The sequence below is a fragment of the Papio anubis genome, chromosome 19, assembly GCF_008728515.1.
Source record: "Papio anubis isolate 15944 chromosome 19, Panubis1.0, whole genome shotgun sequence".
Taxonomy (NCBI): Eukaryota; Metazoa; Chordata; class Mammalia; order Primates; family Cercopithecidae; genus Papio; species Papio anubis.
In genome coordinates this window covers 35,245,563-35,317,651 of record NC_044994.1, presented here as the reverse complement: position 1 = coordinate 35,317,651, position 72,089 = coordinate 35,245,563, and the positions used below count along the sequence as shown (strand labels likewise).

The window sequence follows — 72,089 nt, the reverse complement described above, 5'->3', positions numbered from 1 at the left end:
TATTTACTGCTTATTCAATATGGTAAGGTAAGGGTTGGTCGCAATTAAGCTGTACAATGCTAGAATCTTCCCAAATTCTGATATATGAGCAACTGGAGGAAACATGAGTAAAGGTATAATTAATCCCACATCTTAGAGTTTCTTGGTGGAGGTCAAATGGGAGCTCAGAAAACGTCTGTGGTATCACTGACTTTGCTTTCTCCAATGCGTACATTCTCTATACCTACCTACATGCAGTCACAGCTTTCTTGGCAATATGTAGCATACACATCATTCCAGATAGCAGACAACCTCAGCAAAGAAATAGAGCTGCAGAGAATAAATTTTGAACACTCCTGCAGCTGAAAAGATATTTATCACAGCAATACACTGTTAGAGCACTGGAGATTCAAGTCAGATACACTTTGCTTATTTGCATGCCAGAAGGCAGAGCCCACTCAGAGCCTCCCAGCCCACAGCTGTTTCAGAGGACTACTTTTCTGCTTCTGAGTGCAGAGGTGGGGCCATCTGCACTGCTTAAGGTTTTCTTATGGGCACATTCAGTACTCTGCTACAGGCTTTTTAATTAACTGAAAGCTAGCTAAAGGAATGTTCAGTTATTGAAACTAGACAGTAGAAAAAAACAAAATCAAAGAAAATGCACATTTTAAAATTATTACTGGATGACTCATGTTGTGCCATGATACTCTAGATACAGACCCAATATTTTGAATCAGCCACTATAAGAACAAGATCAATTGCATAAGGACAAAAACATTCGTTCTGTATTAAGAATGGGAGAAAATCATTATGTTTATACAAAGTAGACCAAGCATTGTGCTATAGGATCTTATTCATAAAACATGTGTTTGATAATTTAAGGTAAAATGCTTTCACTATAATACAGTGCCCCAGAAAGTGGAATCCACCATATAGTTTACTTTTGATTTTGCTATAGATGTTTTTCTAAGTAGCTCAATTAAAATAACTTTATCCACTTATGATTTAACTTCATGTAAGTACAAATCCATGGATAGAATGGCATAATATAAACCTACATCCATATCCAAGTATGTTAGAAGGTATTTCATAATTCTGTTTCTTAATGAATTTGCAAGCTCTCCACTGTGCTCTCTGATCCACCTTCAGAATATTCTCTCCCTGTTTTCTCTCCCTGCACTTCTTAGTCTTCCTGCTTGTCTGGGATTTTGGCTGTGGTCTTATAGATGAAAAGTCTATTGTTTAAGTTTTCTTTCAACAGTAATATTCAAAGGAGAGTTTGGATAAATGTCTAATAAATAAATTGAAGTGTAATACTTATTTCTTTTTAGTCACAATGTTTTAATAACACAAATACTATTAATCACAAAGCCTATTTTTTTCAGACTTCCGCCATGAGTAAAATTGAAAAAATCTCTGTCTAGCCTTATATGGCCTCTGAGGTGGCCAAGTTGCATTTTCCTTCCATTCTAAAATAAAACAGAGAGAGAGAAAGAAAAGAAAGAAGGAAGGAAGTAAAAACAGGAGGGAGGGAGGGAGGGAGGGAGGAAAAAAGAAAGGAAAGAAAGGGAAGGAGGGAGGAACATCTGGAGGGAGAGACATCGGGAGAGAGGGAAAAATGGAGAATTACTGTCAGATTTACTTTGTGTAAATAATCTATAATGTTGATAAGGAAAGATTTCATAAAAACATAGGATTTGGAGTCCAAGAATTTGAATCAGTAGCCTTGGCTCATGTATGTGCCTAGAATTGAGCAGTATATACTGAACTTAGTAATCAACTAAATCGCTATTTTTTCATAGATTTTTTTTTCTTGAACTGCAACTTCAAACCTGTATTACAACCTTACCTTTCAAAAGATGTAGTAGGTACTTTTGTTTGCATTTAATATTGTTCTCTAACACTTACCATCACCTTTACCACTAAAACCACTTCCCCTATGACTACCATAGGTCCCCTTTGTGTCACTAATGAGGTGAGTCTACCAGCAATCAGCATTGAAAATGTTGGAGATGTTCCCACCTCCCAGTGCCACCTACATGACATTGCTGCAATCCTTGCTTTATAGTACTACTTGAGTATATACGTTCTTGCCTGTTTCCACTGCCCCTCAGCCCAAGGCCTGAACCTCATCCCTCATGAAAATAGAAATTATAATATTATAATAGTTTTCCAAAATGTGTTTCTATCTCCAGTTTCTTCTGGGCATATAATAGACGATGTGTTTTCATTTCGAAGATTTTTTTTTACACTTGTGGCCTTCCCGTACCCTAGTATGCACAGGCTAATGGATGATTTTCTTTCTCCTACCTCTACAGATATTTGTCGCAGCTAGAAAAGAGAACAATGAAAGTAATTGTTTTGTTTTATTTTTCCAAAACAGACTGTAGAAATCAATGGCAGAAACAATAGAATTTTAAAAACTTTTGATTTATCAATTTCAGAAGAAAGCCTACCTTCTCCCTCAAAATAATTAATATTCTATGACCTGGGAGAAGGGCGTGTTGAAGAAAGGAGGATGAATGATACAGGTGAGTGTGGGGCCTGGGTGAAAGGCCAGGAGTGTATGCTGTGAGGTAGGCATCACATTTTAATTTCTTTATTTGCCAAGTGGATACCAATTACTTAAGCATGATTTATTAATGAATCCATGCTTTTCTCAATAATCTTTAATACTAGTTTAGCAACTTTATAAATGAATTTTCCATATAGCTATGGGTCTTTCAAGGGCTCTTATTCTATAGCTTTGGCCTAAGTGTTAATCTCATGCTCTATTAATACTTTATGCACTTTGATAAGACAAGTCTTTCTACCTGGTTAATTTTCTCAACAATTCTTTGCTCCTTGCTCTCTGCTATAAATTATAGAGTGAATTTGTTTTTTTATGAAAACAAGCACACATGAGGATCAATTTAGATTGACTGATGTAACATTAAATTTATAGATTCTTCTGGGAGCATATTATATCTATTTATTTAAATTTTCTTTGATTTTTATTAATAAAATATTATACTTTTGTCCGTTTCAGTCTCGCATCTTAGATTTATTTCTGGAACGTTGTATGTTTTATTCAAACTCACATTATTAAATTAAGAGTCTTAAAATTATATTTTCTAGCTATTTATTCTAGTGAATGTGCAATTGCTTTTTGTATGTATATATATATATTTCATATATAACATTGTTGAACTTTTGCTAGTTATCATATTTGATCTGCAGATTCCAATGTTGGCCATTTTGATTATTCACAAATATTCCAGTTACTGGAACCATCTGAAGGGCTGCATTTTCTCACCCGTTTGAAGTTAGGCATATTCCTGACTTGCTTAGGTCAGTGAAATAAATAAAATGTGAGTGGAAATTATACTTGTCACTTTGGGGTGGAAAAATTTAATTGCTGGTGATCGATTTTAATTTTCATTCTCATTTTCAAGATTATGATGAAATCATGTGTCTCAATTGGGCCACCATCATCTGTGGTCCTTGAGAGAATTCAATGAGGAATTCCCTATTCACTTTTGTTAGAATGTAGTGTGAACAGAAGATAGGTTATTACTATTTTAAATTTCTGGAATTTAATATGTCTTCGTTATCACAGCATAATGTAACCCATTTAAACTAATACCGTTCAGCTGAAATTTTACATACACAATTGTGACTAAAGGGAAATATCAATTTAATGTCTTCCCTTTCTATAGTCATATTTCTATTGTTTTTTTCTTGCCATAAAGCAATAGCCAAGACCTCTAATATGTTAGTAACCAAGTGAGGATATAAGGAGAGTGTTTGTCATACTTCTAATTTATAAAGAAAACACTTTACCTTTTAGTATGAGATTTGCCTTGGGCAATTTTGTAGATACCTCTTATCAGATGAAAACTTTTCCTCTTTCACTTCAAATTCGCTAAAAAGGAGTTTAGGATTTTAAAAAAATCATCAGCGGTTGTTGAATTCTATCAAAAGCCTTTTTCTATGTCCATTGACTTCGAAACATAATTTTTCTCTATTAATCCTTTAATGTAAATTATACTATTATATTTTTTAATATTAAATCAGATTTACATTTATCAGCTTAACTCAACTTTATCATTGTTTAAAATATATTGCCAGTTTCCTTTCATTAACATTTTCTTTAAAATTTTGACATTTATGTTTTTGATCAAGATTGGACCATATTTTTTTTTCTCTCTTTTTCTTGAAAGGTTTAGATATCAAAATTTGAAAATGAGTTGGAAAGTATTCCCTCTTTGTCTAGATTCTGCACAAGTATATTGATTGAGTTATGTGTTCCATGTTTATGTAATTTATAAATGAATAAATATTTACATATTGGTGAGTATACTTAATTTTTAATGATGAATAGATGTTGAAACAGTTTGGGGATTATATAGATATATGATCTATATATATGGTGTGTGTGTATATATGATCTATATGGTGTGTGTGCATATAATCTATAATATGGTGTGTATGTATAAGATCTATAAATATGGTGTGTATATATATACAATCTATAAATGTGGTGTGTATATATATAGATCTATAAATATGGTGTGTATGTATGTATATAATCTATAAATATGATGTGTATGTATGTGATCTATAAATGTGGTGTGTATGTATATGATCTATATGTGGTGTGTGTATATACAATATCGATATATGATGTCTTTTATATATCATCTATATATGGTGTGTATATAGATCATAATAATATATATGGTGTGTATATAGATGATCTATATATATTATACACATGATCTCTATGTGTTATATAAGATCTATATATGTTATATATGATCTACACATGATATAAATATGATCTGTATATATGGTATACATGGTATAGATTCTCTAGTTTCTAATTGAGGCTCTGTAGAGTTCAAACTTAGGCCCTTGTTGCAAATCTTGAGCCTAAGAAAAAATGCTGTTCTCGATTTTTATTAGCTATACTTCTTTTTTCATAAATTTATAAAATTTATATTTTGAATTCATAAGAGAACTTGTATGTGTTAAATCTTATCCTTTTCCCTATAAATTATTTTAGGCTCAGAATGGTTGAGTTAGTTCTCCAAGGTCATATGAATAAGGATTCATCCTGTAAATTCTGTCCTTTTAAAAATTATTTCTGGCTCCTATATCCAGTCTCCCAGGGCAAGAAGGTATCCCACCCCAGAACTGTTACAATACACTAAATTAAACAACATCTCCACTCACAATACATGACCACCTCAGAAAACATACAATATTTATTACAGTTCATTGTTTATGTGTGTAGAATATACAAGGCATGTTCTACACACAGAATAAATACTCGTGGAATAAATCTGCTATTGAATGAGTATCTTCCATTAGATTGTATACTTCCTGAAGACAAATTTAACACACAAAAAGATACTCAATAAATGCATATTAAATTAAGAAATGCATGGAATAAGCCAGTTTAGAACCAACCCAGTGATTTTTTTCTGCTCTATTTTGCTACTTCGTAGACAACATAAATTTGCAAAAATAGATGTATTAAACAATTTGTAATGTTTTTCTGAAATGAAACTAATTATGCAGAAGAAATTCATTTTAAAAATTCCTAAGGAGACTTTTCTCTGAAAGTAGCTTATTTTAAAGCACTGCCTTAGGGATTGCAACACTAAAAGCTCACAATAAAATGCAGGACAATGTAGCATCTTTGTATTTCTCATATAATCAAAAGATTCACCTTATTGTGTGTGTGTGTGGATGGATGGATAGATACATAATTTAAAGAATTTTCAATATATAATCAAAAGTTACATGTGGTTCCATAGTTAGGGACCATGAGACATGCTAAACACAAAAGTTTATTTTTGTCTTTAATTTAGCATTAGTAAATTAAGAACACAACCAAACAAGTTATATTTAAAAGTTAAGGCTTTAAGTAATTAGAGATTATAATATGCTCTTTGAAATTTATCTATCCATGCATTTTCAGAATTCCTATTAGTTCTAAGGAGTCAAATGTAATTGAGACAGCACTCCAAAATTTGTTAATTCGCACTTTACAGAAGACATTAATGCCAACAAATTTCCTGTATCTGATTGTGATCCTTCCAGTTATCACCAGATTATTAATCCAATCATGTAGAGATTTTCCAGGGAAGTGGGAGCATTATGTGTCCAGACTCAGTGTCAGAAGAACCCTTGGGAAGTTGGAGACAAAATATGATACAGAAACATTTGAACTTCTTTGTATTCTAAGCTGAGGAGTTTATATTTTATTCAAGAAGTGATAGAAGTGGCAAGAATAATATCAATTTATATTGTTAATTATATGATTTTGGTAGAGCATATAGTTAAGAGAGGCAGTATTGGGCAATGGGTAAGAACTTAAACTCTTTTATCAGATTTTATGATACATACTCAATTCAAATACTTACACACTCCATCACCCTGAGCAAGTTTCACATCTCAGTTTCTTCATCTCTAAACAAGGACAACTACCTCCTTGGTTGGTTTTGGAGACTGGATAAGTTAGCATATGTATAGGATTTACAATGCCAGACATTTTGAAGCAATGTATAATTGTTAGTTTTATCATTACTATTTTACTATTTTTGTTGTTACTACTAAAGGCATAATATTTAAATTGAATCAACAGTGAGCTGCAGTGTTGTGGAGGAGTAAATGGAGAAGCTAAGTTTTAACTTAAGAAAAAATTGCTTGGAATACTAATCAGATATGTTCATTATATTAACTCCTTGTCTTTTCTTTTCCCAGCTCATCAGATTGGTTCCAGACATAACTCTTGTTAAACAAAGATGTTGGAAAAAAGTGTGACTGGAATAGGAAGTCTGGAATTTGGGTTATTAATATTTGGAATAAACAAAAAAATATGACATTATAGTAGCAACTTCTCCTGAGAAGTTCTTTTATTTCCTCTTATCAAAGAGATGTGAGAATTATATTATAAGAGGATAATATTATTGCAGGAAGATTATTTGGAAAATTAACATGGTAAAATATTTGTGAAAGGCTCTCTCTCTGTTGCCCAGGCAGCTTTGGTCTTAATTAGTATTCAACTCCCTTGCGATGACAGGCAACACACTCCTTTGAAGAGTCCATCAAGAGTTGCTGTCAAATCTTATGTCATACATGATTGTTGGTGGTGAGAGCATCATGGGCTAAATCATTCTAAGTATGCAAAACAACCAGATTCCTTTTCTGTCAGATCATTCCACAACACTGTGGAACATGAACTGGAATTGGTAGACACTGGAACAGAGTAATCCAGATGAGATGTCCAATTATCTAAGGCAGGAGGTGGTAAAGTTATGGATCATATCAGTGGAGAGGAAGAAACACCTGAGGAGAAGCCACGTGTGGGGTTGTTGACTACGTGTGAAAGATAAGGGAAGTATACTGCACAGATGTTCACAGTGTTATTTTTTCTTGAGAGTTCAGAGGTCAGGGTGTTGCTTGGTTTGGGAATATTAGATGAATATTTGACATTTTAAGTTTATGTTGTCTGGAGATGGACCTATTTATATTTAATTGGAAATACATTAGAGTTTCAGAAAATAAATAGTATATGGAAATTTCACAAACTTGGAGCCAAATGTATAAATCGATAAAACTGTCCAGAGAAAAAAACTCACAGAATGACAAAAGAAAGGGGGAAGAATGACAGCAACCTGGAAAACTTCAAGGTTCAAAGGGAAGATGAAAAAGGTAATGAGAAAAACAGTAATGCAGATCTTCCTCTAATTCTATCTTCCTTCATCCTTCCCTTATATACTGGTGCTCACAGAGTTCCATGCTCAGTTCACTGTTCTTTGACATGTACACCTACCTCTTAAGCTCGGAGGCAAATGACCAACAGCCTACTCGACATTTCTACTTTAATACTTCACAGACAATATAAACTATCAGTTTCTTAAAAGGAGCTCATCATTTTGCCCTATTAAATCAGGTATGCCTTTTATGTCTTCTCTTTTAGTAAAGGGCACCAGCATTCACCCAGAGGCTCAAGTCGAAACAAAGCTCTGGATCTTTCTAGGAGATTTTCACTTGCTTATTTTCCACCTCTAATTAGATTCATTGCATCCTGGAAATTTTAAACCTCTTAGAAGATTCAAACCAACTTTCCTCATAATTACCACAATCACTTTCTCTTGAGTTAGGCCTTCATAGTTTCTTAACCTGGTTGCTGAATGACGTCTTAGTTGATTGTTCTCCAGCTTCACCTCCCTCTTGTTGCTCCTGTGATGGATCTGTAAATAAAGATTTGTTTGTATTATTGCCCTGTATGAAACTCAGTAACAAATTCTCATTGATACAATTCAAATTCTCTGGAATTGATCATAACAATGTTTCAAGATTTGGGCGTTGGCTGCCTATTGAGCTTCATATAACTATGATATCCCTAATTTACACCATGCTGGCTTGGATTTCAGAATGATCTGATGTAACTATCCATGTATATGTCTTTGATTACTTGAAATGTCTAAATCAGTGGTCAGTGAACTGCAAACTTTAGCCTGCAGGCCAAATCCAGGCTGCCACTGGCTTCCATAAATGAGGATTTTTTTTTTTTTTTAATACAGCCACAGCCTCTTCATTAACATATTATCTGTGACTGCTTTCACACTATATGGCAAATTGAAAAATGGTGATAGACACCATTTGGCCCCCAAATCCTATGATAATTACTTTCTGGCCCTGTAGTGAAATTGCTTCCCTACCTCTTGTCTAAATCAATCCTATAAATACTAGAGAAACGTGATCCATAACAGGATTTTAGAAGGCAGGAAATGTTGTTTTTATAGGGTGCTATTCCTCAACTTTATAAAGTCCATTAAAAATTTTCAAGAAAAAAATCCAAGTCCAAGGAAGAAATGCTTTAATTGGTATTTATTAAAGGCATACATTTACTCTGCTGAGATCCACAGTGGAGAATTTTCAGTGAAACGATGTAACAGAGACATTCTGCACCACATGACCTTCTTAAAAGCATCACAGTCTATAGAATCTGACTAAGGTGCACATTATTCTGTTGTGACCCACCCACACTGCTTTAGAAATATCAGGCAAATCAGACACATACGTGTCTATTTTCATTTGGGAGTTTTCTACTCTGATTAATTAAAGAAGTGCAGAACACTAAATTATGCTATCCTCACAAGGTACTTATTTGTTGATTAAGCAAATATTTACTGGGTGCCTGCTGTGTGTGAGTCAGGCACTGTTCTGGACTGATTCTGAATGAATCAGGCCCTAAATCCAGCAGCCTTTAAGAAGTTAGTATTAAATATCTCCTACTATGCTGTGCCTCTTGGGGAGAGCTCAGATGGCTCAGAAATTAATTGAGAAATTTAAAAATACCTTTTGCTAAAATCTACTAGCCCACATATCCTATAAATTAAAAGTTTATTTGTGTCTTACTTTTAAATTACAAATATACCTTTGAAAGAGTTAAGATTAAAATTGAATCACAACCTAGAGTGTTTTGATTGAGTCAAGCAATTATATTTCAGCTAGTCACTTGGAAATGCTAGTGATTTCACAATGCCAGTGTGAAGATTAGCCACATAAAATAAACTCAAGAAAGCATAAAAGAACTAAACAGAAATGTATGAAGAATATAATACCTACAATTTATTTTAAAAACAAAAAAATGAGGTATATCTGAGGAATGAATTAGCAAGCTATAAGATCAGATTTAAAAAATAAATTTGCCCTCAATAAAAAAGGAAAATATAAAGAAATAGCAAAACATAGCTAAGATATATAGAAGCTATAAATAATAATGCTGGCATGCAGCCAGTTCTAGAAAGAGGGAAAAATAAAAGGAACAAACACTTGAGTAAATAATGGAGATACGTTTTCTACAATTTGAAAAAAGATGATATACAACAATTTGAAAGCGCTTAGAAAGTGCCAACGAAGACACTTAGACATAATAATGAGATATGCTAATACTGTAGACACCAAGAAAATTTCCGAGGTTTAGAGACATTGCAGATCATATTCAAAGGCAAAGAATGTTTTTTAAGATTATACTACATGTAACATAGCCTTCAAAGTATTGAAGGACCCTAAATAGTTACTTAGAAATACTGTTATATTAAATTAGTCTCAGTCATGCAAGTCCTCAGAAATTTTTGTCTACATCACTGACAAAGGATTAGTATAAAAATGCATAAAAACTCTAACAAATAAAAAACCCAATAACCTTATTTTAAAATAAGTGAGACAAATAAATATTTTATAGGAAACAGCACGCTAACCAGATAACAAACAAGATATGACCACTATCACTTGTAATCAGGGAATTGCAAATCAAGATTTCAATAAGAGAGTATTATAAGGCTATGCAATTAGAAAAAATAGATAAAATTAAAAAGTTTAACCATGTCAACAGGATGTAAAATTACATAGTTTATTATACATAGTTTGTAGGGATATAAATTTGTGCAACCATTTTGGATATAATTTTAATTTATCTCTTATGTTTGGCCGTTTGCACATCCATAGACACAGCAATTTCATGTTTAAGTAAATACCAAAGAGAAAAACTTGCACGTGTACAAAAAGAGATGTGTACAGGAATGTTCTCAGAATCACTGTTCACAGTACTAACAGCTTAGAAACAACATAAACATTCCCAATGTGTTCGTTTTCTATTGCTGCTGCTACAAATTACTACAGACTTTGTGAGTTGAAACAATTCAGATTGATTATTTTACTGTTCTGGGGGTTCAGAAGTCTGAGATAGTATCACTGTGTTAAAATTAAGGTATCAGCAGGGCTGTGTTTTCAGATATCCTTTTTTAATTTTTTTGTTTTTTCAGCTTCTAGAAGTTTTCTATATTTTTTGATCCATTGCTCCCTTCCATATTAAAAGCCAGCAATGCCTAGTAAAGTCTTTCTCACATAGAATTACTCTGAAATGCTTCCTCTAGCCTCCCTCTTCCACTTGAAAGAACGCTTGTGATTACATAGGGCTCATCCTGATAATCCAGGATAATCTCCACATCTACCCCCACCAATTCCATCTACAACCTTAATTCTCCTTTGCCATGTAATTTAACCCATTCCCATGTTCTGAGTATTAGGACCAGAATATCTTTGATTTCCATAATCCTACCTCCCACAGTATGCAACCATCAAAACAAATAAACAGCAGTGATGCGGCATCATCTGGATGAACCCTAGCAATTAAGTGGAAATAGTCATCCTCAAAAGATTATACATATCGTGATCTCCTTCTTATAAAGTAAGAAAAAAGTTTAAAAGTTTATATACTTTACAAATGAAGAATTCTAGAAATGATAGTTTGGGGCCCTGTAGATGTGTTGTAGAAAGAGGTGAGTGGGGAGTGGAGACTGGGATGAGGGAGGTGAAATTTTGAAGCACCTACGGTAGTGCCCCAGGTGTATCTTAGCTTGTAAGCAAACAGGTGTCTTGCTCCATCAGATAATTTTTAGCAGTGTGGATTTTAAATCTGCTGATGATGAGTGATATGAAAAATTTTCTACATCTCTCAAAAAATTTAAATCAACATGTTTTTAAGTTAAAAATACATACTTTTACTTTATATACGAAAGTCAATATGTTCAGTAATTAATAGAAAAAAATGAAAAAATGGATTAATGAATTTGAAATGCTTCTTTGGGTTTTCAAAAATGAACCATTAGCATCATCTTCCCGAGTGCTTACATCACACTTTGGTGTATTTTTCACTTACTCATTTACTGCAGAGTGTGAGATTAATGTGATTTAGACCTGAGTGAAGTTGTAGACTAGATTATAATTGACCTTTACTTGTAATTTAGTGCTTTCACTTTGGACAATGATACACAGGGGAGTATTTCCACATTGTGGTGTAAGAGGCAGGGCTACATGAAGCTATGTGCTAACCCTGTCATCAGAGTATCATGATGCTCCATCTATGCTAATTAGAATTACAAAAGCTGAGCAGGAAATCTTTCATATGTAGAAGAAGCAGGATTTGTTTTTCACAGAGTGGATGTATTAATTCAATTTACTGGTCACTTGAGAGACATGGGCACCCCAAATTATTTTATAGTGCCTTGCATTCCTATCATATATCATGCCTTGCAGTGTACTCTCAGATCCATTATCTTATTAGGAGTCTCTTCTGATCCTGTACGATGGGTTGAAAAAGCATTATTAGTTCCATTATACAGATGAACACTGAGATATGACAAAATTAAATACCTCATCTAAGTTTAAACCTCATCATCATCTAATAGTAGAACCCATACCAAAATTTAAGTTTTCTGAATCCCAGCTATATAAGTAAGGTTGTTGCTATAAATGCCAAAATATATAATAGTTCAAAATAATAGAAGTTTATCATTCAAATAAAGTCGAAAGTACGTGCTCATAATTGGTGTTTTATTTCCTCCAAGTGTGATTCAAATACATAGGTTTTACCAGCAGCTTCCAAAGTCACAGTCTTTGCCTGCATCAATCCGTGTAAAAAGAAAGAACGTGGAATGTTTTTTAGGCCAGACTCAGAAGTGGCATAATTTCTTCTCACATTACGTTAGTAAAACTCAGTCTAATGTCAAGAAAGGCTGGGAAATGTCACCTAGTTGTGTCCCCAGGGGAAGGGATAGTTCACAAGTTCAGTGAACAAGGCTGTTCCCACCACACTAGTAAAGCATGATTCCCACAATAACATGTTGCCGAGTAGGTACATCCATATCTATAGATATATTTATAACTAAATCTCCCTCCAAAGTCAGGAAACGCTGATGATTGAGAAGTATTTTCTCTGTAACAGGTCAAATGACCATGTTCAATGAGGGTTACGAATGTGTTTGTTGATGCAGATCAAAGAGGAAGTTTTGAATAAGGAAACAAAGAAAATTCATGTCAACCTTACGGCAATGAACTGAATGTATATGCTCCCCAAAATTTTACATGCTAAAATACTAACCTCCAATATAATGTTATTAGGAGGTAGGGAACTTAGGAGGCAATTAGGTCAGAAGGGGAAAGCCCTTGTAAATGTGATTAGTGTCCTGATAAAAAAAAAAAAAAGACTCCAGAGAGATGCCTCACCCTTTCTGCCATGTCAGGTTAGAGTGAGAAGACAACCAGCTATGAAGAAGTGGGACACCCATCGGACACCACATCTGCCTGTGCCTTAAACTTGGACTTTTCAGCCTCCATAACTGCGTGAAAAAAATTTATGTTGTTTGTAAGCTACCCCATCTATGACAATTTGTTATAGCAGCCTGAACAAACTAAGACACTTGCCATGGTTTGCATTGCAATGGTCACCTGAACAAAGATAAAGATAGCACACACACCAATTTTTCAGGTGCCACAAATTAGTAAAAGTTAGTTAATGTGAAATATCTGGAAATGGAAAAGACTTCCTTATGATATTGCATTTAATAATAGTGTTTATTTTTATTAAATGTATTTTATGTACCAAGTATTGAGTCCAGTACTGAGCAGACTAAAATGTATTGTCTCCCGAGAGAGGTAAGTAGAGTATATTACTGTTATTTACGGTAGTTATGTTCTATAATGTTGTTATGAGTTATCAAACACTGAACCAACGCTCCTAGGGAAAATCCAGGGTTAGGTTCCTGTGAGTCTCTGGTTACAACATTTTTATTAACCAATAAATGCATAACCTTGTCTTACAAACATTTCTGTTTAAAGACATCTTATTTAATATAAAATATGGATTAAGTAACATTGAATTTACAGGAAATAGCAGTATAACGTTGGAATAAAGCTTATCTACCACACGTATTTTCTGCATAAGGAATATCGCAGCTGTCTTATGCTTAGGGATACAAGACAGCACTTCAGCAGTAAGATTGGGGACCATTTTTAATTGGTGAAGACAGCAACAAATAACACAAAAATACATACATCATGGCACTAAATATATGATGAAAACTACTCTCGTTTGTAGTAGGAGAGTTGAAACAAGAAGGCAGAGAATTGCCTTGTTTGACCCTCAGCTGGGGATATACACATTGAGCAAGTCAAAGTTTTTGTTGCTCTGTGCATGACCACAAATGAACATGGAAGTACCAGGGGTATCAATTTTGTGGTTGCAGATAAGTTTTAGTGAGTAAGTAAATTCAAAATATAGAACTGGTGAATAAGGAGGATCAACTGTTCTATTTTTATACCCATTTTACAAATGCAGAAATTGAGGCTTAGAGAGGTGAAGCCACTTGCTAAAGTTGTATTATTGGTAAGGGGTCTGCTTAACTCTTCAGACTGTGAGTTTAATCATAATGCCATTTCCTCATGGTCCCATTGGTAGGTTCAGGAACCAATGGTCTTCTATATGGGTTCCTACTTGGATATTTAAAAACAGAATCACTAAGATAATTGACCTTTAAAATTCCTTGAAATCTTAAGATTCAGTTGTTTCAAGAGTGCTTCTCTTATTTGTATAAATTATAGTACATTTGTGGCTAAAATGTTAACAATTTTCCTAACATGATAGCATATTTTTCTATAAGCTCTCAATATTTTAACTAGATTTCATTGTGACCTATTTCTTTTGTAATGTTTATTTACTTTTCACCACAATGTAAAAACATTAAGTTTGAACAGTTTTACTAAGCCTCTTTTACAAAAATCTATACCATGAATTTCTCTGGATTTTGTTGCTATCATTTACTGAGAACCACAGATCCTATAGTTTGCTTTTCATTCATGGTACATATCTCTAGTGACCTTCTGGGAGCCATGCACAATCGCATGGTTAGGAATTACAAATACTAAGTTGACCTCTTTTTTTGGAACTCAATTTGACCTCAGCCCTCAAATATAGGTTTTGAAATTCTTCATTATATGACTTTTTGAAACATATTTTCAAACTTTAAGTATTCATATGAACTACCACATTTCTAATCAGATAAACTCTCTTACTTTCGCCAACCTGTATACAAATTTTCTTACTGAGGAAATTATAACTTCTAGAGTCAGGGAAGGAAGGGACAGGAATTGAATAGAAAAATGACATATCTCAAGTAAATATTTACTATACATTTTATATACAAACCTTCCAAATTCCTGCTCCTCCATGGTTATAGTAGTAAGAATTTGGGGAAAAATTTTTAATAGAGTGGGCTCTGTCATGCAATGTAGGCGAAACCAAGAAGGACTCGCTTGTACAAGGTATAAATGTGTCCTCTTTGGCATCTTTTTTGAAACAATATAACTGGATTTTTTTTCCAGTGAATAACCTGGCTCACTTTGTTATTTTTATACGATAAAATCATTATCTTTTCTGATTCTCTGCCAGAATATTTTTTGGAAGAAATATATGGGTGACCTTTAGAACAAGTTTGCCCCACTGAAATTATTTCATTGTTCTTGACTTTTCTTAAGCCATGCTTGAATGAATGAATATTTCATGAACAGCTGTAGCCACAATTATCTATAGTTCAGGGGCAATGTATAAAGAAAATAATACAGCAATCTGTGATGATTTTAACCTCTTCACAAATTTGATTAAATCAGTGGATTGGATGAAGAACCCATGTATCTTCTCTTGTAAAATCAAAGGTCTGATCAAATCTCCTGCCACTGGCAGAGGTCTTGCACAGGAATCTGTTCTCCAACCTCAGTTTCTGAGAGTACAGCAGACACCAGTGCATGTACTCAACCCACTCATCATTCTACACTGCAGAGTGTTATACAGATCTCAGCTGCCCTTGCCTGTCTTTTTACCCATCACTTTCCCAGACAGCCACCTCTTTAAGCGCGATCTGTTTTTTAACCTGCCATAACAGCACAGAAGCCTAAGTGCCATCAAACATCCTTGGGGGCAAAACATGATGCTCACCGGAACAGAATACAGTCTGGCTTCTGAGATGCTGCATTCTTATCACCCTTATTGTCTAGTCAAGTAAACTTTTAGAGGCTTTTTGATTGAATACTTTCTTCAAATGGAATTTTTCATGGAAATCTACTATGTAAAACAGATAGGAGGTTCTTGCTATGCAAAACAAAGTAGATAGAACCCAGTGTGGAACACTCAGATTTCCCTTGTTCAGCTACAACCTTGCACGTGGTGCTTGGAACATTTCCATAGGCTCGCAGGACTTTAAGGCATGTGACTTAGATGCATTGGCCTACTCCAAAGACTTGGGCTTGAGCATTTTTTCCACCTTTTATCTTTAAATTCTCAGGCACTCTTTCTGATATCCCAGACTTCTCTTCAGGCCAAGATCTAATATGGATCCCTAATAACTTGGATGGAGCTCCTGGGCTTCTTGCATGGCCCACTCCCAATATGGCAGTATGCCACCAGGGCCTTACAGCTGACTCCTCCTTCATGTTCTTATCGTTTAACCCAGCTCATGTTCTCTATGACATATATTGGGCTGAGCTGAGTTATACGTGTAGCAAGATCTGATTCCCTTCAGTCCTTCTTCAGTCCTTTGGGTTGCGGACCAGGGCCTCACATTGTGAATTTAAAATCACACAGAACTATAATGCAACCTTAAATGTCCTGCCACCAGCCCCCTCTCTACCTCATTTGACCTTGTAGGTCACTCATGTTGTTTCAATTTTATTTTGATCCCTCCAGCTTGAACTCCACCAAAAGACACATTAGCTTTAAATGGATAGAAATCACCAATACATGCAAAGACAAAAATATCCAAATCAGACATAGTCTAAGCCTTGGCAACACTGCCTGAGACTACCCTTAAATCATCATTCTCCACCCTAGTTTCACTTTGATTAGGATACAATACTCTTTGTACCTGACCCAGAAGTTGTTTTAGCAATTCCTTAGGCCCCTTGCTCATGAAGGACTATTAAGCATTTTGTCACTGGCTACTGAAGTATGTGTCTAGGTGGCAGAACCCCCTTTTGGGCTGCATTCTGCTTCATGAGATGGCATACGGGACACTAATTTTACATAGTATGTCTGTTCATGTAGGGATGTTTTGACAAACCATAATACCTGGACAAGGCTACTTGATGCTGCAGGTGACCTCCTAAGAGATTGAGCTGCCTCTGTCTCTGCCCCATAACCAGAGGACTGAGCAGAATTAGATCTTGGTACACATATAATTCAGCTTTGCCCAATGTGTGACATTAGAGTATATGACCATGGATAAACAGTGAGAAGCATAAGGAATAAAAAGGTGTCAGCTCTGGGGCCCTGATAACATAGTCCCACATTGGGCTTAAGCAGTTGTGTTGAGGATACAGTAGGTATACGAAGGCACTTTATGCCCTGGTGAGATAACAATGGTGGGTCACTTAGGAGTATTCCTGGAAGTTACCTACACCCTCATTTCAGAAACTCTTTTAAACTGTATAATATAGAAGAAGGCTGTCTACCTTAATTATACACACACACATACACATACGTACAGGTGCACCTGTTTGTCTCTGAATAATGTATTTACCTAATTAGTTAACAATTGGCATTTGCTATAGGTTTTATGTTGAACACTGCTTTTTGTTCTGAGTATCTGACCTTGAGGTTCTATCACTTTAACACCACTCTTATTATTATTCATGAGATGCATTCAGGATGAGTTTTCACTGAAAAATTGTTTTGGGGTCTGATTATGATGCTAAAACTCAGTTGACTGATGGCTTTGTCTTAGCTCTGAGAACAGTAGCTGTTGATATTATGGTGATTAAAGCAACAGAAGTTCCAGTAGTTGGGGTATGAAAAGAAACCCAATTTTTCCATTGAGGGGAACCCAGTGAATGATGCATGACTTTAGAACCAAGAGTGGAAGGAGGACAGCCATAGAAGCATTTCTACCACCAGATGGTGTTTGTCTGCTTCTGTGTACTAATTGCTATCAATAATTAAACACAGGTCTCTGATTCATATGCAGAGAGGCAGTGATTATTAAATTAAACATTTTAGAATCATTATAGTACATTTTATAGGTTCAGCTAAACACAGCACTCTGGCTGATTATGATTAAACTTACTGATACTAAATTATATATTGATCCCATAAACATCAAGACATGCAGAGAAGCAATGAGAAGAATGCTTATAACTAGAAGCATTTTAATTTTAGATGATAATGGGGCAGTTGTTAATGAAACATCAGGCAGAGATTTGGGTTCTCCCAGTTGACTTTCTTCACATAGGAAATGTTTTATTTTTCCATTCATAATAATAAACATTAATTATAAATTGTATCTAATTTTCCAAAGTACATAACTATCAATGGTAGACTCAAATATCTTGAAAAATGAAAAAAATAAATCATTTGGGTTTCTCAGTATTTTCTTAGAACTTTAAACACGGTAACAACTTAAAATTGTTTTAACTTTCTTGAATGCTCATCAATAAAAGAGGCAGATAAGCTGCATTGCATTCATCAACTACAGAAACTGAAAGTTATTTTGAAAAGGACATAACTTGATTTTTTGTAATTGTGGTTCACACTGGCCACTACCATGCTATGTGACCTTGTATCAGAATTCTTAACTAAACTGAGTATTTGTGCCCATACCTAGATTTTTAAAAAGGAGGGTTTAAAGATCTCTGAGATCTCTAACAGCTATATGGTTCTATTATATTATTAAAGTCCACAGCTATTTGAGAGAAAGCTGCTTTAGTACAAAGGGAAACATATTGCTCATAGAATCCACAGGTTACACTTGATGATTCACTCATTTCCAGTCATTTCATCTGCAGATGCATTGACTGATACAGACACTTTCACATTCTGCATCATCATCCTCAATCACAGCAATCAGATGATGCAACGTGTATGAAGGACTATCTCTCAATTATGAGTCATGAATTTAAAGGTGCTAGAGGTGACAATAAATAATGAAAACATTTATATTAAAGAGAAAGAGTACTGTTCTTTTAAAAATACATAAATAGATTGTTATTCTTATTGCTAATTTGTTAACTGCTTAGAAACATATTGTGCCCTGATGTTACCATTTTGATTAAAAAATTTTGGGACATTACAGTGTGTGAGATGCATCAAGAACAGATAATCCCTTCACAGCGCTTTTATCTTCAAGGAGTTCCAAACATTTTGCAGTAGAGTTTTCAATTAAAGAATGAATGTTTGATTTATTTCTCTTCTTTTATTTCTCATTTTGGTTTGCTACTAGAATGCCTGTGCCAGGTCAGAGACAAGTTCAACAACAGAGTAATACAGCACATGATTTCAACAAGGTCAGAGGATTAACACAAATGAATGCAGTTGTAATATCAACTCAATTTACTCGATTTTATCAGGTTTCTACAGTATGGCCTCAAGGGACTTATCAATTCCTTCAACCACTATAGGATTCATATTCTAGGGGTAACTTATTTTCTAGGGGTAAGCAAGCAACAAAAGAGAAAACCTCTACTACTTCTCATGTTAGGCTTTAATATATTTATCTATAAAGTAAAATTTTTAACATTTTCATACAAATATTATATATGATGAAGAGTAAGTTTTGCCAGTTAATGGAAGTAGGTTAATTTCGTTTCATGTTACTTTCAGCATTACATTTTATCCTTTTCTATTTCATTTAGAGATAAAATATTGTGCCCACTGTCCTCAGTAGATGTTTCAAACTCCTTTTACCATCTAGTTGTAATAACAATGCTTAGGTTTTATGTTTTGGAAAGTTTTGCTTATGTACATGTAATGTTTGTTCATTTTAGTTTGATGGAATCATCACAAATAAATATATTAGGCTCAACTTCAATGAAAGATTATTTTAGATTACTCGTTTAGGGTCTTGAAGCAATCAAGACAACAGTATAATGCTTTTAATATGTTGGTCTGTAATGTATTTTATTGGTTAAAAAAGACACTGCATATAAAATAAAAATTAAATGAAAATAAAAAGAGTAAGTTAGAAGCACAATAGGTTCTACATATACAAAAGTGATCCCGGATGGAATGTAAGTGCCATGTATACCAAATTTAGTGATTCAGTAAGATAAAAAGAACATATTTAAAGTAGAAATAATATTTTTATTTTTCTAACACTTTGCTTTAGTGTGAAATTCCCATGAATACTGACAAGAGGTCAATGAAAGCAAACATCATCACATCACAGGGGGCCATAAGAATGATGCAAAGAGTGGATGATTGTACTTAAACATACAGAGACTTGAGAGGAGAAAATGCATGCATATTCATGGAACATGGACAGATACAGACAAAGAACCACATTACACATGTAAGCTGCTGCCCAGGCAGGCAAGGAAACATTATTCATAAGCTCACAAAGGCCATTTGAAATGTAGAAATAGCCAAAATGCAAGACTGCATAGAGCAAGTGCACTGCGATGCACATACTCCTGTACAGATGTGCTTTGGAAAGAGATAGAATTCTCAACAGCCTTTCCCATTTCAGAATGCATTTTTGAGTGGATGAGAATGTTATTAGCTTGTGGGTCTCTACATAAGGGCACCTTTATCTGTATGGGGAATTAGTGCCAAGAATGACAGATAAGGAGTCCATGGCAAGGAAACACTTTGGATATTGATCCTGAAACATGTTTAGGAAGACTTACAAGAAACTGTGCAGTTCAAAGGATTTGGGCATATACCCTGTAATCATTTAGTAATCAGTTCTGAAGAAAACTCAATAACTTAGCATCCCTAGAGAAAAGGGAGTCACTTCAGCAGGTACTTCATTTATTGTATGTAGTGCTTCCAATCCAATGACTTTTATTTAGTTAGGTCAATGTACTTACTTTCCATTGCATGTAGAAATTCACAGAACTATTATGCACATTTCAAGCAGCGCACAAGAATTTTTAAAATTCTTATCCTGACTGCAAATTCCTAATTTGTGTCTGAGAGTTTATTTCCTCTTTCCAGGTATCTGTCTTCAGATTTTAGTTTTGATTCCAGAGTTACTGAAGGTAGTGCAAAAGCAACAAAAGAAAATTACCTTTATCCTTGCCTTCTTAGATGGAACTTGTTTTCAAGATTTATCTGAATTTTTTCTAGCTGCTCCATGAATTCAAAATGTTCTGACATAAAGAAAAACAGACAAGCAAACATATGCCTGATCATAAAGAAAAGTGAGTTAAATGATAGATTGAAGGAAACTTCAAGGCAGGGAAGTGTTATATTAAAAAAAAAAAAAAAATTGCCAAGGTGATGTTTTACATAGTGCCCCCACCATGGCACTGAGTTGTTTTCCCACCTTTTCTTACAAGGTTCATGCTCTTACTTCTTTAGATGGTTTTGCAGATACAGTGACTATTAAGTTATAAATAGGGCCAGGCTGGGTCCGGCGACTCAGGCCTATAATTCTAACAGTTTGGGAAGCTGAGGCGGGTGGATCACTTGACCTCAGGAGTTAGAGCCCAGACTGAGAAACATGGCGGAAACTTGACTCTACAAAAATAAAAATACAAAAATACAAAAAATTAACCCGGCGTGGTGGTGCATGCCTATAGTCCCGTCTACTTGGGGGATTGAGGCAGGAGGCTCTCTTGAGCCCAGGAAGTCAAGGCTGCAGTGAGCTGACATCACACCACAGTCCTCCAGCCTGGGTGACAAAGTGAGACCCTGTCTCAGACAAAAAAAACAAAAAAAAGTTATAAGTAGTACCTGAGAGGAGTAACTGCAGAAAGCCATTATGCAGAAAGCCACTATGACCTAATACTAAATTGAATCTAATTAATCAGATAAATCTGGGCAAGGAGAAGGAAAAGCCCAGGAATGTGAAAATAGAGATGAAAAAGTGAGGGGGAAATGAAGTTTGGGTGTGGGTAAATTCCTTACTCTGCGTGAGGCACCGTGTGGTAAATTCTAGGAGTCCTGAATGCCAGAAAGATGAGAAATAAAAAGAAAAAGGAGAAAATATAGACAATGAATAAAGAAATGCTGAAGACAAAATTTTTCTTTCTTCATTTTTTTATACCAACAACCACCCTCGAGTAATGCTTTTATGCTGGCCATATGGAAGGGGAATATTGCTGCAAAAACAGGGAACAGAGTTTGAATCCGCCCTTCACATCTTCTAACTCCTTTAATTCTTCATCATTCACTTTGGAAGACATAAGTAAAAGAGAAACTTTAGAAAGAGTTTGGAAGAAATTAATATAAAGTTTAAAAGATGAAAATGCAGTATCAGGAGGAGAAGCTTGCAGAATTGGATTTCTCCCTTCTCTAAGTTTCTTTAGTAATTTTAATCTAGAATGTGGTAATAAAATCTGCTTATCCAATACAATGAGTTTCTGAAAACAAAACAAAACAAAACAAAAAAAACAAAACAAAAGAACCATCAATCTCACTTCATAGGGGAGATGAGATCACTTAGTCCCATTTTCTAAAACATACCTATGTTGCTATATATTCTCCATAGATGGATATTGATTGTCTTTGTTAATACCATTAACAACAGAAGACAGGAGACTAATGAAGGTTTACGATGTCAGAAATGAGCTTGGTTTCTAGATTCAAATGGCATGAAAAGTTCAATGAGGACCTGACTCAAACTTGAGATAGTCCCAAATGCTGCTAATAATAACATCAAGCCTGGTTGGTGTGGATCAATAATCTCTGGACAGATAAAGCATAATTCATAAATGATTGAATTCGGAAGGACATTGAGAATAGACTGAAATAAACTTATTTACTCTCAAGATGGGGTTATATTAATTTAAAGCTACATTAAATATGTCACTCTTTATCCCTGTAAAGCATGAAATGCTTTCAAATCATCAATAGGCTAGAATGAGTCAATGTCCATATACATTTATAGCACTGATGACATGTTATTGTACTTTTTGGTTGTTAATAAGCTTATCTTTCTCATTGGAATATATTCTCCTCAAATATAGACTCAGATATTTTAATTCATCCTTTCATTTTCAATACTTGAATGTCCATGGGTTGACAGATACTTAATAGATGCTTACTGGATGAAGAACTCAAACAAGTACAAGCCCATTATGTTGGTGTTCAGGCTGTACCACAAACTCTTGTTAAGCTATTTCCAATATTTTAGACACTACTGTCCTGTACAAACACTACTAAAATTTACCTTCTGTACTCACTGCATCTGTTTAAATCTTTCCTTTTCAAAGAAACTTTTATTGCAGTTATATGATGCAGAGACATGTTTACACTTTCTTTTGCTTGATCCTGCATAAATCAGCCCACTAATAACAATTTATTTTGGAAACTCATATTCCAAAATGGAATTTTGTTCTTCTCTACAAAAATGCAGATGACATATTTTTGATGCAGAAAATCCCAGTGAATAATAAAAAATAAATCTTCCAGCACTAATAATTGAACTTAGTAAGATCATAGGATATAAAGGCAATGCAGAAAACTCAATTGTTTGTTTCTCCTCACAAATAATGAACATTTAAAACCCAAAATTTATAACACAATATCAATATAACATATTTACGAATAATAAAATACTTAGTCAGTCAATCTAACAAAATATGTACTGGGTTTGTATTTGATACACTACAAAATGTGGATTAAAAAAAAAAAACAAAGAAAACTTAAATAAGTACAGAGACTTACCAGGTTCATGGTTTGGAAGATTCAGCACAGTAAAGATGTCAATTCTTCTCAAAGTGATCTATGGATTTAATGTAATATCAATCCAAACCCCAGATGGAGTTTTGTAGATATAGAAAAGTTCATTCTAAAATTTATATGAATGGGCAAAGGAACTAGAACAGCTAAACATTTTGGGGAAAAAATGTTGGAGGAATCACATTAATAGGAGTCAAAACTTAATATAAAGCTACAGATATAAATACAGTGTGGTATTGGCAAAGTTATACATACATAGATAAATAGAATGGAGAGTCCAGAAATACCGCCATGAAAATATGGTCATTTCATCTTGACAAAGATGCAAAAGCAATTAAACGGAAAAAGGAAAGTCTTTTCAACAAATGATATTGGAGCAGTTGGTAATCCATATGTAAACAAAACTGAACCCAAACCTAAACATCAGACCTTATTCTAAAATTAATTCCAAATGAATTACAGATCTAAGTGTAAATGTAAATAAATATAAACTTTTAAAATAAAGTCTTTCTGACTGAGGTTAGGCTAAGAGATTTTAGAAATGATACCAACACCATGATCCATAAAGAAGAAAGATGGTAAATTATACTCTTGACAATGCAAAGACAAGGTACAGATTGTTAGGAAATATCTGTAAATCACACATGCAACAGAAGATATCTACATATCTGTAGTCCACTAGAATGTATTAAGGAATCTCAAAACTTAGCAGTAATAAAATGAAACATTCTATTTTAAAAAGTGGATGTAGAATTCAAAGAGATACTTCACCAAAGAGTATAGATGGCATGTAAGCACATGAAAAGATGTTCAATATCATTAGCCATAAAATAAACACAAATGAAAACCATAATAAGGCATCACCACGTATTTTGCATACCTAGTCAAATGACCAAAATTAAAAATACAGACAATACCAAATGCTGATGAGTACGCAGAGCAAATGGAACACTCATGCATTGTTGATGGGAATGCAAAATGATAGTCACTTTGGAAAATGGTTTGGCAATTTCTTTCCTTCTTTTCTTTCTTTCTCTTTCTTTTCTTTTTTTTTTTTTTTTTTTTTTTTTTTTTTTTTTTTTTGTTGAGATGGAGTCTTGTTCTCTCACCCAGGCTGGAGTGCAATGGCTTGATCTCAGCTCACTGCAATCTCTGCTTTCCTGGTTCAAGTGATTTTCCTTCCTCAGCCTCCCGAGTAGCTGGGACTATAGGCGTACGTCACAATGCGCGGCTAATTTTTTTGTATTTTTAGTAGAGACAGGGTTTCACCATATTTGCCAGGCTGGTCTCGAACTCCTGACCTCAAGTGATCTGCCCACCTCGGCCTCCCAAAGTACTGGGATTAAAGATGTGAGCCACAGAGCCCGGCCTGGCAATTTCTTATCAAACAATACACAAACCTATTACAAGACTTGATGGTTTATTTTTCATTCAATGAAGGACATTTGGTTTGTTGCCAGTTATGCTCTTTTTTTCCGTTCTTTCCTCCTCCTTTCCTTTCTTGCTTGCTTTCTCACTCATCTTTCTGATTAGCTTCTTTCTTTTCTCCATAGTCTTGCTATCTTCTCTCCCATCTCCCTACTCCTTTACCATTTTATCTGTTTTTGCTTTTTCTTCCTTTCTGTCTTTATATGTTGGCCTATGCTATATCCTGGATATTGGCAAAAATTTAACCTTAGATGTTTAGATGACATTTAATAATTTTCTACAATTTCAATAGAAATAATCAGCAATTTTGAAAGCCATGACTGCGCATCAAATTCACTAAATATGGCTGTATGCCAAAAGTGAATAAGTAGGTTATAGTTCAATTAAAAATAATTAATTTCAGTAAAAGATGGAAGGGGTTAGAAAAATGTGCAAACAAGACTAAATTAATTTCAGTAATTCCTAACTGGGATTATCCACTGTTACCTAAAAAATAACATTTTAATAGTTGTGGTTTGACTCACTAAGCTATCATTGACTTTTCCTTTCTTTATTGGTGGTTATCTTCTCAGATATTGAATGATTTCCTAAGTTAACCTTTCAAATTTTTTTTTCTTCCTTGCCACTATTAAATCATATTGTTAAACTTTGATCTTAATTTCTCCACCATTGCTTATGAGTGTGTGTCTTGCTTTCTAAGGCAATATACTCTAAAAAGAGACAAAACAGCATGACTATTATATGATTTCAGATACTCAGGGAAGGACACAGGTGATTTTGCCCCTTTCATAACTCCCTGGAGTATAGAACGGTATTTGGTTCCATTCACAGAGGTAAGTCTTTAAACTACATATATCCTCAAGAGAAGTCACAAAAATATTTTATTTCAATATGTGCTATAAGAAACTGTTACTAGTTTTTCACTTGAGAGTAGATACGAGTTTGTGAAAGGAAGAGGAGAAAAACAGTAAGCAGATGAATGTTAAATTCGTGTGACGAAATGGCTACAGTGAAGTCAGGGAAGTTTACATAAAGCAAGGATGAGGAAGCAAAGATATAGTTCATCTTTTTGTAGGGAGACCGGGCATGTTGATTGCTACATGTGGATTTTTGGCATTGGAAGTGACACCCGATACAGGGTTCAGTGATGTGGAAGTCAGAGGTATTTTATCTGGGGTAGAGAACAGGGTTATAGCATCTAATAATTGAAAGGAATCTTGCAGGTCAGGGAGTTCTATACTTTCCAATCTTTACTCCACTATTCTGACACTACATAATTATTCCAGCCCCTTGAACTTTATCCCTAGCTGAGTTTTATATATATATATATAATCAGACTCCTCATATGCTGTGCAGCTTCTAGGATTCTCGAGTGAAATCTGGGACTAGTATCTTCTACGTTTCATTTGCTAAGGCTGAGACCACGGTGAAGAACATTTGGAAATGCATATTCATTTTACGTAAAAGTTCAAGAAGTTCACATTTCATATACATTGTCTTCATACAATCTTTGTGCAGAGCTTTTTCTTCTTTCTTCCTACTAACCATCTATTTTTTCAATGTGTATACTGCGATAAAAGAAACAGCTCAGAATTAATATGTTACTGTAAATACAAAGGGTAAGTGCAAATCTTTGAGATAGAATTTAAAGTGAGTAGATAGTTAAAAAGTTAAAGATTACTCAGAATAATTCTCAGGTTTTATTTTTAAAAGACCCATAGATGCATCTTAAATCTATGCATAGTTTATCTCTAATTTCACTTATTTTTCTTCTTTAAGTCCAATTGCCAGTCACATTCTTCTCTCTTATAGGCATCTATAAGCATGTGTAGGCATTTATTAACATGTGGTTGAAAATACGTTTACCTTTGTAAAACATGTAGCAATGTTACGTTTATGTACACACATAACTTTTGGTAAACTTTTTTGACATACATATCTATGTGTATATATATATAGCAGAGTACACAAATTATAACATGTCAACTTAATGAATTAAAAACAAATAAAAAACCTTATATCCTCTCCCCGATCAATATAGAGAATATCAACAACCCTGAAACCGCCTATGTGCTCCATACCAGTTACTGACTCCTACAAATATAATCACTATATGAATTTTACCACTATTGACTAGTTTTTCTTGTTTCATAAAATTTAAATAAGTGGAATCACATATTACGCACTCTTTTTTCTGTTTGGTTTCTTTCATTTAACATTGTATTTACTAAATGTATTTTGTTATATGTAGCAGTATTTCCTTTTTCATTTCTGTATAATATTCTACTGAATACACTTATTTATCCAATTTAATATTGATAGGAAAAGCCAGCTGTTTCTAATTTTTGGCAACTGCAAATAATGCCACTATGAACACTCCAGTCATTTAAATTTAGAATTTAGCAATAGGTGGAATTGGAGGGCCTTAATGTGTGACTATGTTCTGCTTACTAAATACTGTAAAATATTTTCTGTAAATGTTTGTACTAATATAAACAACCTAAGACAGAGGCTCTTGTTGTCTTATATTTTTGCAAAACTTAGAATCTACTCCACTGATCCTTTTGGTAGGTGTGTAGCACTGTCCATTATGTGTGATTTTAATTTGCATGATTTTAGTGACCGCCGATGCCAAGCTACTCTCCTATGATCATCTACCTGGGATATAATATCTTTCGTAGTAAAGTGTCTCTACAAGACTTTTGTCCATTTTTAATTGAAATATCTGTCTTTTAAACATTGATTTTTCTTTAAATATTTTGGATACAATTCCTACATCAGGATTATACATTGCAAATATACCCTCTAACTTCTACTCTGTGGCTTGCCTTTTTTGTTCTCAAGTCATCTGTAATCTGTATTCTTCCCTCTTTTTTTCCTGTCAATGTTATCAGGAATTGTATACCTGGAGAGTATAAACCATATACTCTCTAAGCACATTTAGAGCTATTTTCTGTAGATCTTGATATGACATGTTATCATTATCATTCAGCTCACAATATTTTCCTCTAATTTCTATTGAGATTCTTCTGTGATCCATGTTCAATGTTCTCTTTTAAAAATTATTGGGTATGGTAGTTGATAATTAGGTCAAATGTATTAATTCGTTTAAAAAGTCTATATCTGTACTGATTTTGCTTGCTTTTTGTATCAGTTATGACAAAGTTTGGGTGAGTTTTCTTTATGATGTGGATTTTTTTATTTCTCATATAGTTCTTCCATGTTTGGTTTTATATCTCCTAAAGCTATATTAATGGGCACAAATTTAAAAGCTTTATATCTTCCTTACATAGCGAGAAATTTATCACTCTAACCTATATCGCTCTGATAAAATGTTTTTTTTTCTAATTCCAGTTTGTCTGAAGTAAAAATCTACTTTTCTCACACACATGTCTATCAGAATATACAGTTGTATAGATTGGTGCAAAAGTAATTGCGGCTTGTGTGGTTAAAAGTAATGTCAAAAACCTAAATTACTTTTGTACCAACCTAACAGAACATATATTATATATATGGTATATATATTCATATATATATATATTTCCACCCTTTGGTGAGTGTACAAGAGGTAGGATATTTTTCTTTTCACTTTGTTGTTTTTTCGTTTTTAAATTTTGTGTCTCATAAGCAGTATAGAATTAGTGAGTTCAGTTTTTATCTTTTTCCTAGTCTGACAAACTTTTATTTTATTTTATTTTTAAAAGGAATATTTAGTAATTAATTAATGTAATGATACTTTTAGGTTAATATAATCCAAATTGTTACTTATATTCTATTAAACCACTTATTTCTCTCTCTTTTCTATTCTTTTTTTCTTTTAGCTTTGATTAGCTTTTTGGCACTTCTTAATTATATTTTTCCTACTGTTGTTTATAACTATCTTGGAGATTACAATTCAACTATAAGTTATTACTTTTAACATTTCCCGGATTTTAAAACATTGGAACCAAACTTATTCCATTTTACCCTTTAAATTATTGTTGGCCATATATTTGAAATCCCTCTATATGTTAGCTCACACCATGCATATTTATTATTAATATTAATTTATACTTAGACGTGTTTTACCCTTTTCCATGTTTTTTGTTTTGCTCTGCATTTGGGTTTTCTCTGTGATCACTTTCCTTTTATTAGTCAATATTTGCCATCAATGGATTTTCTAAGTTTCCACTTTTCTAGAAAGTTCTTTCTTTCACCTTGACTTTTGGTGTCATTAAATTTCAGATTGGCAGTAGCATTTTAAAGTTGCTATTCTACTGTCTTCAGACATCTGTCATCTCTATTAAGATGTTGGATGAGTCTTATTGCTGCATTTTAAATGTTATTATCTTATCTTCTAATTGTTTTCAATATGTTTTTCTTTGCCTTTTGGTCTTAGTCATTTAACTATGAGACTTTATGTGGTTTTATTTTAATCCTGTTTGGAGTTTTTAGTGTCTTTAGAATATACTAGTTGATCTTTTTCATTGTGTTGAGAAATTTCATTGCCATTTTTTTTTCTTCAAATATTGCTTCTATTTCATTTTGTCTTTCCCTCACTTCTGGGTTGCCAAATTGTACTTCTGCTACTACTGTTTACCATGTTTCATTATATCTCTTAACCTCTTTTCTGAATTTTCCACACTTTCATTGCTCTATTTTAGTCTGGATATTATTTATAGACTTTTCTTCTGGTTCACAAATCCTCTCTATTACTTTATTCAATCGTGATGTTCATTTACTCCTTATTTGGGGCAAAACTGTATTTTCTAGGTCTAGAATGTTAGTCTCAGTTTTCTAAATTCTAATTATCTGGTAAATAACTTCATCTTATTATCTCTTATCAATATTAATGACAGTTGTCTATGTCATTACTCTATTTACCTATTTTTATTGCATACTTCCTACTTGATATTTTTAACTCTATGCTGGACATTGTGTATAAAAAATTGTAGCAGCCCTCGGTGTATCCACTCAAGAACTAAGATACATGGAGCCAGAGTTATGTTTCTATAGGGTTCATTCTACAGACGATTTATCTGTTCTCCTTGGTGTAGTTCTTCAGTAGTCCCAACTAAAGCCTGTGGAGATTACTAAGAATTCTTTTGTTTGTTTGTTTGTTTGTTTGTTTGATGGAGTCTCACTCTGTCACCAGGGTGGAGTGCAGTGGCATGATCTTGGCTCACTGCAACCTCCACCTGCCGGGTTCAAGTGATTCTGCTGCCTCAGCCTCCCGAGTAACTGGGACTACAGGCACTCACCACCATGTCCAGCTAATTTTGTATTTTTAGTGGAGACGGGGTTTCACCATGTTGGCCAGGATGGTCTCCATCTCTCTACCTCGTGATCCGCCCGCCTCGACCTCCCAAAGTGGTGGGATTACAGGCGTGAGTCACTGCTCCGGGCCAAGAATTATTTTCATTGATGGATAATACGGCATACATTTTATATCCTCAGCACCATGAATCAGGTGAAGCCATCATTTTGTTTTTCAGTAGTTTTCTGCTTAGCGTCTAAACCTCTCGCCTGAAAGTTGAAATACTGAGCAATTGTCTTGGGTCTAAAAATCACTCAAGGCAGTGACAATTTCTGTATCTTCTTCCTTTTGAGGATTCCAGCCCCTTCTGTCCTACCTGCCTAGGCATTCCCTAACTCTAATTATTGCTTCTTCAGTCCTGTGAGATTAGTAAAATACCTGCTTGCATTTCTATTTTTTAGCTCTGTTTCTTTTCCTGATTTCTAGTTTTTTTTAATTTTCTTTTAAGAATCAGAAAATTTCCTGAGAGGGAAAGTAACTTGCAAAATGTCAGTTCACCTCTCTATAGTTTCCATTGTATCTTGGCCCTAGAATCTTTAGTTGTCTCATCAATTCATAAATGCTGCAATACAAAGTTTTTCAAACACATTTCCTATGGCTTTCTAATTGTTTTTGGCAGGTCTGCCACAAATAAAATGCACTATAACCTAAATGGTGTTTTCCTATAACTCTAATTATCTAACATAACATTTTATAAGGTATAAGTGTATTGGAATATATATGTATTTTAGATATAGATAGATATACATATAGGTACAGATATAGATATAGATATAATTGGTTGCTTTTAACTTCAGAATTACAGAATCCTAACTCAATTTATTCGTTCATATTACAATGGATATTTATAGGTTGCCTTCAACTTCCTGATATTACAATGCTGCCAAGTATATTATCAAACATGGAACCTCCTGGCCCTGTGTAAAACTTTCTCTGTTATTTATATGTGTTAGTGAGGAGATTGCTGGTTTGTTGCCTTGTTGGATGTGCACACACATGAACACACTTACATACACACATATATATACTTTCAATGGTGTTCTACTACATAATCATCGAAGATTATAGTTTCTTAATTTTAAGTCCATATCTTTTAAAAAAATAGCATATGTTTTAATATCTTCTCACTTTTCTTCAAATTCCTAGTAATCCTATGATAAATATCTGAGGAAATATCTCTGTTCTCTAAGAGTTTTCATGCCTTGAAAATAACTTGAATTTTACAGTTTGAATTTTTAAAGAATGATGGTAAAATTTTGTCATCCCAGATAAATGGCCCAAACCTGGAATTAAAATGGTCTGTAAGTGGTTGGAAGAAGTGATAATGTCTGTAATTAGCAGTTATGTTGCTGTATATTTCTCATCAATATTTTTCACAATTTTGCTTTATGCATTTGATGGTAAGCTATTTGGAGCATAAGCCTTAAAAAAGGTTGCTCTTTTATTGTCAGTATATACTTTCACATTATAAAATTGTGTATTTTATTTCTTTTGATGTTTTATTCTTGACTTTTTTCTTCCCCAAGACAGGGTCTCACTCTGTCACCTAGGCTGAAGTGCAGGTAAGTGATCATGGCTCATTGCAACCTTGGCCTCTTGGGCTCAGATGATCCTCCCACCTTCACCTCCCAAATAGCTGGGACCACAGGCGCATGCCACCATACCCAAATACTTTTTGTAATTTTTGCCGAGGCGGGACTTTGCCACATTGCCCAGGCTGATCTACAACTCCTGAGCTCAAATGATCTGCCTGTCTCGGCCTCTTGAAATGCTGGGATCACAAGTATGCCAGCGTGCCCAACCCTCCAAAATTTCTGGGATCACAGGCGTGCCACCAAACCTGGCCAGTTTTATTTTTGACTTTTTAACTTAAACTTAATCTTTTTCATTTATCTATGTTTAATAACTCATTGTGCATTCTGTTATTTCAGTGTTTTAGCCACTTTTATTTCAGTATTTTTACTGTGAGCAGCATATGGTTAAACTTTATTTTTTAACTCAGTGTAAGATCTTTCACCTTGGAATCTGTCACTTTTCCATGCTTACTTAGATGATTGTCCGGAGCTGCGCGCCCTGGCCATAGCGAATAATAATTGATGATTAACGCCTGAGCTCTATATATTTCCACCTTATACCTCTTCCCTAGATTTACCTTTTTCCCTGTATTAATATTCCATAAAAGATGGCGCTCTTCCTGCTTCTTCTTCACCCATTTTTTCCGCCCCAGCGAAAATCACTACCTGACAGCACAGGCGCAACATGACCTCCGACCAGAGAAACCGAAACCTACCTGGCCACGCCCACCGCGATGAGGTCATCACCGCCTTGGCCCGACCCCTGCCCCTCCTAATGTATATAAGGCATTGTATTACCGCCTATAAATGAGACTTGATCAGAACACTGTCTTGTCTCTATTTCTCGTGTCTCTTGCTCCCCAAATTCCCACCCCCTCTTCCAGGGCCTGCTTTGACGATCCCGCGGGACGGGACACGTGGCGCCCAAACGTGGGGCCTGGAAACGAGGGACTCCGTGAGGAAGAGGATGCGAAAGAATGGTCGACCGCTAACAAAGACAAAAGAAATTAAACTCTTCTGATCACCGCGGGAACCTGCCGTGTCAGAATCGAAGGTAAGTGACGCGTCCGAAATGGGACAAGAATTAAGTCAACATCAAATCTATGTAGGACAATTAAAAGAGGCTTTAAAGATACGAGGAGTAAAGGTTAAAGGTAATGATTTGTTTAAATTTTTTGATTTTGTAAAGGACACTTGCCCTTGGTTCCCACAGGAAGGAACTATTGATATTAAAAGATGGCGTAGAGTAGGGGATTGTTTTCAAGACTATTATAATACTTTTGGGCCAGAGAAAATTCCTGTGACCGCCTTCTCTTATTGGAATCTCATTAGAGATTTAATAGATAAAAAGGAGGCCGATCCACAAGTCATGGCTGCGGTCACTCAGACAGAACATATTCTAAAGGTTAGCTCCCGCTCTAACCTCACACAGCCTCCGCAAGATACGGAGGAGGATCTCATTTCCCTCGAAAGCGATAATGAGGAAATCAAGTCTCCTTCAGTAACAGATAAAGAAATGCTACACGAAAACAAAACAAAAAAATACCCAGTTTTACAGATGTTTCAAAAAGAGGAGGAAATTAATAAGCCTAATCAATCAGACATAAATTGGGATGATTTAGAGGAAGAGGCGGCTAAATATCACAACCCTGATCTGCCTCCCTTTACTTCATGCCCGCCCCCATATAATAAAACACATAATGAGGCTTCTGCGCCCATTGTTATGGCAGCAATAGATCCCAAAGAAGAATTAAAACAAAAGATTACTCAACTAGAAGAACAAATTAAACTTGAGGAGTTGCATCAATCATTGATAATTAGGCTCCAAAAATTAAAAACAGGAAATGAAAAGATACCTAACCCAGATGTTATGGAGGGTTCCCTGCGCCCACCTCAGCGGCCTGGACAGCATGTTCCAAGAGGGGGGTTAGTTGCTAGCCAACATAGAAAAGACTCCTCCCCCAAAGACATCTTCCCAGTTACTGAAACCACAGATGGGCAAGGTGGGTAGATGACTACGGCAGGTAGAATTTTTGGAAATGCAGAAACGGGTGTAGATTATGTTAAACAGTTGGCATATGAAAACGCCAACCCCGCCTGCCAGCGGCAATCAGACCTTATCGAAAGAAAACAGATTTAACAAGATATATTCACCTTTGTTCAGATATTGGGCCCTCATATCAACAGGGTCTAGCAATGGCCGCCGCCTTTAGCGGTCAAACAGTAAGAGACTTCCTCATTAACAAAGATAAAGATAAAGGGGGATGTTTTAAATGCGATAAAAAAAGACACTTTGCAAAAGATTGCCATGAAAGCCAAAATAAAAATCCAGAGACAAAAATCCCAGGCCTTTGCCCAAGGTGTAAAAGAGGAAGGCAGTGGGCAAACGAATGTAAATCTAAAGCTGATAATCAAGGAAATCCTTTATCGCCCCGGCAGGGAAACGGGATAAGGGGCCAGCCCCGGGCCCCGAAACAAGCATATGGGGCGGTCAGCTTTGTTCCAGCCAGCAGCAACAATCCATTTCAAAACTTAGTAGAGCAACCCAAGGAAGTGCAGGACTGGACCTCAGTTCCACCTCCCACACAGTATTAACACCTGAGATAGGACCACAAACCTTAAATACAGGAATATATGGGCCTTTACCACCTGACACTTTTGGGCTACTCTTGGGAAGAAGTAGTGTCACCATGAAAGGTTTACAAGTCCTCCCTGGAGTTATCGATAATGATTATGAAAGAGAAATTAAAATCATGGCCAGAGCTATTAACAACATTATTACTGTCCCTCAAGGGGTTAAAATAGCACAGTTAGTTTTGCTACCTTTAGTTAAAACAGATAATAATATCCAACACTCTAACAGGAATACAAAAGGTTTTGGTTCATCAGATATATATTAGGTGCAACCAATTACAAATCAAAAACCCTCTCTAACCTTATGGTTAGATGGTAAGGCATTTACTGGGCTAATAGACACAGGGGCCGATATAACCATCATTAAACAAGAAGATTGGCCCTCTCATTGGCCTACCACAGAGACTTTAACTCACCTGAGAGGGATTGGACAAAGCAATAATCCTAAACAAAGTTCTAAATACCTAACATGGACAAATAAAGAAAACAATTCAGGCCTCATTAAGCCATTTATCATCCCTCACTTACCTGTTAACCTTTGGGGACGAGACCTGCTCTCCCAAATGAAAATTATAATGTGCAGCCCAAATGATATAGTTACTGCACAAATGCTAACTCAGGGATACACCCCTGGTAAAGGTCTTAAAAAAAGGGAAAATGGTATCCCACAGCCTATACCGGTCTCAGGACAGCTTGATAAAAAGGGGTTTGGAAATTTTTAGCTCAGGCCACTGACATACCTGCACCCCAAAGGTGCGCTGACCCTATTACTTGGAAGTCAGATGAGCCCGTTTGGGTTAATCAGTGGCCTTTACTTAATGATAAGCTAAGTGCTGCCCAACAGTTAGTGCAAGAACAACTGCTGGCAGGACATATTACAAAAAGTAATTCCCCTTGGAATACACCTATCTTTGTCATTAAGAAAAAGTCTGGTAAATGGAGACTCTTACAAGATTTAAGAGCAGTAAATATCACTATGGTCCTTATGGGTGCCTTACAACCGGAACTGCCCTCACCAGTTGTGATTCCTCAAAAATATTTTAAAATCATTATTGACCTTAAAGATTGCTTTTTTACAATTCCCCTTCACCCTGCTGACCAAAAAAGTTTTGCCTTTAGTCTTCCATCTACAAATTTTAGACAACCAATGAAACGTTATCAATGGAAAGTCTTACCTCAAGGTATGGCCAATAGTCCTACCTTGTGTCAAAAATATGTAGCCGCTGCTATAGAACCAGTCAGAAAAATGTGGACACAAATGTATATTATACATTATATGGATGATATTTTAATAGCAAGAGAAATTGGCGAACAAGTCTTACAGTGTTTTGCCCAACTCAAACAAGAGTTAACAACAGCTGGACTACAAATAGCCCTAGAAAAGATACAACTGCAAAATCCATACACCTACCTTGGTTTTCAAATTAATGGACCCAAAATCATTAATCAAAAGGCCGTTATATGTCGTGACCATTTAAAAACTTTGAATGATTTCCAAAAATTACTGGGAGACATAAATTGGCTTCGGCCATACTTAAAACTTACCACAGGAGAGTTAAAACCTCTTTTCGATATATTGAAAGGAGACTCTAACCCAAAATCCCCCAGGTCCATTTCTAAAGAAGCATTAATGGCACTCCAACAGGTAGAACATGCCATTGCAACACAATTTGTTACTAATATTGACTATTCTCAACCATTAATATTCATTATTTTTAACACAGCAATAACCCCTACTGGTTTATTCTGGCAAAACAATCCCATTATGTGGGTACACCTGCCCTCCTCCCCCAAAAAGGTTTTGTTGCCTTATTATGATGCCATAGCTAATCTAATTATCTTGAGAAGAGAAAACAGTAGAAAATACTTTAGAATAGAACCCTCTACCATTATACAACCCTATACTCAATCACACATTCGTTGGCTATTACAAAATACAGAAGCCTGGCCAATTGCTTGTGCTTCTTACACTGGCACAATTGACAACCATTACCCACCTAACAAACTCATTCAATTTTGCAAACTTCATGCGTTTGTATTTCCTCATATTACCAGTAAGGAACCTCTCAATGACGCATTACTAATTTTCACTGATGGATCTTCCACAGGACTCACTGCTTACACCTACAATAATACAATTGTCAAATTCCAAACCACTTATACATCAGCTCAGCTAGTCGAATTACAAGCCATAATTGCAGCATTATCAGCTTTCCCTTGTCAGCCACTTAATATTTACATCGACAGCGCCTACCTGGCTCATTCAATACCCCTCTTAGAAACCGTGCCGCAAATTAAACATATTTCAGACACAGCTAACCTATTTCTACAGTGTCAACAACTTATTCAAAAAAGGACTACTCCCTTTTTCCTTAGACATATTAGAGCACATTCAAGATTACCGGGACCTTTAGTACAAGGTAATTCAACAGCTGACATAGCAACAAAAACCATAGCCACAGTCACTACAGACAATTTACAACAAGCACAAAAAACACATGCCCTACATCATTTAAATGCCCAGACCTTAAGACTTATGTTTAAAATTACTAGAGAACAAGCCCAACAAATAGTTAAACAATGTGCCAACTGCATAACTTATTTACCCGTTCCTCATCTAAGAGTTAACCCTCAAGGACTCATCCCCAACGAAATTTGGCAAATGGACGTTACACATCACTCAGAATTTGGCCAACTAAAATATATTCATGTGTGCATAGACACCTATAGTGGGTTCATTATTGCAACTCTCCAGACAGGAGAGGCCACTAAACATGTCATAACTCATTTATTACATTGCTTTTCCATCTTAGATATACCCAAACAAATTAAGACAAACAACGGTCCTGGTTACATAGCCAAAACTTTCTTACAATTCTGCAACACCCTACAAATTAAACATATCACAGGCATTCCCTATAATCCCCAAGGACAAGGTATAGTAGAAAGGGCCCATCTGTCATTAAAAACTACTATTGAAAAAATAAAAGGGGGGAGCTGGTACCCCGTGAAGGGTACCCCCAGAAACATACTTAATCATGCCCTCTTTATCCTTAATTTTTTAAATTTGGACAGTCATGGAAAATCTGCTGCTGACCGTTTCTGGCATCCTGAATCTCAAAAACAGTTTGCTATGGTAAAATGGAAAGATCCACTTGATAATTCATGGCATGGCCCCGATCCAGTTTTAATTTGGGGAAGAGGCTCAGTATGTATCTTCTCACAAAAAAAATGATGCAGCTAGATGGCTGCCTGAAAGATTGGTAAGACAAATAAATCATAACCATTGTCAGTCCAGGGAAGATAAATCTCCCTGAGAAGTTTCTTCCTTTTTGTTTTTCAGAAAATGAAGCCCAACATGAGATTCTTTTGGAAAATAATCATTTTATATAACATAGTGACAGTCTATGCATGCTTTGATGACCCTCGTAAAGCAATAGAACTAATACGAAAGCAACACGGCCAGCCTTGTGACTGCAGCGGGGGACAAGTATCTGAACCTCCGTCAGACAGAATCTTCCAAGTGACTTGCTCGGGCAAGACAGCTTACTTAATGCCAAACCAGCTATGGAAATGTAAGTCAACCCCAAGAGACACCTCCCCTAGCGGGCCGCTCCAAGAATGCCCCTGTAGTTCTTTCCAATCTTCTATACATAATTCCTGTTATACCTCCTATCAACAATGCAAATCAAGCAATAAAACATACTATACGGCCACATTACTAAAAACACAAACTGGAGGTACCAGTGACGTACAAGTATTAGAATCCACCAATAAACTTGTACAATCTCCTTGTAACGGCCAAAAAGGACAGCCTGTTTGTTGGAGCACTACCGCCCCCATTCACATCTCTGATGGAGGAGGCCCATTAGATACTGCTAGAATTAAAACCGTCCAGAAAAAATTAAAAGAGATTCATAAAGCCCTATATCCTGAAATTCATTATCACCCTTTGGCCCTGCCTAAGGTTAGAGATAACCTTATGATCGATGCTCAAACTTTTGATATCCTTAATGCTACTTATAATTTACTTCAAATGTCCAATACAGGCCTTGCCCACGATTGTTGGCTTTGTTTAAAAATGGGTCCCCCTACTCCCCTCGCTATACCTAACTTTTCATTATCCTATGTTAATCACTCGGGTGAGTCCTTGGTCAATAACTCCTGCCCAATTATCTCTCCCCTCTTAGTTCAACCGATGACGTTTTCTAATTCCTCTTGCCTTTTTTCACCGTCTTATAATAACACTGAAGAAATTGATCTAGGTTATGTTGTATTTAACAACTGTACCTCCATAATCAATGCCACCAGCCCTTTGTGTGCCGTAAATGGCTCAGTTTTCGTCTGTGGAAACAACATGGCATATACTTATCTACCTACAAATTGGACAGGGCTTTGTGTTCTGGCCACTCTTCTCCCCGACATTGATATCATCCCTGGAGATGAACCTATCCCCATCCCCGCTATTGAACATTTTATATATAGACCTAAACGGGCCATACAATTTATTCCCTTGTTGGCTGGACTGGGAATCACCACTGCATTTACAACAGGAGCTACAGGCCTAGGAGTCTCACTAACCCAATATACTAAATTATCCAATCAATTAATTTCAGATGTACAAACCTTATCCAATACTATACAAGATCTACAAGATCAGGTAGACTCATTAGCTGAAGTAGTTCTCCAAAATAAAAGAGGTCTAGATTTATTAACAGCAGAACAGGGAGGGATCTGTTTGGCTCTACAGGAAAAATGGTGTTTTTACGCCAACAAATCCGGAATCGTCAGAGATAAAATAAAGAGTTTACAAGAAAAACTAGAGAAGCGAAGAAAAGACCTGGCCACCAATCCATTGTGGACTGGACTCGATGGACTTCTCCCCTATCTCCTACCATTTCTTGGTCCCTTACTTACTCTTTTACTCTTCCTCACTCTTGGGCCTATGATCCTTAATAAGCTTATGGCATTCGTCAGACAACAAATCGAGGCCTTCCAGGCCAAACCTATACAGGTCCATTATCATCGCCTTGAGATGGCTGAAAATGGTGAGTCTTATTTGCCTTAATAAGACCACCTCCCCTGTGAGCTAAACTGGACAGTCAATGACGGGTAAGAGGACACTATCTCCATCAGAGCCTAAGACAGGAGGGCTGCCCTTGCTGCTGCCTTATCCCATGACGGGCCTAGAAGGTGGGGATGAGTTGACCCAACCTAAGACAGGCGCAGTTCCCGAGGGGTCGTTTTCTTATCATAAAACAATAAAAAGGGGGACCTGTCCGGAGCTGCGCGCCCCGGCCATAGCGAATAATAATTGACGATTAACGCCTGAGCTCTATACATTTCCACCTCATACCTCCTCCCTAGATTTACCTTCTTCCCTGTATTAATATCCCATAAAAGATGGCGCTCTTCCTGCTTCTTCTTCACCCATTTTTCCCACGCCCGCGAAAATCACTACCTGACAGCGCAGGCGCAACATGATGTCCGACCAGAGAAACCGAAACCTACCTGGCCACGCCCACCGCGATGAGGTCATCACCGCCTTGGCCCGACCCCTGCCCCTCCTAATGTATATAAGGCATTGTATTACCGCCTATAAACGAGACTTGATCAGAACACTGTCTTGTCTCCATTTCTCGTGTCTCTTGCTCCCCAAATTCCCACCCCCTCTTCCAGGGCCTGCTTTGACGATCCCGTGGGACGGGACAGATGATTAGATTTTACTCACGTTATCTGCTTGTTTTTCTTTTTTATCATTTTTATGATTCATTTTAACCTTACTCTTGCTTCCTGTTTTTTTATATCTGTCTATTTTATGTAAGACTATATATAATCCAGTAATTTTTGAGCTTTAATCCATGCCAGTTTTACCAGTGTTTATCTTTATATTTTCAAAATAAATATTGTCTAATAATAAAACATTTGTTACATCTCCATTACCTGAAATGAATAATTTACTATACTTCTGCTCTGCCCAATCCCAGTTTTTTAGTGATAATGGAAGACTAAGAGAGGTCTTACTTAGGAATAGACTGAAAAAAGGAGGGAGAGGAGCTAGCAAGAAATACGTTCAAGATAAACTGAAAGACAAAAATCTTCTAGGAAGACTCTAGATCAAATTATTGTTGAGATATCAAGACTTAGGAATTTGTGAAGTTTATTCAAAGGCGCAGTGTGAAGGCAGGTCTAAAAAGTAAAAACAAAATGGATACAGGAGTCATAAAAAAATTAGTTCATAGAAGATTAAAAAAGTAAGAATCTTGTGGAATATTGGGTGTTTGCATTAATGAAGGCCTTTGGTTTGTCTTTTTGGGAATTGTTGGTATATAGATTAAGGTTATGTCAACTTGGCTTAAAAGACTTCACTAGAGATAGTGCTGTAAGATTTTAAATCAGAAGAAATCCATGAGTGCTGATAAGTCAGAAACTTCATAGTACAAATGAAACTTCAACTGATTCTTAAAGGATAAAGAATTTATAGAGAGATACAGGGAAACAAAGAATGCAATCTGTGTAAGAATCATAATGAATCCATAGTGAGGGGGGAAAGGTCAATAAGAATAGACTGAATAAGATAAATGTGATGGCTGTAGAATAGTGTTGACTAGAGTTTGTAGAAAGAACAAGGCAAAATAAATATGTATGTAATTATGATCTATAAGAATTTTTGTCTAGTTCTAGAGAAAAAGCTGTCAATTTCTTCTGCAGTGTATAAGCCCCATGAAGAAAAAGATCATTTTTTTCATTTTGACAAATATAAATCCCTCACTTTGCAAAAATGTAGTGATACATGTCTAATATGTGTTGAAAGAAAATAAAGAAAAGAATGTAAGCTTTATGTATGTATGTATGTATGTATTTATTTATTTATTTGGTGGTTTGGATTTACTGTCATGTGAGCTATTAAATGTACATAGTAAATGTTGAATGTGTTAAAGAAAAACAAATGTAGTAAAGGGATTTCTGTGATACCAAATGAGGAGGCATTTGTCTCGCAGTATTTTTACTTGGGTGTGTTTGTAATATAAATCTATTCCATTAGCATTAGAGTCAGCATTCATAATATAATAATACGGAATATTGAAACAATTATCCATTTCCCGTTATCAGATACTTCAGTCTAGTCCACCCACATACCAGTGGGTAAAATGATATTTTAGTAAAATGATATTTTATTACTAATGTAGGTATTACTAAAGATTACTGAAGATCATGGTAATGTTTTCATAACCTTTTGAAATTATATTTTTCTTGGCATGAGTTTCTAAATACATTCACCAATAATATTTTTCAAAGAAGGGAACAGAGAAAATATAGACTGAATTATGCAATTAATAAATAACATAAACAATAATTTAAAAATCAAAATATATACTAAATTAAATTGTTATAAAATAGAACAAAAACAATCATGTAATTAGTCATCAATAGCTTTCAGATTAAACTGAATTGCTTAAAACTAAATTCAAGTGTTCTGTTAATTGTTTCTCAAATTATATATAGACATTTGCAATTGGAAAAGAAAGTAATGTAAAAGTTGAACCACTTTAACAGTGAAAGAATCATTCTGAAGTAAATACTGCCGCCTGCACAAACTGGTCTGTGTTTGCCAAAGCAAGAACTTGTTTGAGGCTGTGTGTTTTGGGTGGTGAAAAAGTGGTTACCTAGCAACAACTCCTCCTCCCAAGTCACCCCTTCTAGAGCGGTATTTTGCACGTCAGTAAATTGGTTACTTGTTTGACGGATCTAAAAAGAATAATTCAATAATGTGGTAGGGTGTGAATCTCAATCATAAAATCTTACAGGTTTTTCTCTGTGTGGGGTCTGTCTACTGCCCACTCCTCATCTGGTGTTGCTAGAAGCTTGTCTAAAGAGACTGAATAATACCTAAAATGTTATTCATCAAATGAAAGTGAAGAAAACTTCAGACATTTAATTAATAACAGTTCTTTTCAGTTTGCTTATAAAGCAAGCAATGAAATAGTTACTTAGTCCACAATAGCATTAGCTCTGGGCAAGAGGTAATCTTATCACGATGCTTCCTCAGATGTCAGACAGCAAAGGATGGAGTGGGTTTCATAGAAATAGAGTTTAAACAATCTGTACAGTTTACAGATAACAGCATTTTACTATCTGAAGGTAAAATTAATGAGATACTAATTTATATAGAACATGCACATAAGGTATTTATATTTACAAAAAATGAACTTAAACATATGTTAGCAATAACTTAGCTAGAAAATATACACTTTAGTAAACATCACACCATGTATTTAGTCCACCTGTGATATGCATCACAAATAAATGCCACTTATTCTTTAACCTAATAGATATTTATTTATAGGGACAACCCCATCGGGTGGGGTTTCCTCAAGTATGCATGCATAATTGAGGTAATCTGAATAAAGTGAAATGATAAAGACACAACCACAGACTCTGCCAGTGGAAAAATTAAATACAGCAAATTAGTTTGTGTGTTTTCATAGCATGAAGATAGAAAGTTTAAAAAAATGTGTCAGAGGAACATTCAAATGCCAAGTATGTGGGAGCAAATAGAATGGCAAAGAAAAAAGACTGGTTTATAAAATTTTCCATGATGCAAAGAACTGAAGCCAATTTCTCCCCAGACAGAGCCTTGATGCTCTGGGTTGCTGCTAGCCAATGTGCAGGGACCTGCCACTTGCACAGTAGCTTTCTGAGACTCACCCTGTATCCCTTCTCCCACATCCCAGCACACACTGAATGTCATTTGCTTATTAACTCCAGAGCAAAGAAATTCTTTGCAGAGCAATAATTGACAGTTGGAGTTACAGCCTGACTTCTTTCCTTTGAAAAATTGCTAAGCATTTGTTTTAGAAAGGCACACTCTTCAGATTCAAATGAATCACAATCTGACACCATATTTTTCCCAGTTTTTCACCTCGAGAATATCATCAGTTTAGAAAAAGGAATGTTTTCCTTTGAAATAACCAATGCTACCAATGTTACCTCAGATGTTGGCCTGATTATTGAAACTATTTTGTACAAGCATACTAGAAGTCAGGCCTTTTAACCATAAATGTCATTTCAGAAGCAGTCTCATTATATGCAAAAGTCATAACTGAGAGTGAGTCTGAATATCCAAGGAATTATTTCCATCTGTTCCTAAGTGCTTTAACTGGTCAAATGTCAGGTATTAAAGGGAAGAGAACTGACAGATCAGGAAGGATCAACTGTACCAGCAAAATATTTAGACTAATAATTTATTAGAACATAAAGGATTATAGTGGAGAAACTATCTTATGTCAAATGGATCAATTTGTAGTGAATCTTTTCTAAATGTAGTAAGTGTCATAGGTATAACATGTCAAAGAAAAAACTAAAAAGCAAGAAAATACGTTTTTGCATCTTAAAATGAGTCATTTGAACCAGAAATTTCTCCTCTGTAAGTCACGTTATTCTGATAACTCAAAAACACAATTTTATTCATCTAGGTGATCAGGAGATTTTATATTAGGAACTGACAGGGATCAGTTTCGGGGCTCATCTCGGTAAGCCTCTGAGCCCCCACAAAACAGCAAAGCTAATCTCTAGTGGTCCAACAGTTAAAACAATTGATGAGCGTGTGTTGAATCCTCAAGAGAGGAGGGAGGAAGCAAGAAGGAACGCTTGAAGGGAGGAGGGGAGGGGGGCAGGTGCTGATTTCAGCCCTGTAGCGTCAGGATTGCGTCAATTCGGGTTCCAGCCACGTCTGGAGGCTCGGAGACGAGCTTCTCAGAAGAGCCAAAACAGGAACCGAGGTGGCAAATCACTGTGCGAGGGCGAGTGGACCTCCCTCTTTGCCTCCTCCCTGTTCCAGGAGCTGGTCCCCTGGGCTCTGCGCTGTTGTTTTCAGCGCTCGGAAAGCCGGCGCTTCAGATCCAGACAAGTGAATCCAGCCAGGCAGTTTTTTCCTTCAGCACCTCGGACAGAAACACGCAGTAAAAAATGGCTCCGATCACCACCAGCCGGGAAGAATTTGGTAAGCAAGTTACTGAACTTATGACTGCGGTTGTTCCTTGAATACTCTGGGGTGGGCTGTTTATTCATTTATTTTTTCCCTGGTTGTTGAATACAGATTTCCTAGGTAGTTAATTTAAAAGGAAAATGAGAACGGCAGTCAGGCAATTGTGGCTTACTTCTGCGGCTTCTCTCCCTTCCTTGGTATCTCTCTCCTTAAAACTGTCTTCTGTTAGAGAGAATTTACCTTCAAGAAGTTCTTAAATTTTCAGGTACTTCTGTAAATTGCAGCACGCACTGAGTAAAGAAAAAGGGTTTTGTTTTTCCCATGTTGGTTTCATCTATTTTGTAGGTAAATCTATATTTTATTAGGAGAAGCTAAATATATCTCTGGTTACATTGGGGCTTGATCTTGGTTAAAGAAAGCAACTTGTCTATTGGGGTTTGGCAATGTATATTTTATTACAGGGTGTTCCATATGGGTGTTTTTGTCTGCTATATTTTTCTAGTATCTTTGAAATATGTTGCTAGAGAAAGACAGAATCATATGGTAGTAGGGTTAAAGGGAGTTTCAAAATGCACTGGCTCAGCCTATTTCATTTCACTGCTGAGCTAACCTAGAGAGATGAGGGAAGTATTGTGGGTTGCACAATTAGCTGAAAGCTGCTGGAAACTTGAATTAGGGTTCCAATTTTCCCCTTCAGTTTTCCTTTTCTTACACCAAGTTTTTGGTTTCAGTACATAAAATTAGATGTAATTCGTAGGATAAAAAAGTACTATTTTTAGAGCCCAATATATTACAAGTGAAAAAGGTCAGAATTTTACTTACATGTATTTTGTAAATCATGAAATTTCATAGAAGTTTGTGAAGAGGAGTGATATCTACAGATGTATGATAATTGTTATTAAACTGAATAAAATAACTATGACCTTGGTTTTCAAGATTATAAGACCTTATCAGTAGAGAATACATAGGGAGTAGATAAGTGTTTCCATGTTATATAAAATGTTTGCCATTTGACATAAATATCAAATAGGGACAATTTATGATATTATATTCATAAATGAATTTCTTTCCCAGCCTTCCATTTGGGTTATTGGGTTTATTTTGGTATGACGTTTATTCCCAATTCTTCATTTGAAACCTGAATGATTTTCTAAAACGGAGGAATTTTTAGAGACTGTACTAGTGAAAATATGTTCTAGCATGGTCTATCAGTCTACTTATAAAAATGATTTTCTGCTGTTTTTATTGTTTTTACATTGACTAAAGAACTGTCTCAGTTCATGACTTTGCTTTTGCTCCCTAGCTTTGGGGTATTATAGTCCAGGAATGTGGGTGCATTTTTTTTTCACAAAGACTTGAATAGAAGCAAAAACTGAAAAGCTGGTACTAAGTTTAGCAGATTATCTTTAGCTCTTGCTTTATATTACAGTAGTCACTGTTTCTTTTTTCTACCTAGAGAAGTCAAAGGTTTATTTCATCTTTACATGATTCAGTTTCTATACATTAAAATACAGGATTTTTATTGCGGTTTTATTGGATTTTTTACCTTCTACTTCATTTGTCTTTTCTTAACCTTACATTCTCTGAGTTCAGTTTTATAATTATGAAGTAGATTGGCAGAAGATTTGGGGGGATGGGGAAGGGAAGTAACAAAAGACTGGATTTCTTGTGGTTATTTAGAAAAGTTTTAACCCTTTCTGGGCTGTAACTTATAACTTTATTATTCACTATTTAGGATAAAAAGCATATTGCAATGGAACAAAATGTATATAATATTACATTAGTTGTATTCACTTTGATGATATTAAGCCTTGACTCTATTGATTCACTATGTACCGATGTAATAATATTGCTTTTGCTTCCATAGTGTTACTAACCATTTGTTTAAGAAAGATGCTTACACATAAAATAGGATAAGCCTTATGCATAATCGATATTACCTAATGTCAGTAATTTAATGTGCCATTATTCAAGAAAATAATGACAATTTCAGTTTGATTATCATTTGCCATGCCATGTGCTAGCGGAAGAAACAGTTATAGATAAGATTGAACTCTAAATTTCACTGTTCTCATTATATGTCAAGGAATGCTGATTCACTTATACCTATTGTTCTGTTTTTATCTTATTTAAGTTTAATTAATTTATACTTTGAAAATTTCAGTGTTTGAGAAATTTGGGGTTGTCATACAGAGGGATGGTAGTGTTACAAGTTACAAAATATTGGTACCCTGTTACTCTTCGGTTTTTGTTTTATTTTTCTCTAATATATGTGTATTTCTTTTACCACTGTTCCATAATTGGGATGAAAATTATTAATGAGTTTGTGGCAATGCCAAATACTGTTTCAGAATTTCCTACAATTAAGTGAACCACTGGGTCCCTAAGTGTTTGCTGCTTGAATTCTGGGTAAAGAACTACTTAGAATTCCAGTAAAAATTGATGCTCTGGAAAGCCTCAAAATGACAATAAAAAATAGTGAAATTAGTACTGATCCATCATATCGTAGTTGTCTCATGTTACCTGAGAAAACAAAGATAGGTCAGAGTCATTAAGCATTCCCCCGTATCTGATTCAGGACCATTTCTGTCTTTTCATTTCACTAATGAAAAACTACTGAAATGAAGGAGTTTCTACTATACTTTATGTTTTTCCTGTAGGGATGTGTTTGTATCTGAAGTTAGTGTGATATATATATCAGTTGGAAAGTAATTCAATCTATTCAACCTATAGCAATTGCTAGCTCTATTAGGCTTTTCAAAAGGCTCGTATCTCCAGCTCTGCTTCTTTAATGTATATTATTGGTCATTTGATTTTTCAGATGAAATCCCCACAGTGGTGGGGATCTTCAGTGCATTTGGCCTGGTCTTCACAGTCTCTCTCTTTGCATGGATCTGCTGTCAGAGAAAATCATCAAAGTCTAACAAGACTCCTCCATATAAGTTTGTGCATGTGCTTAAGGGAGTTGATATTTACCCTGAAAACCTAAATAGCAAAAAGAAGTTTGGAGCAGATGACAAAAATGAAGTAAAGAATAAGCCAACTGTGCCAAAGAATTCATTGCATCTGGATCTTGAAAAGAGAGATCTCAATGGCAATTTTCCCAAAACCAACCTCAAACCTGGCAGCCCTTCTGATCTGGAGAATGCAACCCCAAAGCTCTTTTTAGAAGGAGAAAAAGAGGCAGTTTCCCCTGATAGTTTAAAGTCCAGCACTTCCCTTTCCTCAGAAGAGAAACAAGAGAAGCTGGGAACTCTCTTCTTCTCCTTAGAATACAACTTTGAGAAAAAAGCATTTGTGGTCAATATCAAGGAAGCCCGTGGCTTGCCAGCCATGGACGAGCAGTCGATGACCTCTGACCCATATATCAAAATGACGATCCTCCCAGAGAAGAAGCATAAAGTGAAAACTAGAGTGCTGAGAAAAACCTTGGATCCAGCTTTTGATGAGACCTTTACATTCTATGGGATCCCCTACACCCAAATCCAAGAATTGGCCTTGCACTTCACAATTTTGAGTTTTGACAGGTTTTCAAGAGATGATGTCATTGGGGAAGTTCTAATTCCTCTCTCGGGAATTGAATTATCTGAAGGAAAAATGTTAATGAACAGAGAGATCATCAAGAGAAATGTTAGGGTAATTTATTTTCAGTGCTTAAAGTATTTATAAACAATCTTTTATGTAGCTTTTTGGTGTCTGAAGAATTTTCATTAATATGATAAGCTTGTACATATCATCCTTACCATGTTTAATTATTATTAATTATAATCTAATGGAGATCAAGGGAATAGAACAGATGAAATAAAATTTAATCCATAACTGAAATACTCAAAGTGTTTTAATGATATGAAATAAGTATGCATTCTTTATGGATATTTAGATATCACTTATGTAAATACTTTTGTTAATCTCTATCATAAATATTTTGACAGACACTGCTACTTTAAAATATAGGTGAATATTTCTTATTCATAGGCAAGTTAACAAAGAGGTTTCAAGGTCAACATAATTGAATTTAAAATGGAAATTTAAAATTAAATCAATTCTTCCTGAAGATTTGGAAATTGTATTGACTTTCTATGGAACTGCTTTTCAAGGAGGAGGTATCACGTCATATTCAATTATCAATGCCTATCTCTAAATTGTATAGTAGGAAATGAGTTCCTCTATTTTTGTAGTTATACTACTCTGGTAGTTCTGGGTTTATTAGAAAAAATAAGGCATCAATTAAACAAATTTAATCCCATCTTCACTTTAAATTTGAAACTCAATTGATTTCAACAGTAGTATTTCAGAATAACTTCTCTCTATAGTAGAATTATTTATAAAAATCAATAAACATACTAATTTACATTTTTGAAACAACGTAGTGTTTCAGAACTGAAAACCTGACAACTCATTTTGACTGTCTCCTCTCCTAGTGAAATTAATGAAGGTCAAGGTTCAGAGACATTGCACAGCTTGTTTGAGACACCCGGCTGATTTAGTGGCACAGTGGGAATAAGGATCTTTCTTCTACTCTTATTCTCCTTAGAGTGCTTACTTATACAGCTGTCCCATGTTAGTTTTTGTATAAATATATTGCAGTTTTAGTTTTGTGTCAGCCATCACTCTTAGTTGCAAACAAACACCAAGTTAATATCTTATTACTTTCAGTCAAAAATTTTACTTTGAATTATTGGATATGTTATCTATTGTCTTTAAAGTACAAATGAAATCTAAGTAGCATTCAAAGAAGGACGCTATGACACCGTCCCAAAACAATTCTCTCCAGTACTTAAAATCAATTCATTTCTTGGCTTGAATGGAAATTTGCTGTTGTTAAAGAGGCAGAGAATTTTAACTCCATTATTCCTCTGTGCCAGGAAGGTAGTTGGGGTCGGAATAAATCTCACTGGGACTGAGTTCAAATTTCAACATGTCGGTGGTAAAGAATTTGAAATCAAATCAAACTTATCTAATTTTTTGCATGAGTATGTGCAGAGTCATTTGACCCAACACATACTCATGCAAATAATTAGATAAGCTTTGTTACTAGTAATAACTTTGAAAAGTAGAGATGTTGTTAAAAACCAAAAGCCAAAAATAATCCTGTGTAGGATATAATTTAAATATGCTTTAAACATTTCTAAGTAATGGGTGTGGTCAATTTATTGCGAATTTTAACATCCTGTAGTACCAAACAAGACCACAAGATGGCAGGCAGTGGTTTTTCAAGCAGCGATGGTCCTGCACAAAAGCTTTTACTCTTCGATTCCTTAGAATATAAAAATAAAAATAAGTAAGAAGATTACATTTAAATGACAATGTTATTTAAACTTTAATGAAAGTACAAACTTCAAAGCTAAAAAGATAGAAATATTTATATCACATTTCTCTTTCTTTAGAAGTCTTCAGGACGGGGTGAGTTACTGATTTCCCTCTGCTATCAGTCCACCACAAATACTCTAACTGTGGTTGTCTTAAAAGCTCGACATCTGCCTAAATCTGATGTGTCCGGACTTTCAGGTAAGAATGCTTCTGAAATACTCAGGTTCACTGTATGAGTGGAATGTATTTTACTGCAAATGAGCCCACCTAGTCTTACTCTTTTATGTTTTATCTTTTCTCTAATACCTTGTTTTTCTACTGTAAAAGTTAGCTTTTAGTTTTGTGACTAACTTTACAAAAAAATGAAACAAAACACTAATTGTTTGTTGTATAGAAATGAGAAACAAAATAAGCTACAGTTTAACATTACCTGAGTTCAAATCCTAACCCTTCCACTCCTTAGCAAAATATTATTGGGTATGTTTCTCAACCTCTGTACAAACTGGCCATAATACTGCTCATCCTGAGGGGCATTGTGAGAACTAGAAACACACACTTCTTCAAATATCATCTAATGTTATTACTAGTATTATTTAATGATGGAAGTTGAAAACATGGTCTTAAAAGATTAGATTATGAAGCTAAAATTGACTCATATATTGCCACCAGAAAAAGGCAAAAGCATTGTGATAAAGTGGCATGACCTTAAAATCTACATACTAACAATGACACAGAGAAGCTCAACACTAGGAAACAGAAAGCAAATCCAGCCTGTGACTAAAGAAATTCATAAAAGTTAAAACTAAAAAAAACATTGACATTGTGGACTCTAAATCCTCATTTTATGGAAAACACAGCCAAAAGTCAGGGAAATAGACTTACCCAAAGTCACACAAGTCAGTAAAGCTAGATGTTGTCTAATATATATTTTTTTCCTTCTATTCTATTCTTGGACTAAGTTAATAATAATCAGAATGGGTCCATAGAACATTCTATTTTCTTTCCTTTTGTGTTACCTCTTTTCCTATCATTAATTTTTTCCCTTATCCTCTAATTTAGAACTTTTTTCTCTTATTTTCCATATTCTTCCTTATTTTCAGTTCTGTTGACAAGAGAAAGGCCAAACTTTATCCATATTTTTCCTTTGTTTTTACTTATTTTTCTGGTAACCACATGTCATTGGCATGCCATATTCTCTAAGGGCACTGTTATCTTGATATCAGCTCTCTAGCCCAGTTATGCCATTGTAATGCCTGTTATGTTCCATTGCAGATCCCTATGTCAAAGTGAACCTGTACCATGCCAAAAAGAGAATCTCCAAGAAGAAGACTCATGTGAAGAAATGCACCCCAAATGCAGTGTTCAATGAGCTGTTTGTCTTTGATATTCCTTGTGAGGGCCTTGAAGATATAAGTGTTGAATTTTTGGTTTTGGATTCTGAAAGGGGGTCCCGAAATGAGGTAATCGGGCAGTTAGTCTTGGGTGCAGCAGCAGAAGGAACTGGTGGAGAGCACTGGAAAGAGATCTGTGACTACCCCAGGAGACAAATTGCCAAGTGGCACGTGCTCTGTGATGGTTAGCATCCTAGCCGTGAGTTGGAACTTAAAGGTTTTTACTAGGCAAGGAGAAATTTTCTTTCTTTCGATATTGGATTGCAAGCTTGGGAAATCAAGCTACCTTTTTTGTTGTTGTTGCTAGAAATGGATTGAATTAGTAGACCAGAAAGTAACTTCAAATGTGTTTCATGATAATTTCCCTATTTATTAGAAGAGTTGGATAAATTTTCATAAGATATTCAATTTTTCCTTCAGATGACCAGTTATATAACCAGGAATAATCAGACATTTTATGAATACTGTGCCAGAATCCCAAATTAAAAATGTGACAATCTCATTGGAACATGTCACAAAAAGTTAATGTGATTATTAAGATTTAAAAATGAAAAGTATGCCTTGCCTTGTGAAAATTTATCCATTTATCTTCAGGTTGGGGAAATCATTTTTTCTTTAATTCCAAAGATACTTAAAAAAATGTCCTCCAGTTTGTATTTATTAATTATGTCATGTGCAAATGGTTGTCCTGCATATAAAAGTATCTGGTCATTTCAGTTTGGTTTGTAATTATTTGATGCAATTTTATCATAAGGGTAACTTAGATGCATTTCAAAAGGACAGTGAACAAGCTGAGAAATGATTTTGTCAAAGGGCTGAGTTGGGAACACTGTGGCTGAAATATAATTTTTCTCCCCGCTAAGGTTACATGTGAGTCAAAATTTTGTGAAATATAGCCTCACATAAGAACCATGGCCTTGGATTATTCACTGCCTGTCACAAGCCTTAGTGTGGCCTGAGAAACCCCTATGTACCTTCGTGAAATCGTTGAATTAGCTAGTGAATAAAGAAATAAACTTCAACTAGAAATCCAGTTAGAAGCGCAATTTTCTTATAGGAAATAGGTATAGTGTGCAAGTGTACTTTTAAGGCCATGGTTTGTACCGAGTCAGCATGGCCACCGAAGTCTTCATTTAACTTATTGTCCCCCAGAAAAGACTGTGAAGATTTTTTACATTGCCAGATAAAAAGTGTTACTTAACCAACAAACAAATGTAAGACTACAAAATCGTTCAAGAGCAATTCTAACGTAATTTACATATGTTCATGCAAAATATACTTAGGCTGTCAAATTAGCACAACAAAGAATGTGTTTCACTCTCTTTTCTAGGCTAATTTGTCCTGAGCTGTTGTCTATAGAGCAGTTTACAGACTTGTGTCTTGTATCATTTTCCAATGCCAGTGTTCTGAAATTCATTCAGAACCTGTTAGATTAAAGCTGCACCCTGTGATTATTTGAAAAGAATTAACTTGAGAGTAATGTCACTATATTTGAGTTTTTAGAGAAGTATGAGTGGAACTTGAGTACAGTTGAATTATTAAATATGCAAGTTAGAAATTAAGTCTACTGAAAAATTTACATTTTGAGTCAGGTTTTGTGTCAGTACTTTAGCAGTTTTTGAGAATGTGTTTGATATCACAGTGTTTGTAAATTCTATGAAAAATGCATTTTCCAAACAACTTATACATGCTTTTTATGACTATGCCTAATGTAAAGAAAATGTATTACATTCTGTATGTACAAAGATTAAAAATCAACCTCTTTTTTGTGCTTTTAAAATGACTTTGGGATTAAAAAAGCATATTTCCCAATCATTGTCTTCATTTCACTACAAAGTCACCTCACGGCATCTTGCTCCACTCGGCATTTCTGTGAAAGCAACATGAAGTGATCTGTAGTAGGTGTGTAGCTTGGGGAAGTCAAATGGCCATTTTATACATGTGCATTTGGTATCATGGGCCTTGGAACAGAATATATTTTGGACCTCTGAAAATTTGTAAGGGGCCAATTCTAAGTATTCTTCACAGCAGCCAGAAGTTAATGGTGGTAGCAGCTGAGGTATGGTTGTTGGACGAGAAGGATTTTCTTTTTTAATATGGAACAATGAAACCAACAACAAACACTTTTAAAATTAAAATCGGTAATTTGTAAATAGTTTTTAGCTTTTAAAATTTGAAGTGTTTTTGAGTGTGAAAAGTTGAGTAAAACTATTTGCAACTGGTTTTAAGAAAAGAAAGAAGAAAAACAACAAAGGAATTGAAACAGGCAGGGAGATCTTAATACCTAATTTCATAATTTCTGAAAAAATGTACTGTTTTAGAATGTATTACAATATCAATGTGAATATCTTGAATCCTGTTACAAATCCTGCACTGTATTAAACATGTAAATTAATTGTTTGTCTGATTAGCCAATCTCACCACCCAAATGGGGAGGTATCCATGTTTGAAGAATTCTGTAACTCAGTAATTGACTTGTTCTGATGTTGTAACTCAATAGAAGTGTTTTGGAAGGAAGCATGGTGTACGAGACAGTGTCTGTTCTTTTGTGCCAGCTCTGTATGATGTTTGTAAGACCATGTTTGTAAGACATGAATAAATTGCTGCTTTTGCCCAACCCATTTCAATGCAGACTTTCTGCCAATGGATTCTGTACTAAGGCTTCTCTTATTGCTGTCTGAATTTTCAAGTTTCCCTAGTGGATCTCCTTGCATAGGCTAGGGAACATTAATTAATGAGCACCGAAATCTTTAATACACCTTTTAAAAACCTCTTCATAACAATCATCTGGAGCAGATATCATTATCCTTATCAAACAGAAGCAAAACTTGAGGATCAAGGAGCATAGACAATGGAATCAAGTAGGGAGGAGTAGTACTCAAGAGGATTTCATGGCCTGCCCTGCCCTTCCCTCCATACCATTCCACTCTCCTCAAGGGGACCTCATCAACTGACTTTGCTAGATTTTTAGGCTCTTTCTCACATTCTTTGTTATTTTTCTGAATTTTATTCACTTTTCTATATTTCATTTACTTTTCTCACCAGTATTTTCAGCCACCATTCTTTATTTACTCTCCTATTTTTTTCCTTTATCTCATTTCTTATTTTAACATCTTTCATTACCTATTTTATATCACTGCTTTTATATTCCTTTTTCATTTTTTTTCACATCCTGAGAAATATTTGGTTAATAAAATTATGTGGAACTGGATGTCTTACTTTTTCTTAAATAAGGAGGGAAAACAGACCAGAGCATCTATAATATATTATATTACCATTACACACCAGCTAAGGCAAATGGGAACAACAGGATCCACCATCTAGAGAATCAGACATTTTTCACAGCTCTAGTCTTTACAGAAATATTCTATGGTAATCACATGTTGAAAAAAATGATTTTGCAAATGGAATAAAACTGGAATTGATTGCTAATTTATTTTGTTTCAAATTGTATTAATTGCAGTAAAAGTGTACACAGGCATGTTAAAAGAGTCATTACATTTTAGAATTCAAATATATTTTAAGGAAACGTACCTGCCAAAAGCAACTGGAGATATGGAGGAGATTTTCCAAGGAAACTGGTCATTAAGAAAATGCTAACTAAAACCACAGTAAGATACCCTGCACACCAATTATAGTAACACAAATTAAAGTTTTGAAAATGCCAAGAGCTGATAATGTTATAGAGGAAATGGACCCCTTGTATACTGCTAAAAGGAATGTAACATGTCCAACTGCTTTGGGAAGTAAGTTATAAGTTTCATAAGAAGTTAAAAATATGCCTATTACGTGACTCAGTTATTTTGCTCCTAAGTATTTACTTAAGACAAATGAATGCATATGTTTACACAAAGCCTTGCACATGAATTTTCGTAGCAGCTTTATTTGTAATAGTAAAAACCTGGAATCAAGTCAAATGTTCATCAACGAGTGAATGAACAAGTAAAATGTAGTATATTTACAAAATGGAATACTTCTCAGCAATAAAAGTGAATGAGCCCTTGATACATACAACGAGTACCAAAACATCCACACAGTAAGTACCAAAGTATACCAAACTGTACGCTTTAAATGTGTGCAGTTAGTTATATATACATTAAACCTCAATAAAGCTTTTTAATGGGAAATAGAAGTCAACTATAACCAAACCAAAAAAAGAAAGCAATACTAATATCATTGTCAAAAATATCATTCTCCAAAATTAATAATATTATATAACCTACTTTAAGAGCAGTTCTTTCTCTTTCTTAAGGTACATCGTCTTAAGAATGTTTAAATAGAGGATTGCTGGCAAGATGGCCAAATAGGAACAGCTCTGGTCTCCAGCTCCCAGCGAGATCAACACAGAAGGCGGGTGATTTCTGCATTTCCAACCGAGGTACCCAGTTCATTGCATTGGGACTGGTTGGACAGTGGGTGCAGCCCATGCAGGGTGAGCCAAAGCAGGGTGAGGCATCGCCTCACCCAGGAAGTGCAAGGGGTCAGGAAATTCCCTCCCCAACCCAAGGGAAGCTGTGAAGTATGGTGTACTGGGCCCAGATACTGTGCTGTTCCCACAGTCTTTGAAACCCACAGACCAGGAGATTCCCTCCAGTGCCTATACCACCAGGGATCTAGTTTCAAGCACAAAACCAGGGGCTTAGGAGTTTTTATTTCGTACCCCAGTGGTGCCTGGAATGCCAGCAAGGCAGAATCGTTTACTCCCCTGGAAAGGGGGCTGAACCCAGGGAGACAAGTAGTCTGGCTTGGCGGATACCACCTCCTTGGAGCCCAGAAAGCTAAGATCCACTGGCTCGAAATTCTCACTGCCAGCACAGCAGTCTGAGGTCGACCTGGGACACTCAAGTTTAGGTGGCAGGGGAGGGGTATCTGCCATTGCTGAGACTTGAGTAGGCAGCTTTACCCTCAGGGTGTAAACAAAGCCTCAGGGAAGTTCAAACTAGGTGGAGCCCACCACAGCTCAGCAAGACCACTGTGGCCCAGCTGCCTCTCTAGGTTCCTCCTCTCTGGGCAGGGCATCTCCGAGGGGAAAAAAAAGGCAGCATCCCCAGTCAGGAGCTTATAGATAAAACCCCATCTCCCTGGGACCAAGCACCTGGGGGAAGCGGCCACTGTGGGCACAGCTTCAGCAGACTTAAAGGTCCTTGCCTGACAGCTCTGAAAAGGACAGCGGATCTCCCAGCACAGCGTTCAAGCTCTGCTAAGGGTCAGACTGCCCCCTCAAGTGGGTCCCTGACACCCATTTATCCTGACTGGGAGACAACTCTGAGTAGGGGCTGAGAGGCACCTCATATAGGAGAGCTCTGGCTGGCATCTGGTGGGTGCCCCCCTGGGATGAAGTGTCCAGAGGAAGGAACAGGCAGCAATCTTTGCTGTTCTGCAGCCTCCACTGGTGATACCCAGGCAAAAAGGGTCTGGAATGGACCTCCAGCAAACTCCAGCAGACCTGCAGCAGACGAACCTGACTGTTAGAAGGAATACTAAGTAACAGAAAGGAATAGCATCAACATGAACAAAAAGGTCATCCACTGAGAGACTCCATCTGAAGGTCATCAGCATCAAAGACCAAAGGTGGATAAATCCATGAAGATGGGAGAAACCAGTGCAAAAAGGCTGAAAATTCCAAAAACTAGAATGCCCCTCCTCCTCCAAAGGATCACAACTCCTCGCCAGCAAAGGAACAAAACTGGATGGAGAATGAGTTTGACAAATTGACAGAAATAGGTTTCAGAAGGTGAGTAATAACAAACTCGTCCAAGCTAAAGGAGCATGTTCTAATCCAATGCAAGGAAGCTAAGAACCTTGAAAAAAGGTTAGACAAATTGCTAACTAGAATAACCAGTTTAGAGAAGAACATAAATGACCTGATGGAGCTGAAAAACACAGTACAAGAACTTTGTGAAAGATACACAAGTATTAATAGCTGAATCTATCAAGAGGAAGAAAGGATATCAGAGATTGAAGATAATGAAATAAAGCAGAAAGAAAAGATCAGAGAAAAAAAATGAAAAGGAGTGAAAAAAGCCTCCATGAAATATGGGACTATGTGAAAAGACCAAATTTACGTTTGATTGGTGTACATGAAAGTGATGGGGAGAATGGAATCAAGTTGGAAAACACTCTTCAGGATATTATCTAGGAGAACTTCACCAACCTAGAAAGACAGGTCAACATTCAAATTCAGGAAATACAGAGAACACCACAAAGATACTCCTTGAGGAGAGCAACCCTAAGACACATAATCATGAGATTCACCAAGGTTGAATTGATGGAAAAAATGTTAAGGGCAGCCAGAGAGAAATGTCGGGTTACCCACAAAGGGAAGCCCCTAACACTAACAGCAGATCTCTCAACAGAAACCCTACAAGCCAGAAGAGTGTCGGGGCCAATATTCAACATTCTTAAAGAAAAGAATTTTCAACCCAGAATTTCATATCCAGCCAAACTAAGCTTTGTAAGCAAAGAAGAAATAAAATCCTTTACAGACAAGCAAACACAGAGAGATTTTGTCACCATCAGGCCTGCCTTACAAGAACTCCTGAAGAAAGCACTAAATGTGGAAAGGAAAAACTGGTACTAGCCACTGCAAAAAACATACCAAATTGTAAAGACCATTAACAATATGGAGAAACTGCATCAACTAATGGGCAAAATAACCAGCTAGCATCATGATGATAGGCTCACATTCACAGATAACAATATTAACCTTAAATGTAAATGGACTAAATGCCCAATGAAAGACGTGGACTGGCAAATTGGATAAAGAGTCAAGCCTCATCATTGTGCTGTATTCAGGAGACCCATCTCACCTGCAAAGACACACGTAGACTCAAAATAAAGGGATGGAAGAAGATATACCAAGAAAATGGAAAGCAAAAAGAAGCAGGAGTTGCCATCCTAGTCTCTGATAAAACAGACTATAAACCAACCAGAATCAAAAAAGACAAAGAAAGGCATTACATAATGGTAAAGGGATCAATGTAACAAGAAGAATTAACTATCCTAAATATGTATACAACCAATACAGGAGCACCCAGATTTATAAAGCAAGTTTTAGAGACCTAAAAAGAGACTTAGACTCCCACACAATAATAGTGGGAGACTTTAACAGCCCCTGTCAATATTAGACAGATCAATGAGACAGAAAATCAATAAGGATATTCAGGAGTTGAACTCAGCTCTGAACTAATCAGACGTAATAGACATCTACAGAACTCTTCACCCTAAATCAACAAAATATACATTCGTCTGAGCACCTTATCACACTTATTCTAAAATTGGCCACATAATTGGAAGTAAAACACTACTCAGCAAATGCAAAAGAAAGGAAATCATACAAACAGTCTCTCAGACCATAGTGCAATCAAATTAGAACTCAGGATTAAGGAACTCACTGAAAACCACACAATTACATGGAAACTGAACAACCTGCTCCTGAATGACTACTGGGTAAATAACAAAATTAAGGCAGAAATAAAGATGTTCTTTGAAACCAATGAGAACAAAGACACAATGTACCAGAATCTGCGGGACACAGCAAAAGCAGTGTTTAGAGGGAAATTTATTGCCCTAATGCCCACAAGAGAAAACAGGAAAGATCTAAAATCGACACCCTAACATCTCAATTAAAAGAACTAGAGAGGCAGGAACAAACAAATTCAAAAGTTAGCAGAAGACAAGAAATAACTAAGATCAGAGCAGAACTGAAGGAGATAGAGACATGAAAAACCCTTCAAAAAATAAATGAATCCAGGAGCTGGTTTTCTGAAAATATCAACAAAATAGATAGACAACTAGCCAGGCTAATAAAGAAGAAAAGAGAGAGGAATCAAATAGACACAATAAAAATGATAAAGGGTATATCACCACTGATCCCACAGAAATGTAAACTACCATCAGAGAATAAAAACCTCTATGCAAATAAACTAGAAAAATCCAGAAGAAATGGATAAATTCCTTTGAGGTGGTAATTAACAGCCTACCAGGCAGAAAATGTCCAGGACCAGATGGATTCACAGCCAAATTCTACCAGAGGTACAAAGAGGAGCTGGAACCATCCCTTCTGAAACTATTCCAAACAATAGAAAAAAAGAAAATCATTTTATGAGGCCAGCATCATCCTGATACCAAAACCTGGCAGAGACACAATAAAAAAGGAAAATTTCAGGACAATATCCCTGATGAACATTGATGCGAAAATCCTCAATAAAATACTAGGAAAACAAATCCAGCAGCACACCAAAAAGCTTATCCACCACTGTCAAGTTGGTTTCATCCCTGGGATGCAAGATTGGTTCAACATACGCAAATCAATAAACATAATCCATCACATAAAGAGAACCAATGACAAAAATCACACGATTATCTCTATAGACGCAGAAAAGGCCTCTGACAAAATTCATCACCCCTTCATGCTAAAAACTCTCAATAAACTAAGTATTGATGGAAAGTATCTCAAAATAATAAGAGCTATTTATTACAAAACCATAGCCAATGTCATAGAAAATGGGCAAAAGTTGGAAACATTCCCTTTGAAAACTGACACAAGACAAGGATTCCCTCTCTCATCACTCTGATTTGACGTAGTATGGGAAGTTCTGGCTAGGGCAATCAGGCAAGAGAAAGAAATAAAGGTATTCAAATAGGAAACGAGGAAGTCAAATTGTCTCTGTTTGTAAATTACATGATTTTATATTTGGAAAACCCCATCATCTCAGCCCAAAATCTCCTTAAGCTGATAAGCAATTTCAGCAAAGTCTCAGGATACAAAATCAATACACAAAAATCACAAGCATTCCTATACACCAATAATAGAGAGACAAATAATGAGTAAACTCCCATTCACAATTGTTACAAAGAGAATACAATACCTAGGAATACTACTTACAAGGGATGTAAAGAACCCCTTGAAGGGGAACTACAAACCACTGCTCAAGGAAATAAGAGAGGACACAAATAAATGGAAAAACATTTCATGTTCATGGATAGGAAGAATCAATATTGTGAAAATGGCCACACTGCCCAAAGTAATTTATACAGTCAGTGCTATCCCCATCAAGCTACCATTGACTTTCATCACTTAATTAGAAAAAAACTACGTTAAATTATATATGGAACCAAAAATAGCCTGCATAGCCAAAACAATCCTAATCAAAAAGAACAAAGCTGGAGACATCATGCTACCTGACTCCAAACTATACTACAAGGCTACAGTAACCAAAACAGCATGGTACTTGTACCAAAACAGATATATAGACCAATGGACCAGAACAGAGGCCTTGGAAATAATGCCACACATCTGCAACCGTCTGATCTTTGACAAACCTGAAAAAACAAGCGATAAGGATTCCCTATTTAATACATGGTGTTGGGAAAACTGGCTAGCCATATGCAGAAAACTGAAACTGGACCCCTTTCTTACACCTGATACAAAAATTAACTCAACATGATTAAAGTCTTAAATGTAAGACCTAAAACCATAAAAAGTCTAGAGGAAAACCGAGGCAATACCATTCAGGACATAGCAAAGGCATGGGCAAAGACTTCATGACTAAAACACCAAAAGCAATGGCAACAAAAGCCATAAATTGACAAATGGGATCTAATTAAACTAAAGAGCTTCCTTACAGCAAAAGAAACTGTCATCAGAGTGAACAGGCAATCTACAAAATGGGAGAAAATTTTTGCAATCTGTCCATCTGACAAAGGGCTAATATCCAGCATCCACAAAGATCTTTAAAACATTTACAAGAATAAAGCACCCCCATCAAAAAGTGGGTGAAGGAGATGAACAGGCACTTCTCAAAAGAAGGCATTTATGCAGCCAACAAACATATGAAAAAAAAAAAAAAACTCATCATCACTGGTCATTAGAGAAATACAAATCAAAACCGCAATGAGATACCATCTCACACCAGTTAGAATGGCAATCATTAAAAAGTCAGGAAGCAGCAGATGCTGGGTGAGAGGATGTGGAGAAATAGGAACGCTTTTACATTGTTGGTGGGAGTGTGAACTAGTTCAACCGTTGTGGAAGACAGTGTGGCAATTCCTCAAGGATCTAGAACCAGAAATACCATTTGACCCAGCAATCCCATTATTGTGTATATACCCAAAGGATTATAAATCGTTCTACTATAAAGACGCCTGCACACGTATGTTTATTGTGGCACTATTCACAATAGTAAAGACTTGGAACCAACCCAAATGCCCATCAATGATATACTGGATAAAGCTAATGTGGCACATATACACCATGTAATACTATGCAGCCATAGAAAAGGATGAGTTCATGTCCTTTGCAGGGACATGGATGAAGCTAGAAACCATCATTCTCAGCAAACTAACTCTAGAACAGAAAATCAAATACCGCATGTTCTCACTCACGAATGGGAGTGAAACAATGAGAACACATGGACACAGGGAGGGGAACATTACACACTGGGGTCTGTCGGTGGGTAGAGGGCTAGGGGAGGGACAGCATTAGGAGAAATATCTAATGTAGATGAAATGTTGAGGGGTGTAGCAAACCACCATGGCACATGTATACCTATGTAACAAACCTGCAAGCTCTGCACATGTACCCCAGAATTTAAAGTATATATATTTTTAAAAGAATGTTTAAATATATGTAAAAAATAATATTTTATATAATGTTAAATGTATTACATTTTAAAGTAATTTGAGATAGTTTCTGTGTATTTATGCCATCAACTCATTTATTTAAGTATATCTCTTGTTTGCTTTTTATTTCTACTTAAAAATTTTTCATTCTAAATACAGTTCTATTTTATGGTGATGAAATTTTTCCATTTTCTTATTTCAAATTTATAACAAAAATATATTAACTAAAGCTTATCTTTATACACTCAAGCTGTTCCCTCTTCTCCCATACTTTTAAAAGTTTTGGGTTGATTCTTCTAATTTTTAACATAAATAAATATGAGTATTTGTATATTTACATATATCTCTTTATTAGATGAATGGAAGCATGAAATACATGTTTTTTCTACTTTATATTTTTACATAACAATATATTCCAGAAATAAATCCCTGATTGCATATAGGGATAGTCTTCCTTTATAAACCTTTATACTACTCCCTTAAAGCATCAATTTCAAATGCATGATGGTTTAATTTTAAAGGCCATCATTTAAAAAAATGTGTTTTATTGATCTTTACATTTCATAGTAGCTAGGTCAGGGTTTTGCATGTAGTAAGCTCAGTGAATATCTATTTAGTTAATGAAAGTTTGAGACACTATAAATGTCAGATTTGAATCAAATTTAGAAATAGTATTAGAAAAAATATTTATTCCACATGACTCACAGAGAAAAGGGAGGAGCTTACTGAAAGTATTGCCTTAGCTTCCGTTATATTCGTATGTCATTTATCCAGTGGAGAATCCATAATGATACATAATCCTTGGATAAGAGGTATGCCTAGTTCTCATCTTCAAATCGTTTCCCAATCCAGGTCGCAGATAGAACTGTGACACTAGTGTCGCTGCTGCCTTATTACCTCTAGTACTAATACCATCACCTTATAGTTGGGATGACTTGTTTAAAATTTATACTGTCACTTAATGAGGAATCTTTCTGTGATATTCTTTTCCGTGTTCCTATCCAGTATCTGTTCATAGTAGCAGCTACCTGAAACATATACTGGATCACATTTAAATCTAACCTATACAATGCATTTTCTAATTTATGTTACCTCACTGAATTCACGGAACTACATAAGATGTCGGCAATATTCTTCTAGTTCTGCTGGTGATAAAGATAAGTATCAGAATGTTATCTAATTTAAAACCCCACAGTGACAAAAATAGATGCAACCTGGGGCAGTCTGAACCTAAAGTCTCTGCTTTGTGTGCATCATACTGAGCTGCTTCTAAGCTAACACAGTATTGTGTGTTTTGCTTCTATGACCCCCAGTTTCTATGATAATGCCAGATATTAATATATAGCATAGATTCTTAGGAAAAAAAATATGTCTTTGGATCATTTATTCAGGTGTCTGCTCAGGCAGACACCATTCTTCTTTTTAAAATTCACTATTACTTAAAATAAACCCTGAAAAAATACCTAGTTTCCAATAGCTATTTCTTTTATTATTATTATTATTATACTTTAAGTTCTAGGGTACATGTGCATAACGTGCAGGTTTGTTACATACGTATACTTGTGCCATGTTGCTGTGCTGCACCCATCAACTCGTCAGCACCCATCAACTAAGGATTATGTCAAAAGACCCATCCTACTTTTATTAATTGTCATTAATTTGTCAGTGGTACAATCTGAAGTTGGAGAGTACTTTGTAAAGAGCTTATCCAAGGCTAACTCTATTGTGGATCAACCCATCATTCTTCGTGCTTAGGAGAAAGACCTTTGCACAATTTGATTTTGTCCAAGTTATTCACAGAACCAACAACGCATGTCCAGATACTTCAAAAATTGACACTTCTCAAAATAATGAGAAAAAAAAATGGTCATTTTAAATTATGTTTGCTCCTGGAATTTTTTAGCCATTTCCACAGTTGTAGAATTCCAGATGTAATACCCATGGTTAATTTTCATGACAAGGCATCAGCAGAAGGCAAGTTTACAAAAAGAAATTGAAGTCATACTTTTTTTGATGTATCAGGATCTAAGTAAAAAAATAAAGTATAAACCAGCAATTTTCAACATGACCAAAACTTGAAAATGTCTACCACACTTTTCTCCAATAAAAGCGCATTAATTTGCAAAAAATAAAAAAATAAAAAAATATATAGCATAGATTGAAAATAATGAGAAGTACTAATTGAATTGATTCCCCAGTGTTTTTTGTTGCTGTGGCGGTTGTTTGTTTTTAACACAGGTCTATTACACACAGTTAGTAGGAAATAAAACAATGTGGCTGGGCGCAGGGACTTATGCCTGTAATCCCAGCACTTCAGGAGGCTGAAGCGGCCAGATCACCTGAGGTTGGGGGTTCGAGACAAGCCTGACCAACATACTGAAACCCTGTCTCTACTAAAAATACAAAAATTAGCTGGGTGTGGTGGCACACCCCTGTAATCCCAGCTACTAGGGAGGTTGAGGCTGGAGAATCACTTGAAATCTGGAGGCGGAGGTTGCAGTGAGCTGTGATGGCACCACTGCACTCCAGCCTGGGTGGCAGAACGAGACTCCATCTAGATTAAACAAAAAAAAAAAAAAAAAAAAAAAGAACATGCATGAAACAATGTGTGTTGTGTTTCCTCTGAATATTTTTAGGAACTACTATCTACTTCTCTGAACATGCATGCATATTTGAGTGTTTGGTACAGAGGTGACAATTTGATGTCATCTTGAATACTGATGACAATCTAGTGATCATAACTATGTGGAGCATCATGTTGAGATGGAGATGGATTATGAGGCCAAATCACAACTTAATAGAAAATGGATAGGCTTGATTATTTATGAACTGGGAAAAGTTTACCTATTTTAAAGGAAACATTTCTAATCATTTCTGGTAAGTAAAATTCCATAGTTCTTGACTTTTTGTTGATGAAATGTGAATTGATTAAATTGCTTTATTAGGTCAACTTCTCTTTTTCTTACGTAAAAGATTTTTTATTCTCCCTGTATCTTAATGGATAAAAACATGAGGTCCATATTTAGATTCTCTCGGTGTGAATCCTGGCTTCATCTCTCACTAGCTGAGTGAGGACTGCCTTGTTATTAAATATTTAAGTGTCTCAGTTCCTTCCTCTCTATAAAAGGGCTGATAATAATTCCACTGCAGCAAAATGTGGAGATTGCATGAGAGGATGGTAGAACAGTGATTAGTTCTGAGTGGAAATGGGTTTTCAGAAAATGTGTATTGAATTTCTTTGAATCTACAGAGGCGAAAAAGAAAATCTAGTAAATTAAACTGCAGGACTTTTAAAATAGGTATTGATATCTGTTAGTAGTCAACTGCTTCTAGAAGTTCACAACTATATTTTACATCACAGTAAAAAGAATCCTTACAAAAAAAAAAAATTCCACCCATGAAGAAAGTAGGAAAGATATTGGTTTTTATCATTTGGAAATTTGACAATTTATCAGAGGTTAACATTTGCATTTTATCAGTGAAGGCACTTGGGGATAAAAAAAAAAGGGCATGGTTGGAGGGAGTAAGAATTACAGAGAGAGCTTAGGTCAGACAGAACCAAAATTCATGAGAAAGAGAAAATTCATGTTGAAACCTAGTTGAGAACAGCAAGAAATTCATGAAGACCTGGCATGAATAATGGGGAGATCTGATGAGGTAGAGGGGCCAAGCAGATAATTCCACCTGTATAAAAAATGCTTTATTTTGAAGTAGTAACCAATTTTTTAATTGGTTAATGAACTGTGTTGCTACGTTGATGCAGATCTTCCTTTATTCATGCATATTAATGCATGCCTGCCAAATTCTGGATGCTTTTTATATAACTAAATATCAAACATGTTATTAGCTGCAAAAGCAAAATTTTCAACTTGAGTTTTCAAAAGCTATAAAAGGAATTGCACTAAGGCAAAAGTTGCTGGAACATTTGCAAAGATGTACATGACTACAAACCAGTATTATAGCATGATAATTCTATTCAAGTAATTATAAGGAAAGCATACAGAAAACAATATGAAGAATTACAGAGTTACAATATAAAAAACAAATATAGGCTTGCATGCTGAGGAATGTTAAAAAAATAAAAACACAGGTGTTGGTGTAGTTTGCTAAGGTTGCCATGACTAATACCACAGACTGGGTGACTTAAACAACAGAAATGTATTTCTCACAATTCTGGAAGCTAGAAGTCTAAGATTAAAGTGTCATCAGGGCCACTTTTTTCTATGACCTCTCACCTTGGTTTGTAGATGGCCGTCTCTTTCCACTATCTTCATATGATCTTCTTTGTGTGTGACTGTGTACTAATTTCCTCTCTTTCTAAAGACACCAGTCATTGGATTGGGTCCACTCTTATGACCTCATTTTACCTTAATTATTTTTTTAAAAAAATCTTATCTCTAAATACAGTCACATTCTGAAGTACTAGGGGTTTGGACTTCAATAGATGCATTTTGTGGGGGAAAAAATTAGGCTATAACACATGGAGAGAAAGAGAATGACAAAGAAATTTAATTCTCCAGATGCAGACAGACATGTTGTTTTATATTCAATATATAAATTTTGGACACCAGGATATCAAGGTTTTTCTTATTCTATTTGTTCCTCTCTTTGATGTATGTGGACCACAGAATCTGTATCCTTACTCCAGCTAGCCACAGAAAGTCATTCATTTCCAAAGAGAGATAGTATAAACATTGTAACCATATTCTGAAAACATATTTCATGGGAAGAAAGTAGGAGGAAGCCCTTCACTAAATTTTTAAATTTTATGTTTTTTATATGTGTGTGTATATATATATATAGCTATATATAGTTTTACTAAAATAGAAAAGGAGACACACATACCATGTTACTTGGCTTTTTTTCACTGCAATAACAGATAGAAAAACTATTTTTATTAATTATAGGGCTGATTTTTGACTTAAAAAGTTATAATTAATTTGCCATGAAATAAAAAAAAACCTATTTCCATAGTTTCATCTTGCTATCATAGAAATGAGTACATTGCAAAAAATCACAAAGGGACAGAAATGCTTTATTGAGAAGGGACTGGTAGTTAGGATATCAAGGTCCCAGTCTAAACTCTACTATTATCACAGAAAGTCAATTTTGTTCTAATATTTTAAGGTTTCATAATTCTATATGACCCAAGATTACTTAGTTCTATTTTCACGTTTGGTTAATTTAGTCCTTCCATATTTTTTATAAAGATTAAAAGTCTGAAAAAAAGAGATTTTTCAAACAACAATGTTGAAATCAAAATCTATATTTGGTTAATATAGACTTTATTTTTTCTTCCATTGCTTGTTCTTTCTCAGTTTCTGTATCATCGCCTTCACACAATCATGCATCCATGTCAGATGAAAAGTAACTGAGTCAGTTGACTTCTTAAATAACTAACTTGGGACCTGGGCTGCTGCAATGTTCCCTCAGTAGCTTCCTTCAGACTGATTGAGATTCATCTTTTCTGCAGGTGAAAGGAACTGCTTTCCAAAAATGTTAAAAAAAAAAAAATCTTTACAAGTTCTTTTTATTAAATAGATGTCAATCTGGAAATACTTCAGATTTTGCTGTTTATTCTTTTGTATTCAATAGTCCCTCTTCCAAAAGTCTACTTTAGAGTATACTGATGTATTGCTTAAGATTATTTAAGATATTTCAGAGCATAATGTAATAACACACTAAGTTGTTAAGAACTGAAGTGAATGCATGTAATTCAATCAGGTTACTTTAGCCAAGAGGACCTGAGCTCTTAAGTGTGAATGTAAGGCGAACAAATAAAAAGAATGTGAAGAAGAATGATAGGCTGTGAAGATAAACTTGATGTTCTTCAAAATTATGCCGGAGATCTGGCTTTAGAGTTGTCACAGAATTGTTATCCCATAGAGTGTCCCCACTAGAAAATTTTAAACAAAGCAAAGTTTTGTATATCAAATCTGATGTAATAATGACTTGACTTCACAGAGCTGTTTGTATAATGACACACAATTTTTAAAACATACTAACTGTTACAGATTTGGATCAGAGTGTCTCAAAACTAGAAGCAAATTGAAAGTTGAGGGTCTTGATTTTTTTAGAACACTAGATTAACAAGCTTCATTCTTGAAGTTTTTGTCCCAGTAAACTTCAGGTAAAATCATATAATAAGGTTTAAAAGCAAACGTACAAATAATAAGCCAAAATCAAAACAAACAAACAAACAAACAAAACATCAGCAGACAATTCTGATCAGCAGAAACTTTTAAGCAATATTGATTTAGAATTTATAAAGTACATTTATGCAATAACTCGTTGAATCTTCAAAAAATTACCATGTGAACTATTTAGAAAAGTTATTTTATATTTTATATTTATCCTTTAATACCATGGTACAGAGGGTGTTTTTAAAAATTATATTCAAGATTTGAAGAATTGTCTTCTCATTCACATAAGAATATAGATTCTTTTTTTCAATCAGCATTATCTTCTATTGATCTATTCTGGATTTCCACTGAGATACTTAATTGGTATCTCAAATTCAACACACTCGAAGCAGAACGCACAATAAACCCACTCCATCAGCTCTTCGGCTCCACCCTCTTAACTGAAAACAACTCACCATCTCCACTACTACCATTCTATTTCAAGTTATCACCAATTCTTTATTGGACTATTTCTGTAGTCCCTTAATAGTCTCCCAAATTCCATCCTTGAAGCATTCTTCAAAAAACTCTTCTCTACACATCAGTCCTAATAAATTACTCTTTTAAATCATAAACCATATTATATCATTCTTGTGCTAAAAACCTTCCAAACCCTTCCCAACTGAACATGACCAGCAAGACCTCCATGCTGTCCTCCAGGAGACTCGCTGATCACTTCTGCTCTTTGCTTTCTCCTTTACTTTGTTTTAGCCACTATAGGCTTTGCAGCTTATCAGAAACATGAAGCATACTGCTCTCTTGCATACTCCCCCTCTGTCTTAGATACTCCCCCTCTGTCTTAGATGCTCTCCCAGCTAGAATTCCAGCAGGCTTTGCTGTTTCATTTCCTCTGTCTTTTCAGTATCCTTTTCTATAAGGCAACTTTGTTGAACCCTAGCTTCTGCCTCATCTCCACCTTCAATCTATTTATCCCCATAGTTCTTATTTCTTTCTGAGAAACTATAGATTTGTTTATTTTCTGCTCCCAACCACTGATATATAGACCTCGTAATAGCCATGACCTAGGGTATCTATTGCCCAGTCCTAGAACAATGTTCTGAGTACCTAGTCAATATGTGTTAAATTGATGTATGAATGAAAGATATAAGGAAAACAAATGCCAGAAGCTAACTTTCTGAAACTGTGCTAGGTGTTGATGACTTATGCCCCTTCAGTCAAGATTCCTTTATTTTTGCAGCTTAGAATAAAAGAAAATAGACCTAGAATATAAGATTCCCTACAACTCTCTAAGAAATTATTTGGATTTTCTACCATCCAATAGTAAATGGGAAGAACCAGTCAACATACTATTTCCATATGTCATTCTGCTTTCAATCTGGAATGCCTTTCATAAATGTACTTAAAAATTTAATGGTTGGGCATTTTCAAGGTCTGCATCCCTAATTAGTCATAAACACATCAAAAAATGTGAATAAACAGCTGAAAAACCAAATTTGGACTCTAATTTTAGCTTTTATTACATTTCTTAATTTAGGAAGCCCCAACCGGAGAAAAATAGCTTAAAGAAAACTACATTCAGGATCTTCTGTCTTAAATCTTAAGCATACAATACTCTCAGAAATTGTGCCTGACCTTTGGAACATGACTGCCATCTCTTTTAAATTGACAGCTCTCCCCTTACAATGAAAATAAAAAGGCTAAATTTGTCATCAGTGCACTAGAAGCAAAGTGGGATGCAATGAAATTTCACTCAAGGAACACAAGACTGCTCCTTTTGTTGTGTTGTGATTTGAAATAACCTCTGAGAGATGAAAATGTTACCAATAACATGGTGTGTTCCATACAGGCTTACAAGTCAACAGACGGGGGTTCTGGTCTGTGAGCTTAAAGGTGGCTAAATTACAGAGAGCTCCTCTCTACTGTAAAGAATGGCCACTTCCCACTGTGGCATCCTGCAGTCAGGAAATTCCCCAAAATGGTAACAAACATGCAGGGCTTTCTTAAAAAATCTCTAACTTCAATCAGATTATGAATGATAGAACTTTAACACTTAAAAGATAATAGAGATCTAATTAACTATATGACCGCCCTGTATAGATAACAGGACTTTGGTGAGGTGTTTGGTACCTAACAGTATCACAATAGAACTAGCTGGCATATAGATTAGAACATTATATACTACTTTACACAGGAGGGCTGGCATACAGACAAAGTTGAAGTAGTCTTTTGGTACTTCACATTTCAGACTATCTGAATAACTTATCCTTTGCCCTCTGCATTATTACAAATAAAGATCCTGATTTAGTGTATGGTTTGTTTTGACATAGAGCTGGAGGTTCAGAAATAGGTGCGTTACTGAGAATCAGAAGTCAGGTTCTTGGCCAGCTGAAGGACAGCATAATGGCTGATGCCTTGTGAAAGTGAGGATATACAATAAGAGCTCTAGAAAATAATGCAGAAAGACTAAATAAGGAAGCAACAGTTCACATTTACTGGTTGTATAAAATTCATTTCTCTTCACTTGTATTTCCGCATCTCTAAAAAGCTATTACATGTCTGGCCATCCGGTTAGAGATGACAACTACCATACTTACAGTCACAATCAGTAGTTGGAATTCTTCCTCAAATGCTTCTGGCTCCAGAATTGTCAGTTGATCCCCTATCATCGATTCCCAACTCCATACAATTTTCTATTTCTGACACCTTTAAGGGAGCGTCACCTATATGCACACAAGTACAGTTTTCAGTGTACTAGTCATTTTCTTCCACTCACTGGTCAGCATCCCTCCCTGTGGTGATGCTCTGGAAGCTTCAAGGCCTCAAGTAATGCTTCCATAAAGTGACAGTGAGATTCTTTCTGATATGTGTCAACACTGCAGAAAGTGCCCACATTGCAGTTAATGAGTGACTCTCTGTTTGCAGGTGTTTCATAGGTCCAAACCACCAGCATTATCAGTGATGAGAAAGTGTGGTGTTTTCTAAAGCCCAAATGTCACACTACAACTCTCTTTTTCATGGAACTGGGAAGAACTTCCTCTCTGCTAACTTTGTGTCAAATTACATGAGTCCTAGAGATTCTCCTTCCCCTGCTTCCAAAGAAAGATAGTTCTTTTCAGAGTCCTTCCAGTTTGCATGGTGCCAGTTAGCTATAGCCATGAGTTATATGTGCCAGTGCTCAGGAATAAACCCATAGATACTGCAGTGGAAAGTAACGTGAGTGAGTTATCCTTTGTGGTAATAACAGTTTTTCTGCACCCCACGTCTCTCCTCCATCCCTGATACATTACTATTTGAGAATCTAAACTAATGCTCTGACGTTTTGAAATTGCTCAGTTACCTAGATCTAAACAGGCAGTTTGGTCTTAAAAAGATCCAGGGATGTTTTGAAGGTAGCAGTGATAATTTGTGCAATGGCTAGGTACTTTGAAGGCAAGTGGTGTACTAGAAGAGCAATGGGAATTTATTTCAAATCAGGGAAAAGTATCAGACACACAAATGCTTGTAGAATTTGTAACCGATGGGATTAAGAGATCAATAAAACACAATACCTGCCCTCAAGGTCTTCTCACACACAGAAATAGACATATGTATGTACAAGACTTAAAGCACGGGGTAAAATGTATTACATGCCATAATAGTGATATGAAGTAAAATGGGATTATAGAGAATGGAAAGAGTAATTATAACAACAAATTTGCTGATTCATTGCAAATGTGACTTTAAGACAAACTTAAACATTTGAATGTTTATAGGCATTTATACAAGAAAAAATACTGATAAAGCTTGTAGATTGTCAATATCAACCAATTCATTGTTATTAAAGACAACGTGTTGGAGAAAAGAGAGTTACAAATACATGTTTTAGCTAGATTTTGGAAGGTTATGAATGAATGATCTAAGGCATCTGAATATTTCTGTACATACTAACTAAATTAAAAATTGTTTGTTGTTATTTTTCTATTCCTTTGGGTTCTGATCTTTAACCAAAGAATCATGGTGGCAGATGTGGAGTTTCAAATACCAGGTGGTTTTATTTTATATATGCAGATATGCATGTATGTATACATGTATGTATGTTTTCCCCCAACAAGACATAAACTCAAAAGACTGCTGAAAAATGATCTTTCCATTGAAATTTGCATCTCTAGTTCTAAGCATGTAGAGAGGAAAATTAAAACTGAAACTTAAATTTCATATCATATACTTTTTCA

General features: G+C 35.5%; 1 protein-coding gene across 1 annotated transcript; it reads left to right on the top strand.

The window, feature by feature from the left end:
* Positions 1-44,026: 44,026 nt before the first annotated feature.
* SYT4 (synaptotagmin 4) lies at positions 44,027-53,743 on the top strand. Its single transcript, XM_003914332.3, has 4 exons — positions 44,027-44,426; positions 47,233-48,047; positions 49,799-49,919; positions 50,994-53,743. Exons 1-4 carry the CDS (start codon positions 44,393-44,395, stop codon positions 51,299-51,301), a joined length of 1,278 nt encoding a protein of 425 aa, XP_003914381.1. The 5' UTR covers positions 44,027-44,392; the 3' UTR covers positions 51,302-53,743.
* The last annotated feature ends 18,346 nt before the right edge of the window (positions 53,744-72,089 follow it).

What these genes read in the sequence shown, in the direction of transcription:
- SYT4 (XM_003914332.3), top strand. Translation starts at nt 44,393, where the DNA reads ATGGCTCCGATCACCACCAGCCGGGAAGAATTTG. An exon ending in TCATCAAGAGAAATGTTAGG is followed by an intron (nt 48,048 to 49,798) that starts GTAATTTATTTT and finishes CTCTTTCTTTAG; the next exon opens with AAGTCTTCAGGACGGGGTGA. An exon ending in TGATGTGTCCGGACTTTCAG is followed by an intron (nt 49,920 to 50,993) that starts GTAAGAATGCTT and finishes GTTCCATTGCAG; the next exon opens with ATCCCTATGTCAAAGTGAAC.